Source organism: Schistocerca americana, chromosome 4 (genome assembly GCF_021461395.2).
Source record: "Schistocerca americana isolate TAMUIC-IGC-003095 chromosome 4, iqSchAmer2.1, whole genome shotgun sequence".
Taxonomy (NCBI): domain Eukaryota; kingdom Metazoa; phylum Arthropoda; class Insecta; order Orthoptera; family Acrididae; genus Schistocerca; species Schistocerca americana.
The window spans coordinates 216,945,406-217,017,494 of record NC_060122.1 but is presented as its reverse complement, the minus strand read 5'-3'; positions in this window follow the sequence as shown (position 1 = coordinate 217,017,494).

The window sequence follows — 72,089 nt, the reverse complement described above, 5'->3', positions numbered from 1 at the left end:
TTATTTCCTTCAACTGATTGTCTGTTAGAGAAACACTGTTTCTTGAAGAATTACTCCTCATTATCTTTAACTCTCTATAAAATCTTTGTTTCATTGTATTTACATGATCATGAAGCACAAAATTTTCACAGTCATCATGTGCAACCTCTGTTTGATTGAAAATGACACTCTGATGCAACTGAAATCTAACCAAACTGGACTGAAATTTTCACAACAATGACATCTGTGATCTTTTAACTGTCAAAATATTTAAATTATCATTCTTCCACACTTTGGTTTAAATGTAACTGGCACACTGTTAAATGCCTAGGAAAAGTGTTAAATAAGATGCATTTCATATCTGGCATAATAATTTCTGTATGTCCATCCTTCTGATTGATGATCTGAGGGACTTTGGCCATTCACTTTCATTTTATTATGTAATACCTGCAGCTACCATTTTAATGTAATTTTATTATATAGCAACCAATTTCAGTGACTCAATACACAACCTTCAGGCCTTAGATGATGCTGAGAGGGTAAACTCCAGCAGTATACCTGATCCCATCAATTGCCAATGTCTATGAACTGGCTTCCATAGGGCACTGTAGCAGTGATGTTGTGTCTGATGGTTGCTGACACAACATTGTTTTTACAGTATGGTATGGAAGCCAGTTCATAGATGTTGGCCACTGACGGGATTGAATGTACGACTGGAGTTCTCCCCCTCAGCATCAGTTAAGGCCTGAAGATGGTGTACTGAGTCATCAAAACTGGTTGCAGTGTAATGAAATAACATCAAAATGACAGATGCAGGTGTTTCAATGTATTATGTAATAATTTTTGGTAGTCAATATTTTGCCTAGGCAGTCGATAAAATGCTGGATTTCACACTTTGCTGGTAACAAATGGATCCACAAATGAAAGGCATGGAAATGAGTGCCTTGTAGAAATCGTTTGGAGGCATCCAGTACATTAATAAGGGAGCTATCTGGCAAGTATAAAGTTTCATTTGAAAATCGTTTTTGAGATAAAACAACTTTGAATTTCATTGATCTACATTTCTGGCTCTATACAAAGGTGTAGTACACGTGTGTGAGATGGTGTACTGGCTGACATTAAATTACAAGTTACATGGATATACCTGGCAACTGGAGACTCACTATCATCATTTCTACAAACACATCACTTGCCAAAGTTTACTATTTCAAATTTTTGTGTGACGTGCTGGATGCTATCTACAATACACTTAGGAGCATGTATGAGTAAGTCTTATACATTGTCGGTTTGTTTTGTGGTTACTTTTGAGAGAAGTATTCTGGATTCTAAGAGGTCACAGGAATTGTAATATAACTCCTGTTCCTTACAGAAATGTAGTAGTATATGTAGTTATTAGTCTCCTATTACATCTGAAGTACATATTACTTAATGGTGATGCATAAATGAAAAATAAGACAGATTTTTATGAGAAGTTTTTTATGTATCAAAAATACAAATTCTTCAGGATGTGTTCCATAATAATGTAAAACTCTCACCTGGGTGCCTCAGGATCACATGAAGTGCCAACATTAATTTTGTTTCCTTAGAAAGCATTTTATTTTGCTGTCCTGTGAGATAAGCCATTGTCTCTGACTGGGATTCTCAAGATGCTTGAGCTGTGTTCTGAAATACTCCACATCTGTCATTTTGAAGGCATAGATTCCAACACCTCAGGGCGATGTGTCTGCTTTCATCATACTTTGTCACAAAGCTGTATAACCACTTTTATTACAACATCTATTTGTATTTTCTTTCCCGTTCTCTATTCTCCAGTGGAGAGATTTTTAGTTTTTTGAATGTGAAGGACTTCACTTCTGCTAAGTCCCAGTGATGAGTGTGACAGGTCAGTCACTGTTGACATCTCCATTGATAGCCATCCCACCACTTTCATCGTTCACTGCTTTAGCAAGCTGTTAGTGTTCATTGTCTGTAATGTCCTAAAAGAGAGGAGAAAAAACACTGAAACTCCGTAAGCTGAACCTCTGTTGGGCCTACCACATAGACCAGTCTGGGTGTATGAACTTCAAAACAATATGAGAGAAAGAGCGAGAGAGAGAGAGAATTTTGTACACACATGGAACTAAACAATAAGTGGACCACAAACATTTCGCTAACTGCCAAAGCACAATGTTGCTTTCCAAATTTATCTATGCGTCAGTGAATAATGAAAAAGACTGCTAAACATTTAAGATTTTGGACAAGAAAGTCCTTCCATAACAGAAAGCACAAACCCATTCACACAGGCACAACTCAGTCACACATGGCCACTGTCTCTGGCCACTATGGCCAGACTGCGACTGTGACTGACTTGAGCAGCATCAGCAGGGGCAGGTGGTGAGGACAAGGGATAGCAGGATAGGGTCTGGGGCAAGATACTGTGCAGGTTGTGAGAATATGTGGGGATTGGGGGATTGAACACATTTTGCTAGGTGCAAAGTTGGGTGACTATGTAGGGGTGGAGGGCAGGGAGGAGGGGGGAGTGGTGGGAATTAGAGAAAGGGAAAATATTAGTAGGTGTTGTGGTGGGATAGAATGCTTGCGTAGTGCTGGAGTGGAAGTAGGGGAGGGAATAGGTAGTTGGAGAACAGGGAATTGCTGGAGAATGTTGTGGCTGGTTAAGGATATGTTTAAGAAAAGTTCCCACCTGCAAAATTCAGAAAAGCTAGTGTAGGTAGGAAGAAAGTTTAAATTGTTAGCATTCTTTTTCATTGTGCCTGACTGTGACTTAACAACTCCTCTGTGTGGTAAGTCGAATCTCTCCTTCTCATATTGTAGTTATTCCTTCCTGGACTTCCCATTGTTCAACAGTTAATAGTATCATATATATGAAATCTGTGTACAGTGACAAAATATTTTTATTGAAACAATGGTTACATTCAAGTATGTATATGATGAGAAAATGAACTTAAAAATGTCTTAATTTGCTGTGCCTCATGTGCAGTGAGTTAATGGAATTTCCTGGTTGTGTGGAAGTTATTGACAGGAAACACATAATTACACAGAGTCCAAACAATTTTGCAGCATGATGTAATTTCCTGGTTGTGTTGAAGTTATTGACAGGAAACACATAATTACACAGAGTCCAAACAATTTTGGCTCTACATTTTACAGCTACAGAGGAGTCTTCAGTATAATACTGTTGGCCTTGGTTGACAGCAATTATTGTTTCACTTACAGAGATGTGGGTGCAGCAGAAAGACAGTCAGAGGATGGTGTGTTTTTACACTCTAAGTTGATGGAAACAAGGGAAAATAACATGCTCCATCTGCCAAATTCATTTGTAATAATAGGGGATTACTCATGTCCACTAAATTGTATCTCGTGAAATCTTAGTTAAAGAATGGCTTATGTACTTACAGTCAGAAGATTTTTGATTATTACCTGTGCAGCACTTGATGCATAGCAGAAAATGTATTTGGTATATTAGCAACTAAATTACACATGTTTGACAAACTGACTCCTTTATTAGTGAATAAAATAGAAAAATTGTACTTTATTGTTGTACACTGCATAACCCGCTATGGAAAGCATTGACAACATACTGGAGCAGCAGTTTACCAGACAGTGAGATTTTTGAAACTGGTGACTACAACATGGGTTGTGGAGACAAACAAGTTTACACTAACTGCAAATAGTACAAAGATTTTGTAACCATACAAAAGGCAGCATACATGCAAGATCGGCACAGTCAGTATTTTACAATGGCAAGTGAGCCTTCATAAAAAACATGTTTTAATTTAGTTTTAGCATAAGATATATATGAATTTTTAATAAATATTTATATTAGCAGAGAATTTTTTATGTCTTACTTTCATATGTTCTTCGGAGCTGAATACCATGGCAAAGTAGTTTTGTAAATATTATCTACTGAAGCTGCACTGTGACAAAATTAATCTCATCACTAAAAGGTTCTTTGGTGGTACTCCATGTAGAGTATTAAAAATCTTGTGCTGACTGGGAAGGACATCTGGATTCTTTATTTTATTTTTATTTGGTTTCATTCAACCAAGCCTCATTTCACAATGATATAGGAATTTTTGAGGTAATATAATGCAAATAACAGCTCAAAGTATACATAAACACAAAATATGTAACATGCATAATGACAGTAGGACAGATTGTCAGATAAGGTGGGTGGTTGGCCATGGCCTTGATGAAGGTACTGCCTTTGCTTAAAGGATTTGTGAAAACTTCAGGAAACTTGAGTCAGAATGGCCAGACAGAGCAACATTTCTTTAGTATGGGCACAACTTGTGCTTGATTTAGGTCCTCTGGAAAAATATCAGAGCTAAACAACTCTTTGTTACATTTGTTGAGGCTTGTATCCTGTCTATGTTCACCTCCAGAACAGAAACTAGAACCTAATTTATGCCTAATGACTTCCTATTGGTGTACTGTGTTTGTGTCAGAAAAAGGCTTTGTAGGGATAATTTTTACAAATCTGAGGATGATGTGGATACCTATACCTCCGGTAAAGATCCTGAATATGAGCCTGAATGCAAATGCACCTCAAAATTTGTTGTTAATCATGTAATTGTGAGTAATTATATAAGCATAAAAACAATCTTGTGGCCTTTTCCATTGTTTACATGACAGTGTGATGGCAGAAATGTTAAGGGTGGAATCACTAAGCAATTTTTGATGTTGTTATACTTTATTATTTCAAACTTTGGTATTTCAATTCTTAGTATCATAAACTGAAACAATGTGGACCTTTAACTTCACATTTTTTTAGAGATTTCACAGTAATGTTTCATCAGCTTGCCTGTAACGAGCAGTAAGTCAATGGCTACTCATGTTAAATGAACCTCCTTACAGGTTAACAACGCTAAGTTACCATTGACGTACATTTAAGAATAATATTTGTGATTTTAAAAGTGTTGTTACTCTAGAAATATTTGAAAACAGTAGCTTATCTGAATAAGAAAATAACAATGGTTGCACTTGAAGTATCTTACTTACAAGGATTCATTGAAGCTTCACTGTGAAATTTCCCAAAACAATCAATTTTTCCTTACCAGTGTTTATAGTGTTTGTGTGTCTGAGTTTGAGAGAGAGAGAGAGAGAGAGAGAGAGAGAGAGAGAGAGAGAGAGAGAGAGAGAGAGTGGGGGGGGGGGGGGGGGGGGGGAGGGGGAGAAAGAGAGACTGCACATTGTTAAATACATACAAAAGTTATTGAGTCATTCATTTAAATGGGCATGTTACAACAATCTTCACTGAGAAAGTGTACTATAATTAAAAAAAGTAGCTCATTAAACATCATAGCATGAGAATGTAATTTCAACGTATGGAACATCTATGTAGCTAAATACTTAGTTTACAAGATCAGTTTTTATCACAGAGATATGTCTTACAACTGGAATGACCAATGTACATGCCAATACACAGCACTTTCAAAAACACTGATTCCACAGGAAGTACAACATTAGTTTTTGGTGTGACAGCATACAGTCGCATGTGTATTAGTACTGAATATACTAGTGAGAAATTAATTTTTCTCTCCTATTATACCTCAAGAGCATATAAGCTAATGTAAAAAAATTCACACGGGAGAAAAAATAACATAGTATACAAGGAGATATTATTTACTTATGAAAAATAAAAAAGTTTTTATGATCTGTCCAAAGCCTGTGTTAATACGTCACTATGTGAGTCCACACTAGATCGAGAGAGCCATGACTCAGTACAAATTTGAGCACTTTTTTCTCTGTGCTGCCCCGCCACATAAATGGACTGGCATTCTGATGATACACTCTGAAGGCAACAAGTTAGTTACCTTGAGGAATCAACTTTATACTTCTCACATTCCTGTAAAGCTGTAACAGCTTTCATTCCAGCATCCCTCTGTGGTTTCTTGCCCACTGCTCTTCTCCAACAGACATACTTTTAGTTTTTTTATTAAAATTTGATGTACCTTCATTACATTAATCCCATGTCAGAAGGATGGGTGTGAAAAAGTATTGCCCATGCCTGCACTACTTAGTATGTCAACATGACCAATGTTCTCAGTTTCCTCAAGTTGTTGAGTTTCATTATACATCAAGTGCTAAAACAAAGAAATTGCAATTGAGACTCTTCAGACCAGGAATAGTGAAGACAACATTAGACTTATTACAGTGGTCACAGAGGTGTTTAAGCAGCCATTCTTCCATTTTCTGTAGTTTTAAGTGTTGACTCTCTCTCTCTCTCTCTCTCTCTCTCTCTCTCTCTCTCTCTCTCTCTCTCTCTCTCTCTCCCCCCCCCCCCCTGCCCCCCCCCCTCCCCCCAGAAACACACATACACAAACTTCCCAACAGTTACCATTCTTCCCACATTTTATTTATACACAACTGACTTTGGGTATTTACTGTGAACTAACATAGCTTATAACATATTTTATGTAGAAGGTTAATGGTCACAACTGAAGAATACTCTCCTTTCTTCTCCAGTAAAGAATGAGCAGAATGCTCACACTAGGTAGCAGTTTGCATCTAGTATGCAATCATTCAAGAAACAGTTCCTCCATTTAGAGGATATCCTGCCCCATCACTGGAATTATTTTTGAATGATTTGTGCATGGAGTTCATATGCAACTATATAAATTGTGCATTTAGTATAAGAGAAGATGGAACTTTTGTCCTGTATGGTGTGAATAAATGCTGCAGTTTTGGTGCAAACAACAGTAAACAAGTGTAAGTACCAACACATAGGAATAAAGAACTTCAATTATTGAGCCATAGTGACAGCTAAATAAAATCTTAATCATAATCACATTTTCCCCAGTTCACTAGGCTGTAATTCACTTGCTTGAGATATATAAACAGTCAAAATGACACTTCCTTCATGGAAAATTGCATTATTTTATGACTTCTTTACAGAAGTCACCATTTACAATTTCTTTTGTGAAGATGAAAAGATTTTGGGTAAGTTTCAACAGACCATATTCTCCTGCCCAATATTTTTAAATTTATCAAAATCATCTACCATAATAGATTTTTCTCTGGTTGGTCAGTGAGACTAAGACTTCTCTTACCTTCTCTTCCAAGGAATACTCTTGCTGCAAAGATGTGAAACTGGATTTATCCATTCATTTTTCTCTTCTCTTCCTAGGAACATTGTTCTCTGCAAAGATGTGGAACTGGATTTATCCATTCATTTTTCTCTTTCATGCTACATATGAGTATGAGTTCAGCTGGAGTGAATTGTGTGTTGTGTAGTGGCAAATTGTTCACTATTCATTCATAAAGCTCTAAATTTTGTATGTATTTTCTTTGATTGCTGTGTGGACTGGTTTGGATCAAATGGTTAAGTTCTTGAAAGATAAATTTTGTGGAATTTCCCTCATATTTATGTAACAATGTTTTCCAAGTTTGACAAGTGAAACTTTATGCATTACCTGATAGGAGAGCAGCCAGCTTGCCAGCTGTTAGTATATAACTGTTTACTATTCTTTTCATGATTGAACCTACTACAGTAGACTTTGTAGCATAGAGTTTAATATATTCTGTTTGGCTTACCTCACCAGAGACCACTATTCTCCTGACCCATGGGATGAAATACTTGTGACAATGGATTTTGTGATAGTGGTGGGGAGGGGAGATGAAACTTTCAACTGATATTGGCATGTGTTAATAATACCAGTCTTGTTTCCAAATACATGGCATACTTTAAAAGTAATTCCTTTAAATCTGCTTGTTGCAGTGAGCCAATAGTAGCAGACTCTACGAGTTTATCTGTTATTTGATTTTCTATTTTTTTCAACCTGATTACAGTATGCGGGCGTACTACTGGTGTGTGCTGTCTCTGTCTTTAGTAACTTTGCCCTTGAGCCCTGGCAGTATTTACCATGCTTTAATTTTGTTTTCACTAGATCAACTACTATCATTTGGCTATCAATATTTAGAAGGCATTTGCCTAAAGAGAAGGCGAGTACTACATCCTTTTATCTGAGGAAATTAATACCACATACGCATGCTACAATCAATGCACATGTAACCAAAAATGAGCATTTTATAATTCCATTCTCTACTTTAACTTCCACCTCCATTTGCATCTTGACATTGTACAGTTTATCACCAATAGCTCCTATGGTTTTAAATTTTTGTACTGGATATGTGGGTGCTTTTGTGACCTCATGATTCTTATTGGACAAATTGGATGAATTGTGTATCTTACTGCTGTAGTTGCTTTTTTTCCTACTACTTCATGTACAGTCACTTAGAGAACCTCTTCACTCTGAACATGGCACTTAGTTTCCTATAATGTCTGCATCAGTGTTAAATGTAACAATATACTGTACTATACACCTTGCCTCTGCTCCACCCCACTGCTTACTGCTTGTGATAACACTTAAATTATTATTTTTAATGTTCTGGGGTGGGGCTCTTTCATAACCCAAACAATATTTGTGGTGGGTTTCTTTATTTGCCATTTTATATTTACAGTACAGTTCAGCACTAAAGTTCTCTCCAAAAATGTCTTGCTTATTTTTCAGTCAGTGTATTTATTATAATCAATTCTGATATGATGGTAACTGATTTGGTATTTGTTACTATCTCTACTCAGTTTAAAGATACTTGGTGGACTATGCTCAGCACAGTATAGCGGTAGCATCATCAGCTGTGTCACAGAACTGACATTATCATCTTTCAACATGCCGTGACTGTAAAATTTCATGCACAGCAGAAAAAAGAGTTTAATCACTGCTGTTGTTATTTCTTTTTTCCAAATTATTTGTGACCGCCTGAATTTGTTCATCTTCAAACAGACATTCAGGTAATAAAATTGAGTGTAAATATGGCACTGCCCCCACCCCATATGATATGTATTTGGTGACAGACCTACTTGATTCACATTTTTACTAAGGATCTTAGTATGTGGTGTGGGGTAAATGCTTTCAATACCTGTGATGACAACAAATGGTAGTGTGTCAAGTATTATTTGTCTTACATAGTACTGCTCACATGGAAAAGTCCTGATTTGTAGCATGACATTACCATTGTTTTGTGACTGTGGTAAAATTTTATCTAAAGTATTCTTGGACAGGTTCACTTCAGGCTCCATAACCTTTCCTTAAATGCCATTCTCAGATAAAAGTTGAGTAGCTGAAGGCTGCATTACATATATCAGTTCTAAATTAAATTTTTCATTGCTGTTACATGACATCTTATCAGATAATGTTTCTTGTTTAGATGACATAGCAAATGATTTAGTTAACACTTGATTTAAGTTAGATGAGATTTCCTCATATGTAGATGAAATTTCAGTGCACTGAATCAACGTTTTCTTTGCAGTAGCAGACACTTCACTACATTTAGTGGTCATTGCATCACTTTTAGTTGCTATTTCCTTACATTTGGTTGAAAATTCATTAAGCACAGTTGATATTTCAGGTAACAATTTAGGTGACAACTGATCTGATGGTTCATTACATTGGTTTAGCATAGTCATCAAACAATGCAACACTGCAGCAGTTTGAACCAGTGGGTACATTTTTTCTTTTTTTAATTTTCAGTCTTGTGACTTGTTTGGTGCAGCCCATCATGAATTCTTCTCCTGTACCAGCCTTTTCATCCCAGAGTAGCACTTGCAACCTACATCTTTAACTATTTGCTGGATGTGCCCCAATCTCTGCTTTCCTCTACAGTTTTTGTCCTGTACTGCTCCCTCTAGTACCATTGTAGTTATTATCTGATGTCTTAACAGATGTCCTATCATCTTGTGCCTTCCTTTTGTCAGTGTTTTCCATACATTCCTTTCCTTGCTGATTCTGTGGAGAACTTCCTCATTCCTTACTTTATCAGTCCACCTAATTTTCAACAGTCATATGTAGCACCACAACTCAAATGCTTTGATCCTTTCTGTTCCAGTTTTCCCATAGTCCATGTCTCACTACCATATAATGATGAGCACCAAATGTACATTCTCAGAAATTTATTCCTTACATTAAGACTTAAGTTTGATACTAGTAGACTGCTGATGCCCAGAAACACCATTTTTGCCAGTGCTAGTCTACTTTTTGTGTCATCCTTGCTCTGTCTGTGATGGGTTATTTTGCTGCCTAGGTAGCAGTAATTCTTGACTTCACCTACTTTTTAATTACCAATACTGATGTTAAGTTTCTCACTGTTCTCATTTCTGCTACTTCTCATTACTTGTGTCTCTCTTTGATTTATTCTGAATCAATATTTTATACTCATTAGGCTGTTTATTCATTCAACAGATCCGGTAACTCTTCCTCACTTTCAATGAGGATCGCAATGCCTAGGACAGAAGCTTCGGTGAATCTTAACATCAAACATCTTGCACCATGTTACATTGTTGAATGCTTTTTTTTAAGTAAAAAAATTCTATGAATGTGTCTTGAGTTTTTTTCGGTCTTGCTTTCATTATCAACTGTAATGTCATAACTGCCTCTATGGTGCCTTTACCTTTCCTAAAAGCCCAACTCAACAGATCCTCAGTTTTCTTTTCCATTCTTCTGTATATTATTCTTGTCCACAACAAGAATGCATGAGCTGTTAAGCTGACTGTGTGATAATTCTTGCACTTATCAGGTCTTGCAATTTTTGGAGTTGTGTGGATGACAATTTTTCCCAAAATGCTGATGGTATATCACAAGTCTCGTACGTTCTACACACCAACTTCCCCCAATGACTTCAGAAATTCTGATGGAATGTTATCTATTCTTTCTTCCTCGTTTCATTTTAAGTGTTCCAGAGCTCTTTTAAATTCTGATTCCTGCACTGGATCCCTTATCTCTTCCGTATTGACTCCTATTTCTTCTTCTATCATGTCATCAGACAAGACCTCCCCTTCACAGAGGCCCTCAGTGTGCTCTTTCTGTCCTTCTGCTCTTGCCTCTGGATTTCACAATGGAATTTCCATTACAGTCTTAACATTACTACCCTTGCTTTTAATTTCACAGAAAACTGTTTTGACTTTTTCTGTATGTAGAGTCAGTCCTTCTGACAATCACTTCTTTTCTCATTTCTTTACATTTTTAATGCAGCCATTTCAGCTCAGTTTCTGTGCACCTACAATTTATTTCATTCCTATATATTTCTGTACTCCTGAATTGTTCATTATTGTACTTTCTTCTTACATCAATCAATCAATTGAGGTATTTTTCCTCTTATCCATGGTTTCTTCCTTGTACTTATGTTTTTCTCCCCAACTTCTGCGATTGCCCTTTTTACAGATTTCAATTCCTCTGCTTATGTGCTATTCATTATCACAGTATCTATAGACTCATGGAACTTCAAACATATCTTTCCTTTCCTTAGTACTTCCATATCCTACTTATTAGCCCATTGATCCTTACTGATTGGTATCCTAAACTTCAGCCTACTCTTTGTCATTTCCAAATTCTGGTCTGAGTCTATATTTGCCACTGCGTATGCCTTAGAATCTAGTATCTGATTTCAGAATCTCTGCCTGACCATGATGTAATCTGTCTGAAATATTCCTGTACCTCCTGGCCTTCTCCAAGTATACCTCCTTCTCTTGTGATTTCCAGACATAATATTCACTATTTCTAGCTGAAATTTATTGTAGAACTCAATTAGTGTTTCTCCTTCCTCATTCCTACTATGAAGCCCATGTTCTCCTGAAACCCCTTCTGCTACTCCATCCATACAACCACATTCTAATACCCCATGACTATTAGATTTTCATCTCCCTTTACGAACTGAACCACACATTCAATATCCTCATATTTTTGCTATCTCTTCATCTTCTGCTTGCAATGTCAGTGTGTATACCAGAACTGTTCTTATCAATGTTATTCACTCTCTGTTCTATCTTCCTAAATTCCCATTATTCCACTTCCTGCTGCTGTTGATATACCCTGCATTCATTTGACCAGAAGTGATTGTCTTGTTTCCATTTTACTTCACTGATGCCCACTATATCTAGACTGAACCTTAGCATTTCCCTTTTCAGATTTTACTGTTTCCCTAACATGTTCAGAGTACTGACATTCCACATCTTGACTCATTGAAAGTTATCCTTTTGTTGGTTATTCAATCTTTTTCTCATGGTTGCATCTCCCTTAACAGTCCCTTCCCAGAAATCTGAAACGGGTGGTAGTCTGGAACCTTTTGCCAATGGAGGGAGTCATCATGATGCTTCTCCAATTATGGCCCATATGTCTTCAGTGAAGTGGTTTTCTTTGTGTTCTACATCCTCATGCTGCAGCAAAACATTGCTACACCATTACAAGTCCGCAACATGAAGGCAGCCAACTTGTACAAATCAGAGTCTCTAAATCGCAAAAATTAATAACTATAGGGATCTCAGCTTTTAATCCATTAAGCAGAAGTTTTGCCTTGAATGAGTACAAATTATTCACAAATTCAGTTTACACTTAGGCAAGGGAAACAGATAGTGTAGCCCTTACCTTTTCTTTTATGACATAGCACAGACAGCAGATGTCCAATATTTTTAAAATGTTGTCTGCTTATTCCAGTTATACATATTTGGGTTGCTTACAATAGTTTTCTTGTATTTTATTCTGGATTGCCTTGCAGTTTATCAAATTAATTCCTTTAGTTGTTGATAATTTTCTGTCATATGTGAAACAATTACAAATATTTATAACAACATTATATTAATGAAGTTTACATAAACTGATAAGTCCGAACATTATGGCCACTGACATATCAATATTAGGTCATTCAGGCAATAGCAGTGTCACTTGATGAGGAATAATTGCTAGTCAGACACGAGTACAGTGCATGTAATACCAGTGAGTGTGCTGGCCATGTGTAGAATGAGGAAGGCGTGCAATCAATCTGAGTTTTATCGAAGGCAGATTGTGATTGCCCAGAGACCTGCCACAAGCATTTTGGAAACTGCATGACTTGTTGAGTGTTTAAGGAATGCTGTTGGGTCAGGTGGCCAACCATCATTACATTGGGGTTCGGTGGCCACCACTCATTACAGATGTTGGACGTCACAGGCTGGGCAGACTGGGAAAACAGGGAGATGGTGAACTCTGGTGAAACTAACATCAGACTTTAATGATGGGCAGAGGACTAGTTTGTCAGCTCACACAGTGCACTGAACACTCGTAATGGTGGGACTCTGCAGCTGACAACCCATGCATGTGGAATTATTACCACCATGATACTGGAAACTATTACTGAAATGGACACATGATCATCAGCGCTGGACGTTGGTGCAGTGGCAAAGCTTTGCATCGTTTGATGAATCCTGATACTTTCTTCATGATGCCAATGTGAGAACGTGAATCCAGCCTCTTCATGGAAACAGCTTCTTGACACCTGTACTGTGGAATGGAGACTAGCTGGCAGAGCCTTCATTATGCTCTGCAGAAGATTTACGTGGGCATCTATGGATCCAGTAGATCTCGTAGAAGGCACCACGATGGCCCAGGAGTATCGTATGATGGTTGCAGACCAAGTGCACCATTTCATGACGACCATGTTTCCCAATGACAATGGCATTTTTCAACAAGACAATGCATTATGTCACAAAGTCAAGAGTGTGATGGAGCGGTTTAAGCAACACAGTGACGAGTTCCTACTGATGTAGTGGCTCCACAACTCACCAGATCTGTACCCAATCGAACACATCTGGGATGTGATTGAACGTGGCGTCAGAGTTCATTGCCCGCCTCTCCCTGGAATTTAGGGGAATTAGGTGACTTCACGTGAGCAGATCTGATGCCGGTTCCATGCAGTCACCTACCAAAGACTCATTTCTTCCATGCCTTGATGCATCCCTGCTGTTATCTGTGCCAAAGGCGGACATACCAGCTATTACATAGGTGGTCATAATGTTCTGGTCCTCACTTGCATGGTGACCATCCAGAAATATCTACTGTTACCTCTGCTTTGGTTAATATCTAAAGAGAATTCCGCTGAAAATGCACAAAGGCATCAATTTATTTTTGCTTTATCGTGAATGGTGAATTTTCAGCAAAATCTACATCTCTTGTGGCAGTTTTAAAATTTGCTTCTTTTGCCAAAACACTGTGGAGTTTACACAATGTCACCTCACTAAACATTGTGCAATCACAGTAGCGAGAGTAAAAACATTGTGCAATCACAGTAGCGAGAGTATTAAGAAGCACACTCTCGGTACAATAACAAAGATGCAATGTCTTCACTTACGTTGTTCCAAAACTCACATCATGTCTCCTTTTACCAGCTATCCATGGCCCTTAAAAATTACATTCTTGCATCGAGAAAGTCTGTGGATAGTGGAATAACATGGTAGATAACAAAGTTTTGCATGGTAACTATATGGCAAAGTACTCTCCACTTTGTGCGCTGTCATTTGCCAAAATCTCGTTTATGAGATACGAGGTATGTTATATTTCATTCTAGCTTTATAGCGATCACAAATACATGAGCTACTAAAGACCAACGTTTTCGAGATTGGTGACACACAGAGACTCCCCCAAGTCTAACAAAAAATTCCATATGTTAACTACATCTCATACGTCTCAACAAATTATGTAACATGCACCAAATGAATATCATATCGACCCGAATTTTTCACTGCAAGCTTTTTCGAATTGCGCAAAAGGTCTTAGTTAAATGGAGATATCACAAAAACTATGACCATTAACCAAATGATGGACACTTCATCGTGGAACTGACATATAAAGCCACAAGTAATGCAAAAATGACATCTTTTTACCAATACTTTCTGTAAAATCGTTTGAGAAAGATTGTAGGGAGAACGTCTCGAATCTGTTATCGCAGCCAGCCGAAAGCGGGCAATGTCGGCCTCCCGTTCCGAACAAAAGAGTGAACTCGGCCAGGGTTTCGGAAGATCATTGGTCACTGCACAGCGGTCACAATATCCTACGCGGTTTGTAACACGGTATATATCACCGAAATTAAGCAACGCAGGGCCCGGATTGTACTTGGATGGACGACTGTCCGGGGAAAACCGGGTGCTGTTGGTTTCAAGGGTAGGCAAGTAGCCGAAGTGACGTCCAATTAAAAGACTTGCACCAGGCCGTGGTGCTACGTGTGGCATTATTATTATTATTATTAGTGCACAATTTATCAAGCTGTGAGACACCAGCGTCCCTGGATACAGAGGCTCATTCTTCTAATAATGCATGTTATCCATTAAAATGGCACAAATTGGGAATCCCGTGCAAAAAGTTGAATAGTGTCCTAAGCATTCCACCGAAGTCGGATTTTTAAATCAGACTCTGATAATATACAACTACCTCAAGTATCCAAGCTTTTGCACGGTATGATATGTAATTTTGCTGGACTGGTTGTCGAGCGAAACGTATGTCCTTGCAGGAGCACTGAGCTAAATATTACGTTTCTCTTCATAAAATGAAGTAAACAGCAACGAGAACTAGGTGAAGCACTACAGACAATTTTCAACTGCTCTTTATTGTAGAGGACATTGTTTTTGTCGTTCTGTTGCATTCTTGGACCAAAGGTATTCGATACCAAAACGAAAAAAACTGCGCCACATGATTGAAGAAAATTACTAGAAAGAGAAAGAGACTGGAAACTTGGAAATGAAAGACTGAACCTTTGTTTCGACAGATATTTGGACCTAGCTGAATTGTGAGCTGTATGTGGCTGTAATTGTATTAACAGTAATTGGTGCTTGAAAACTTCAGCTACCGAGACATTCGGTATCCCAGTTACATTAATGGGCCGATAGGTAACGTGGTTTCAAAATGGAACCTCTAAAGCCAAGTTGTAAGCATCGCAACTGAATATGCCATTAACATGATGGCAGACTTACAGCTTGTCACAGTGGCCGCATAGATGTGCAACAGGTTCTTGTTTGACACGCGCTATCAACTTGGTGGTGGAACGTTCTTTGAAAAATAATGGTAAGCTGTGCATTATACGGGGAAAGGCCAGGTGAGTTACATTAAAACCAGTTGCAATGCCGATGAAAAACTCCATGAGATCTAAGATCTAATGAAAGAGACCTGCAAATAAATTAACTCCGGAAACCAAAACCCAATGGAAGAGTACATTTTATGTGCTACAAAGCCTGCTGGAACAAAAGGAACGCATTGCAGACTGTTTTATCATTTTTCTCTCCAGGTGTTCAGAACCTCACAGCTGACAAGTGGCGAATTTTGAACGAATGTTGAAGTGTACTGGCGGCCTTCGAATTCGTAACACGTGAAATCTGAACTGAAAACTATTCCTCTCTTTCGAAAGTTAGTCCAGCACTCAGACAGCTAATCCTAACTGCATGCAAAGTAAAGTGAATTACCAGGACAGCTCAAGAGTTAAAGCAGCGTATGTACAAGTGACTTACAGCTATATTAGGATTAATAGAGAGTATATGCAGTTGCTACCATGGTAGACCCAAGATTCAAATCGTTGCCATTTACGAGTCCTATTCACTCAAACAATGCCGTTGCGAGCCTAATTGCAGATTGCACACCTATGACAGGAACCTCAACATCTGCTCATTGGCCCGCCAACGCCATTCGCTACAAGTACCATTTCAAACGAAACGCTTACAGTTCCTTATTGACTTCTTCCGATCAAGGAGTTTCCAACAAAAACATAATGACAAGCGGGCGTGATAATGCAGACGTAGAGGACCATCGATATTTGGAAGAACCGTTGCAGAAAAATATCTACCAATACATGCAACTTCCGTTCCCAGTGAGAGAATTTTTTCCAAAGCAGGACTGCTTATAAACAAACAAAGAAGTAGACTAAAAGGGCAGTTGGTTAATAAAATCATATTTCTAAAACAATATCAACGGAAGACCGGTAAATACGTGTAGAAGGCGTAAGGGTATTTTTTTTTATTTTTATTAAGAATAATGTTTTTGTTTCAGACAATAGAAACTTAAAGTAGGAATATCAACAATGTAGGAAAAGATAGACTGCTACGTGCCGTAAAGATGACGTGTTAAGCGGCAGACAGGCACAATTAAAAAATACTTACATGGAGCTTTCGACCATACCCTTCATCACCAAAAGAGAAAAACGGACACCATTCATACACACAACCAAGCACATCTCATTCACACGTGACTACCACCTCCAGCATCTCGGGACGGAATGTTTTTGTTTCGTCCGAGACCTTTGTTTTTCTAAATAACAATTCTATGGTTTTTATCTTCCGATAAATACCATTATTTCCATAAAAACTAATGAAGGAAGTACACTTGATACCAATGTAGAAAGTGCAATTTCAAACTGTTCCAATTATGAGAGATAACGATTACGACTGCAGCGACTCAGTGCTTCGCTATACAGTAGTTTCTCACAGTCTCTCAGAGAGGGCAGCACCGTCGACAACTTCTTGAGAGTACCTGAGAAATTCTCGAGAATTTGTCCTAGTGTCACGCGTTTCTCGCGGACGATCTTATCCCATTCCCGTTTTGTCACGTCGCATATTCTGAGCAGCGATTCCAGTATCACTTGCTACAGTTCGAAAGGTGACGCACTCTGTTTGTAGTCTGCAGGAATGTAGAACAGCGAGTAACTTCCTTGGTACTAGAGGGAGCTTGATAGGGTAAAATCAGTAGATGAATACAAAGACTGCTCACCATTTATGGCCGTCCTAATCACCTCACTCCTACCCTCAAATCACCCTTGACCGCCACCTCACCTGGACTCCCCATCTCCTTACCATCCAACACAAAGCTCACAACAGACTCCACCTCCTGAAACTCCTGTCCGGCTGGACGTGGGGTCTGGATCCATCCACCATCCTTCACACCTACAAATCCTTGATCCACCCCATCCTTTGTCATGCCAGTGTTGCTTGGATTTCTGCCCCTCCCTGGTTCTATCAAGCCCTGAAAATCCTTGAATGCCCCGCACTCCGCCTCACCTTCCGCATCCACCCTCCATCCCCCACGCGCATCCTCTACAACCTCATCCCCTTCCCCCACCTTCTCCTTTTCCTTGAACACATCTTCACCCTATATATTGTCTGCTGCCTTGATCCCCCTCATCCCCTGGTGCCTCCATTCCTCTCCACCCCCAGCCCGTTCGTTATCACACCTTTACCATTGTGTCCCATCCTCTCTTCAGCTCCACACCCTCCACAACTTCCAACATCTACCCCTCCCAGATGATGAGCTTCGCCCTGATATCTGCTCCTCCTACCAACTCTAACCCCACCTTCCTCCTTCCTCCTGCCTCCTCCTCAGGGCTCCTTCTCCTCCCCCTCCCTTCTCCTGAGCGGCTTTCCCCCTCCTACTTCCCCTCCCTCTCTTGTGCTCCCCTTCAGCGTCTCTGCACTCCCTCCTGCCTTGTCTTCCCTCTTCATCTCCCACCCCATCTGTCTCCTGCCTCTTGGTGCAACCCCTGACACACCTACTCTTTTCATCCCAGCCCCTTCCCTGCTGCACCTTGCTCTCTGCTCCTTTTCCATCCTCTCAGGCCTCCCCCTCGGCAGGTCCCTTCGGGCAGTTTTATGCTCGTGTGTGCTCCATCTCTTCAAGTGGTTTTGAAGTGTCTTGTTCTGGAGTGTTTATAATACTGTGGCCGACTTTTAACCTGTGCTTGTGACTACAGTGCCCTTTTTGTGCTCTACACATCACCAACTGCGTTTTTTTCACTTTATGACGACTTTTTTAACTGTCCCCCCATAAACGTCTCCATGTCAGTGTATTTTTACCTCCATTATCTACCCTTCCTCTGTCTTTATGTTCCCCTTTTTATCGCCTTTAGATGTATCATTTTCTTCTTTTATAGTCTGTTATGTCTCTCGGCTGAAGAGCGGCGGATTGTGCTGCTGATAGGCCTCCCCTGCCCATATGACACAGGGGAATGAAATCACAATAAAGAAAAAAAACAAAGACTGCAATACATCCATCAAATAATTGATGACACAGGTTGCAAGTGCTAATGTGAGATGAGGTTGGTGCAGGAGAGAAATTCCTTGCGGGCCACATCAAATCAGTGGGAAGACAGAAGAATAATTTTAAAAAAATGACCCATTTAAACGCACCTTTAGACTGATCTGACGTGTCGCTTCTCCAAATCTGTAAAAATGCAGTAGATGATTCGATACTGTCTTAACTCTTTATTTAGCACCCCTTTACAAAATCGTGGCACATGTTCTACAACTGCCACTGTTGTGCAGTCCACTTCGACTAATTTTCCGTTTTTACATCTCTCTTATTAAGTGTGTTAACTACTTAGTTTAGTCTGCAATCAGTGTAAGAGGTAATAACACTATGTCATATTTTGACACATCGACAGACGACAGAAAAACGATTTGTTCTGAAGATTCGCGCCTTTCCCTAAAGTTTGAAGAGGTGCACTACAAATACACTGACGGAAATAAATCACACCATCAGAAAATAATTTACGTAGAGTAATGAAACTTCGGGAATGCATTTGTCTAGGTAACATATTAAAGTGATTAACATTTGCAGATGTGAAATGCTGGTACATTAATAAACTGTGTTGCCGCCAGAAGTTTGAATGCCAGCATGAAAAAGTAGAAGAATTGTGTTGTACAAACGCTGGATGTTAGTCTGTGGGATGGAGTCCCATGCCTGTTGCACACTGTCGGTCAATACAGGGGCAGTTAACCCTAGGACGCCCAAGCCTTCTTTTCTAACTTGGATGCCTAAGGGGGGAAGGTGTGTGAAATTTTATGGGACTTAACTGCTAAGGTCATCAGTCCCTAAGCTTACACACTACTTAACCTAAATTATCCTAAGAACAAACACACCCACCCATGCCCGAAGGAGGACTCGAACCTCCGCCGGGATCAGCCGCACAGTCTATGACTGCAGCGCCCTAGACCTCTCCGCTAATCCCGCGCGGCCCTAAGGGGGGCGGGATGGGGGGGGGGGGGGGTCGGCGAGCCCACAGGTATTAAATAAGTTTACTGACGAAAAATTACAACTTTCAAAATGGTTTATGTATTTTAGCTAATGCATCGGTACTCGGAGTCCTCAACTTCAAGGCAAAAAAAAAAAAAAAAAAAAAAAAAAAAATGGTTCAAATGGCTCTGAGCACTATGCGACTTAACTTCTGAGGTCATCAGTCGCCTAGAACTTAGAACTAATTAAACCTAACTAACCTAAGGACATTACACACATCCATGCCCGAGGCAGGATTCGAACCTGCGACCGGAGCGGTCGCTCGGCTCCAGACTGTAGCGCCTAGAACCGCACGGCCACTCTTGCCGGCCAAGAGACACACTTCACAATTTTTTCTGAATGTGTGTTACACACATGTTTTGGCACTGTCCACAATACTGTTTTGGTTTACTTAGATTGTTGTACTTCTGCTTCTTTGTTTAGCTTTTCTTACACAAACATGGCACCAACCTTTCCCTGCAGGAGGCTGACGTACTTCTGCTGTCACCTCTTTGATTTTCTTTTGTAGAATGGTCTCCATTGATTGAACAATTTCGTTAGATAACCCTCTTGCATTGGCACTTCTTTCTTCTACCTGCAATTTCACTAGTTCCATCCCAGCTTGCAGAAGATAAAGTTTCTGTTTGTTGTGTTTCTCTTCATTCCATCTTGGGTGTTGCTGGATGAATATGGTGGTTGCATTGATAGCACAAATGTCGATGAGAGAGTAAAATACAGATGGAGGCCATCTCTTTGTTCCCCTCTTGTAGGTGTACATACGCGCCATTTGATCAATGGTATCAATTCCACCATTAGTGGAATTATAATATGTATTTATCTCAGTTTTATTCTTCTCTCCTCCAACAGTGCCTTTATCTTGGTGCATTGTTGGCAATATCAGTAAGTTCTTACTTGGTTTCGTTTTTGCTGTGTAGGACACCAAAGTTACTGGAGGCTTACGTGTTGGGAACTGCACTAACTCACTGCAAGTTTAAAAGATAAATAACAGCTGACTGACATCAACAATCACTTCCTCTGAAAGTAAACCGATTGTTGTGAATATCAAGAATACCAAAAAACAAGAAACTAACTTGCATTGTTGTGGAGATGAGAAATATGAAATCCTACTAAGGGGAATTTTCTGTAGCATGGAAGCCTAAGGAGGGATTTGTTGGACCCATAATAAGTTTGTTCATTTTTTCTTTCAAAGCAGGAATTTTCTGTAAAATATATTGACACTAACGTTTCATAAAATAGCCAACAAACAATAACTGAAAGGGAATATGTAGTATGAAAGTTACTTGGGAAAAAGCAGAGGACATAAAAAAATTGTGAGTTCAACGAACCCCCCCATTAGGCGTCCTAGGGTTAATACTGTTTGTGGGCGATGCTGGACTTGTCTTTCCAAGATGTCCTATATGTGATTGACTGGAGATAGATGTGGCGACAGAGCAGGTCAGCCGGCCAGAGTGGCCGAGCGGTTCTAGGCGCTACAGTCTGGAACCGCGCCACCGCTACGGTCGCAGGTTCGAATCCTGCCTCGGGCATGGATGTGTGTGATGTCCTTAGGTTAGTTAGGTTTAAGTAGTTCTCAGTTCTAGGGGACTGATGACCTCAGTAGTTAAGTCCCATAGTGCTCAGAGCCATTTGAACCATTTTTTTGAGCAGGTCAAGGCAACACATGTCGACACTCTGCAGAGCATGTTGGGTTACAACAATGGTATTTGGGGGAGCATTATCAAAATATGGTTCAAATAGCTCTAAGCACTGTGGGACTTAACATCTGAGGTCATCAGTCTCCTAGACTTACCAGGAAAATATTTGGGCTCGAACAAACAGATCTGTATGAACGTTTGGTTACAGGACCATTATGTACCTCTGAATGTGCTGGTGGGTGTCGTTTTTCTGCAAAACTCTGCAGTCATGCTCGAGATATCACTGCAGATGTAATTGTAGACGCCATATCCAATGCAGCAATCTTAACTATAAATGTAAATGCGGAATGTCAATAAAATGCTCCGAGCAGTACGAATGACTGCAAAACGCACAGTGAAGAAATGCAAGTTGATCGCATGGCGTATTTGCACATTTTATAATATCAGTGTTGAACGCCACGTCAATGACTTTTGAAGTTGTTCACTGGTTCACCAATATCGTAGCCAGCGTTCTGCCACGCGTAACGATCATTCGTCTGTATACTCCCGCAGATAACTCATTTAAATGACAGAATGCATATTTATGATACAGAATCTGTCGTGCAATTTCGGCTGCACATTCTTGAACGTAGTTTAATGAAGTCTGTTATTCTCTTGGCATATATTTTATATTGCCTGAAGAAATACACATCCAGAGGTTGTGCATATTTTGTAGTTTTAGGCGGAATGATTTTTAAATCTACATGTTTTCCGCCAAATGCTTCCAGTAGTACTCGTTCATCCTTATGTCCAGACCAGGAATCACAAAGTACTAATGACTTTCTCGACAAATGTGGATTCAAAACTGACATAAAAAACGTCTTCAGGTGTTGTTTCGTCATCTTCCCACTCACACTTGCATCGACGACGACATTCGGAGAGCACTGCGTTTCTATTTCCCTTGACACGCGGGGTCCAAACTTTCCACTGGATTCTTGGAAGCAAATATAGAGTTTGTCTGCCAATCGTCTGTCCATTGATATAGCTACATCGATCGTTTAACAACGTGTTGCACAGTTAACTGATTGCAACATCGCGACAGTGTTTCTCTCCCCTTTCATGGATAGTGTTCTGTCACAAGAAATTTCATAGTTGAACTGACTCCGATCACACTTCCATACAGAACTAATATCGATGTTTTCTCTCGTGATATGCTCATTGACGTCAGCAACAAACGTTTGAGCTCTTTCAATCAGCTCTTCTTCGTCATCCTTATCTTTTCGTGCTTGGAGCATAGTGATACGGCGTGATGTTATCCTAAACTCCTTTTTCAAATTAGTAATAAATCCTAGTGAAGCTGTAAAGTTTGTACACCCGAGATTTCTGGCTACGTCCAATGCCCAACGTTGTAAATGCAAATAATGAACGGCGGAACCGCATTCTCGCGCTTCATCGAATTTCGCTCCTTGATGGTCTTGAACAGCAGTGTACGATTTCCTTTGAAAACTGTATTTCCTTCTCTTTTCTTTGCCACGTAATCCAGTATGTTTTTAATATTGCTTTTAGACTTCAGTTTAGGGTATCTTTTCAGAAGCTTGTCGTATGTGTCGAAACCTCTTACGTAATAATCATTGTACATGTTCTCCAGTGTGTTGTCATCAAACGCTGTGATGATACTTGCAACTTTAACCTTCTTCTTGGGAGACGGTTGGTATTCACTGTCACTGCTTCCATCGCCTCTTCCCGCACTTGCCGCACTTGCCATAGCACTACCGTTTGCAATGAGTTGTTCGTCATTGTCATCCCTATCATCATCATTATGTGTTAGTGTTACAACAGTATCTGTTTCTAACTTATGCTCATATTTCTGCACTATAATAGATACCAGAAAACATGCGAATGATTCATCATCTACACCAATACCATCTTCACGAAGAAGGGTTCTTCGTAACTTCATCTCTACCAATCGCAATACATTAGCAGGATTGATTACCAATCGCCGAGCCATCTGACGCTTCAATACACAATTAATGCCACAAAACGCATCTTCAGAGGCACACTGCACCGTCCCTACTGGTCCCGACTGGCGTACCGGCAGGTCAGTGTGCAATGCGGCATGGCATACGCAGAGGCTTCTAACGGACGACTGCAGAGTTTTGCAGATGCGGGAGTATCACTAGTGCAATAAGAGACCTTTACATTATTTCTCACACGATTTTGGTGTACTTGTGTTTGTTCGAGCCCAAGTACTTTCCTGGTTAGATCTACTTAAACCTAACTAACCTAAAGACATCACACACATCCATGCCTGAGGCAGGATTCGAACCTGTGATCGTAGCAGCAGCGCGGTTCCGGACTGAAGCGCCTAGAACCGCTCGGTCACAGTGGCCGGCCGAGCATTACCCTGTTGGAAAACACCCCCAGGAACGCTGTTCACGAATGGCAGCGCATCAGATCGAATCACCAGAGTGAGGAACAATTTTGCAGTGAGGTTGCCTGGGACAGCTATGAAAGTGCTACTGTTGTCATATGAAACTGCACCGCAGGGCATAACTCCAGGTGTAGGTCCTGTGTGTCTTGACCAAAAACAGGTTGGTTGCAGGCGCTCACCTGGCCTCCTTGTAATCAACAAACAGTCATTACTGGCACCAAGGCAGAACCAGCTTTTATCGGAAAACACAACAGACTTCTATCCGACCCTCCACTCCGCTCTCGCTTGACGCCGGTGAAGCAGCAAATGGCGGTGTTTTGGAGTCAGTGGAATGAGCGCTACAGGTTGTCTGGCTCGAGTCTGTCCTTGAGGTAACCGAACTGTAACAGTTCGTTGTGTCACTGTGGTGCCAGATGCTGCTCAAATTGCTGCTGCAGATGCAGTACGATGCGCCAGAGTCATACACTTGTGGGGCGGCTGGTGGAATTTATGTTGTTATAAAATGTAGAATGTAATGTATAAAGATGCATTTCCCGGCCGATTAGCAACATATGTGGGGCGGCGGGTAGAATAATTGTTATTATAAAAGTTCCTATTATTTATTTATTGCTGTTGTTTGCCGTTCTCAACACTGGCTCTCTAACTACAATATTCGCAACCAGAAAGTAATTAGTTAAATGTGAAGCCTGTAATCAGAATTCCTAGTGCCCACTTCATCTGAGAAATACACTTATAGCTACAGCTTATGGCTCTGAGGAATTAGGAGATTGTCTGGGATTCATAATCAAAAACGATTCTCTCTAAAATGTTCACTATATTCTGAAAGTCACGGACCAAAAAAAAAGAATCCACACAATCCAACTACCAGAGCAGTTCAGAGTCTAATGCACTGATGCAACTATAACTGTTCAAATTAAATGTTTAAGTGAATGCTCGCCATAATTTGATGATAATGTTCATCAAACGCCACGCTAAATAATGGTAGAATATTTGTCCCGCGGCGGCACGTGAAAATACGACATACGCAAACTGAAGATAGATCATTAAAGTCATCCCAGAATTAACACTTCAGTCGAAAACGATTTCATGGTTACGCGGATCCCGAGTAACTTATTACGGCATCCGAGGCTGTTTATAGCAATGATACCGATGCGACGCGACTCCCGGCACAGATGGTACGCTAATCAGCGTCTGGAGAGAACTGGGGCCTTACTCTCTCGCGCAGCGTTCTTATACATAAAGCCGCGGTGCGGACGGCTAAGGGAACGCTTGATCAAATCGGCTCTCCCGACTATCCGCTGGGCTAGTAATGCACCACTTTAAGTTATCGAATAAATCATTGCTTCCTTTGCTGATGGCCAATGAAGCTCTCAATTTAAATGTGCAATCAGCACACAGGTAAGTAATCATAATAAAAGTCTGACGTGGCTAAGTCAATTATTTTGGGCGAGAGAATTAATTTGATTACACTACACGCAGTAGACGAGCTCTGAACTTGCCCTTTGGAGATACACTATCGTTATAGTTTTATGAATTTCAACTAAAATTTTAATTTGTGAGATCCAGAATACCGTTTCTACTAAATTATTATGAAAAAGGAATTTAAATATAAATTTTTAAGTCTCTAGCTCTTTTCTGTTGCGCCAATGATTTTTACAGAAAAATGTCCTAATTTCGAAAATGGTTAAGTAATTGAACTGATATTCAACACATATTGATTAAGTATTACTCCTGACGTGCTACAATCGTTTCAGGTTATTTACTTGATTTTTAAAGTATTGCGCAACATTTATGATGTCAGAGCTAAGCTGACACACAATGGAAAGAGTGATGCGAGTTTTATAAGGCGTGAGTAGGCTGCTTCCCTACACGCTGATCACGATGGTATTGCCTCTCGATGGTGTTCTCTCTCTCATGTGGCCATCCGGAGCCCGGACCTCTTGCGATCGCACATTCTTGTGACCACCGCTTCTGGATATCATCAGTCACGCACAGTGGCTACATTCCTGTCAAGTCTTTCTGCAGTATCGCAGAAGGAACGTGAAGCTTCTCGTGACCGTGTTACACGACCCTGTTCACACTCAGTGAGATGCTGATAATGACGTTGTCGCCTTAAAGGTAGGGTGACCAGACGTCCGGATTAATCCGGACATGTCCTCCGTTTTAGCTCTTTGTCCGGGGTCCAGGCGGATTTTTACAGTGTCCGACTTTTTCGCAAAGTTGAGCGTAATACAGTTAAATTTACAATTCATCCCGTTCTATTGCTCTTTTCTTAAATACTTTAACTATTGGCACAGCCTTCGTGATAAACATGCACGAAGCCGGTGTTAGTATGTGGCACCAGGATCGTCGATTTTATCGTTGATCGACCTATAAGCGAATGCAAATATCGATTATTTAAAATTTTCGTTTCGTATCTCCGCTTTGTATTGGCTTGGCTTCCTGTAGTGCACGTGTAGTTTGTGAGTGTAAGTTTTGACTGAGTGAGTTACGTAAAATATTTGGCTATGCCTAAACGAAAGTGTATATTTTATGATGTCCTTTCCTGCAAATATTCGGCTTTCAAGAAAGGGAGAAATGAATTTGAAGCGGAATGTAAGATATGTGGAGCTGGAACGTACGTCTCAGTGGCCAATAAAGGTAAGAAGTAACTCTACAGATTAACTGTCATGGTTTTAGTTCATTGTTTCATAGTCATTCAATTTATTTGTATTCGGAAGTTTAAAGTGCAGTTTACATGTCGTCAGCTGCTGCTTGAATTGTTGATATTGGTAGCGGTGTGTCGAATGAAGGGAGGTGAATGGACTTACGTTTTTCGCTTTGTAAACAATACCGTGTTGTTGACATAACAAAACAGTTGAGGCCACACTGTCACCACAATCAATGTTTTTAATTTAAAATAAAAAAAATATTGCTCTGGGAATCACCACCTGACCACCAGTAACATTAACTACTAGTTTTACCGGTAATTCCCGGCAATCACGTGACTTGTACAAAGCTGACGGGTGGTATCCTCATCTGCAGTTGACCCGTTTGATGTGTCCTCTTTTTTTCTTCCTTTTTCCTCCTTTTTGCAGCTGTTTGTCCTCCTTTTTAAGCAACTGCATCTGGTCACCCCACTTAAAGTTATTTTGGACTAACATCAACTCACCACATCCAATCTCAAAGGTAACTGACGCTCACGACCGTTACAGCATGTATTTAAAGCAAACCTGATTTGCATCCTCATATGCACTCTTACGCGACTGCGACGGAATTTGAATAGACATCCTCTTTCAGATGTAGAAACACGGTTACAGACTTTCTTTTATATCGCAAAACTCCTTGTCGGTGTTGAGACTCGTTTTTCCCCATCAGTGTACCTCATTTAATAACTTTCTCCTTCATGTAATTTAGATATGATTAGCTTGGAGTCTAGAAGGCGAAGAGAGAAAAAAACTATAGCCTATCCTACTTCGGTAACGGTGGGCTGTTCCTGGAACTTTCGCTGAGAGCACTGATAAAATCGGAACAAAGTGTTCCACAAAACGAGATGTTTCCTCTGGCGTACTCTCGCTCTTGACGGAATGATAGGCCAAGGGTGACATTGGTAGTCTTCTTGAGGGCGTTATCGTCGACGGCTCCATCGCTACCGGGAAGTTCCGGTTCAGCTACGTAATGACAGAGTAACCGTGCAAGAGGTACGTTAATTACTGGAAACTGCTTTCGCCTATCTGAGAGGGTAGCGGGGGAGTTCCATTTAGAGGCCAATTCCCAGCTGCCGGCTCGCTGGTTAATTACGACTGGAATCTGCCTGTACTGCTCAATGTCGATTACCGGAGCATCTGCTACGGGCTCTGGGGCAAATCTCTCTGGTTATATACATAGGCTGCTGAAGTGCTGAACAGCGAGCAGCTGGTGTTCCATTTGAGGCAATGCGTCTATTTCTGATTCATTTCTCTTATGCCACATTGGTGATATTCAACTAACTATTCTTTGAACTAAAAGGCATATGACTTTCTTACGTAATTTACTTCATGTATATAACTTTTAATGCAAAGAAAGTAAATTTCATGTAGTTTGTAAAGAAGAGGAGGAACGGAACAGACGCTACACTGACTAACGTGTCACGTTAGTGAGCTTACAATATGACTTAAAATTAGTTTGCATCTGACAGGAGGGAGGGGGTGGTTTGTATTCCTGCTTCTGCAATATCGTATTTGTCCGCCAATACCAGGCAGCGACTTTCAATTAAAACATCCTTCCGTGTACTGGTATTATATAATGTGTCTACCAGTACAGGTTATCACGCAAGAACGGCGACGTATGGAAGTTTTAGTCGAGGAGTAGATCCTACACAAGTGGGCAAAGCGGTTAAGGCGACCGCTTGCGTAAAAGGGAAAATTCGGGTTCGAGACTCAGTCCAGCACAAATTTCCAGTGTCGCCATTCCCTTGTACAGCTGCTGGTTGTTCTTCTTCAGAAATGCGAACATGTTTGATGTGTTTCATAACGGCTATAGTCGCTACAGTGCATGCATGTCAGAAGGCGCATTGCATCGTTCTTAACAACACAGCCACTGCAATATTGAGTTTCGATTTAGCTTCGTATAAACTTAAACGATGGCGTGCTGAAGGAAATTCCCCAGATTTTTGTTGTTGTGAAAACTCATAAAGATATTTACTTAAAACCAACATTTGAACACTCTACGTCTTTATTCTTCACGTCTACATACTTATTTCTCAGCATAGTCATCCCGGCGAAAAACACATTTCTCCCAACGAGAGACTTGTTTGTTGATACCTTCACTGTAGAATGTTTGATTTTCTTGGCGGAGTCACGACCTCAACTAGAGTAAACTTTGGTAATTTCGTGAGGATTTCTGTATTAAGTTAATTTAAACTACATAAAAAATATTTTGAAAGCCTGCTGAATTACATATGTAAGCCTGTCCTTAAATGCATTACTCATTATGCACAATGTTATGATTAGTTGATTCTACATTCTCTCCCTTATGATTTCATCAACTAATAATTCTGTAGATTATTTCGTGATAGCCCTTGGTAAGTTCATGGCATTACTTGGGTAATTTCGTGATAATGCATTAATGAAATAATGAAAGCATTGTATTTGTATAAAAGATTTTATTTTGACATTTTACGACATTGAGGCTTATTTATGTTAATAATGAGAAAGTACTGACGAGGTAATGAGCAAAAACACTGAACTGAATTTACTGATTAAATGAAAGCCTCGCTTTAGTCTTGATCAGAAACGTTTTGACACGTGTTACACATAAAAACATCCTCACTCTCTTCAAAAGTTTGTTGACACTTAGAATGTTACCACATTAAACAAAAACTACACTGAATCCATAGCGCCCCTGATTTTTCCTCACGTCTTCTAAATAACTCTGGCCACAGGATCCACATTTATTGTCATCCTTCGTCCTCTTCTTTGTCACTCCAGAGGCACTGGGTTGTGGATTTAATGTATCTTCCTTTAGTGGCCTACCTATAAATCAATAAATTTCATCAAAATAAATAAACAACAACTCAAAGGAACAACTGTCAACTCTGTTAATGAAGCACGTGAGAAAACATTTTAGAAAATGCGTAGGCCTCCCTCTGGTTCTTTTGGGAGCTGCTTATTGAATTGGTGTCAGACATTTTGCCTTGCTATCTGTCTTTCTCCTCCGCTTTCATTTGTTCCCATCATCTGTTAAGGCAGGAGGAGCAAGAAGTTCATTCGCCTCTGAATAACTTTCTGAATAATCTAATGCTGGTTCCAGGTTGTCTTCTGCAGGTTTGTCTATCAGCTTTGATGTTGCTATTGCTTCATCAGTCACAGCGGCAGGATTCAATGGATATATACCAATATTCCTGCATGGAAAGTATGTAATTGCATATTCTTTGTTCCATTTGTACAGGTAAAGCAAATGGTTTCCCTAATTTAGGTAAGCCTTCACATTCACCTTCATTCCTGCTAAGAAAGTCTTTCAGGGTACCCCGTGGCAGTTCACATTGCTTTGATGGCTTGTAAATTGAGTACTTCTCTTTTACCACCCTTGCTGCTGCAATAATATTTTGGTTGGCATATTTGCGATATTTTGAAGGCATCTAAAATGTAGAAGAAAAAAAAACTGGTTAAGTTCGTGGTAGCATGGTTAATTCGTGGTATGTACATTTAATGTATTATCTGGTTTAAAATGAAGTGCTCTAACTATACCACGGGCATGCTACTACAAATAATTAAATATCCGCTTTTAAATACGTTTATTAGCCAGTATTTTCGATGACTGTCTAGGGTGGTGCAAGATGGTTGCTAAAATGCTAAGATTTTTACTAGCGCAACTAAGGCTATTAAGTCTAAACTAACAAACGCGAAAACACAAACCTTAATCAGAAAAAATTATTTATATCACATAAACAACCGTGTAAAATCAAAAAATGTTACCTTGTTAATGTGAGTAAACTGTGCTGCCAAGGCTGCTGGTTGCGCGGCGTGAAATGCCGCTCCAGGTAGGGGACATGTGCTGTTATCTGTGAGTCAGCGACGGCAATTCTAGCGTGATTGATAAATCCTTGAAGAGGAATCATAAAAGTATCGCGAAATAAGCAATGCCACGAACTTATCAAGGTTACCCTATAACTGCACCTTTTCATCACTATCAAAGAGAAGCCCTCTTTGGTGTTATTCAAGTTTTGGAAACAGATGAAAATCGGATGGGACAATGCCGACACTGTTCTGAGGATGATCGATGAAAGTGAACCCAAGGCGGCGGATTGTTGTAGATGTCGCAGCGAACGTGTGTGGCTGGTATTATCATGCAGTAGGACGGGGTGCTCCATGGTTGGTCAAACTCTTTGAATTAATAACTCAGTTACAACATGTATTTTCTCATGCACTGACATAGTTACGGCCGACACAGTCATGTTACACGCTACATTTCGGTGCCATCCACGGACATATACAGGGTGTTACAAAAAGGTACGGCCAAACTTTCAGGAAACATTCCTCACATACAAAGAAAGAAAATATGTTATGTGGACATGCGTCCGGAAACGCTTTCTTTCCATGTTAGAGCTCATTTTATTGCTTCTCTTCCCATCACATTAATCATGGAATGGAAACACACAGCAACAGAACGTACCAGCGTGACTTCAAACACTTTGCTGCAGGAAATGTTCATAATGTCCTCCGTTAGCGAGGATACATGCATCCACCCTCCGTCGCATGGAATCCCTGATGCGCCGATGCAGCCCTGGAGACATTCCACAATACGAGCACGAAGAGTCTCTACACTTGGTACCGGGGTTGCGCAAACAAGAGCTTTCAAATGCCCCCATAAATGAAAGTCAAGAGGGTTGAGGTCAGGAGAGCGTGGAGGCCATGGAATTGGTCCGCCTCTACCAATCCATCGGTCACCGAATCTGTTGTTGAGATGCGTACAAACACCTCGACTGAAATGTGCAGGAGCTCCATCGCGCATGAACCACATGTTGTGTCGTACTTGTAAAGCCACATGTTCTAGCAGCACAGGTAGAGTATCCCGTATGAAATCATGATAACGTGCTCCATTGAGCTTAGGTGGAAGAAACTAAAATGAGCTCTAACATGGAAATTAAGCGTTTCCGGACACATGTCCATATAACATCTTTTCTTTATTTGTGTGTGAGGAATGCTTCCTGAAAGTTTGGCCGTACCTTTTTGTAACACCCTGTATAAAGGGGGGGGGGGGTCCAGGGGTCCGGACCCCCCCCCCCCCCCCCCCCCCCCCGCGATTTATTAGTTTACACAAAAAACGACAATATTAGAAGAATACACGCTTTTGAAACCCCGTGCCACAAAATAGTCGCGCACTGCGCTTGGTTGACGTAGTGACAAGCCATGGAGGAATGAGGCTGCAAAAAATAGCTGTGCCCTGCGGCGGGGTGCCTACGGAACGGAAGTGAGTGCGATCTTGCCAACCGTAGCGGAATTCCGCTACGCGTATTGGAGTTTTTTGGCCTTCGTGGCGTAGCGGCGAAATTCTGAAATTGTTAGAAATGTAGCGGAATTCAACTGTCATTGGTGAAATGTAAAACCCTCGTAAATTTTCACTGCCAAGTACAAAACGTGTAATATATGCACGGGAATGCAGATACCGAACAGTCTTTCTCCATGATGACAGACATTAAAACTAAAAGACTTATTAAGCTACTCGCAGAAACGTTAAGTGACTTGTTGAAAGTATGACTAGACAGTCAAAACAAGAACCGTTATTGATCATTATTATATTTCGTACACAATTAAGGAGGAACATTTCCGTAAGTTTGAGAAACGTATCAATTATTATCTGAGAAGCGAAAGTGATCAAAATATTGCTGCATCAACAGATTCATACATTCCACTGTGATTTTAATAAACATTGAAACGTTTCACGCACACAATGCCAAAAAAAACTTGTAAATTAACTCCTTACGCCTTAGCCAGTTCAGATTCCATGTAAAGAGGAAAATTACCTGTCACATCAAACTACAATAACTATATTAACAGCAACTATTTGAATGAAGCAGGATATTCAGGTCCATCACTGGACACTGTCGTCCTAGCTGTCGCTGATCGTTAAATGCCCCAGCTGGAAAGATATGGAATATATTTGTTTATATCTTTAATTATTTATTTAGCCTGTATATCGTCGGGAATTATGTAGACTATATCATAAATTACATTTGAAACTGTAGTGGAATTTGGATGTGCTTGTAGCGGAATTAACTTATTTTTGTCTGGTAACACTGAACGGAACCACTCCAGTGTGTTCTGTCGCTTCCCCTTGGGCAGTCACAATTAGAGTGACGAAGTTTAGGGCGTCGTGTGTTAAGCCAGCTTAAACAGTGACTGCGCGTGTTTAGTTGTTAAAAGAGTCGTGTTTGAAAAAAAAACCAACTATGAAACGGACAAGACAGAAATCCCTTCTGGTTTTTTTTCTAAAAAAGAGACACAGAATTCTGATGCACTTGTTCGAAAGAGAGTGGCATGTCACCACTTGATGAGGAATCCCAGCATGAAGAAACGGGACCATCCAGGAAAACTGGGAATGGAGCAAAGAAGGGTGAGTCTCCTGTTTACCATTATAAAAAGGGTTATATGATTTTCAGCTGCAGTTTTGTAAAAAATAAAGAAGAACCTTCTAGTTTAACATTTAATTACAAGTGAACAAATGGGCCTATCGCAAAACACGTTATACCAATTTTTTCTAGTTTAATTCTGCGTTAGGCTATTATATGAGAGAATTTGGTTATAAGGTTTAATAACTATACTCTATTTATATTTACAGTACCAATTGCCTGGATTATGGGGGTTTTCCCTAGGAACTGTTGTTGTTGTTGTGGTCTTCAGTCATGAGACTGGTTTGATACAGCTCTCCACGCTACTCTATCCTGTGCAAGCTTCTTCATCTCCCAGTACCTACTGCAACCTACATCCTTCTGAATCTGTTTAGTGTATTCATCTCTTGGTCTCCCTCTACGATTTTTACCCTCAACGCTGCCCTCCAATACTAAATTGGTGATCCCTTGATGCCTCAGAACATGTCCTACCATCCGATCCCTTCTTCTAATCAAGTTGTGCCACAAACTTCTCTTCTCCCCAATCCTATTCAGTACCTCCTCATTAGTTATGTGGTCTACCCATCTAATCTTCAGCATTCTTTTATAGCACCACATTTCGAAAGCTTCTATTCTCTTCTTGTCCAAACTATTTATCGTCCACGTTTCACTTCCATACATGACAACGCTCCAAACAAATACTTTCAGAAACGACTTCCTGACACTTAAATCTATACTCGATGTTAACAAATTTCTCTTCTTCAGAATCACTTTCCTTGCCATTGCCAGTCTACATTTATATCCTCTCTACTTCGACCATCATCAGTTATTTTGCTCCCCAAATAGCAAAACTCCTTTACAACTTTAAGGGTCTCATTTCTTAATCCAATTCCCTCAGCATCACCCGACTTAATTCGACTACATTCCATTATCCTCGTTTTGCTTTTGTTGATGTTCATCTTATACACTCCTTTCAAGACACTGACCATTCCGTTCAACTGCTCTTCCAAGTCCTTTGCTGTCTCTGACAGAATTACAATGTCATCGGCGACCCTCAAAGTTTTTATTTCTTCTCCATGGATTTTAATACCTACTCCGAATTTTTCTTTTGTTTCCTTTACTGCTTGCTCAATATACAGATTGAATAACATCGGGGATAGGCTACAAACATGTCTCACTCCCTTCCCAATCACTGCTTCCCTTTCATGTCCCTCGACTCTTATAACTGCCATCTGGTTTCTGTAGAAATCGTAAATAGCCTTTCGCTCTCTGTATTTTACTCCTGCCACCTTCAGAATTTGAAAGAGAGTATTCCAGTCAACATTGTCAAAGGCTTTCTCTAAGTCTACAAATGCTAGAAACATAGGTTTGCTTTTCCTTAATCTAGCTTCTAAGGTAAGTCGTAGAGTCAGTATTGCCTCACGTGTTCCAATATTTCTACGGAATCCAAACTGATCTTCCCCGATGTCAGCTTCTACCAGTTTTTCCATTTGTCTGTAAAGAATTCGCGTTAGTAATTTGCATCCGTGACTTATTAAACTGATTGTTCGGTAATTTTCACATCTGTCGGCACCTGCTTTCTTTGGGATTGGAATTATTATATTCTTCTTGAAGTCTGAGGGTATTTCGCCTGTCTCATACATCTGTCTCACCAGATGGTGGAGTTTTGTCAGGACTGGCTCGCCCAAGGCCGTCAGTAGTTGTAATGGAATGTTGTCTACTCCTGGGGCCTTGTTTCGACTCAGGTCTTTCAGTGCTCTGTCAAACTCTTCACGCAGTATCGTATCTCCCATTTCATCTTCATCTACATCCTCTTCCATTTCCATAAAATTGTCCTCAAGTATATCGCCCTTATATATATTGACCCTCTATATACCCCTTCAAAAAAATGGTTCAAATGGCTCTCAGCACTATGGGACTTAACATCTATGGTCATCAGTCCCCTAGAACTTAGAACTACTTAAACCTAACTAACCTAAGGACAGCACACAACACCCAGTCATCACGAGGCAGAGAAAATCCCTGACCCCGCCGGGAATCGAACCCGGGAACCCGGGCGTGGGAAGCGAAAGCGCTACCGCACGACCACGAGCTGCAAATACTCCTTCCACCTTTCTGCTTTCCTTTCTTTGCTTAGAACTGGGTTTCCATCTGAGCTCTTGATATTCATACAAGTGGTTCTCTTTTCTCCAAAGGTCTCTTTAATTTTCCTGTAGGCAGTATCTATCTTACCCCTAGTGAGATAAACCTCTACATTCTTACATTTGTCCTCTAGCCATCTCTGCTTAGCCATTTTGCACTTCCTGTCGATCTCATTTTTGAGACGTTTGTATTCGTTTTTGCCTGCTTCATTTACTGCATTTTTACATTTTCTCCTTCCATCAATTAAATTCAATATTTCTTCTGTTACCCAAGGATTTCTACTATCCCTCGTCTTTGACCTACTAGATCCTCTGCTGCCTTCACTACTTCATCTCTCAAAGCTACCCATTCTTCTACTGTATTTCTTTCCCCCATTTCTGTCACTTGTTCTCTAATGTTCTCCCTGAAACTCTGTACAACCTCTGGTTTAATCAGTTTATCCAGGTCCCGTCTCCTTAAATTCCCACCTTTTTGCAGTTTCTTCAGTTTTAATCTACAGTTCATAACCAATAGATTGTGGTCAGAGTCCACATCTGCCCCTGGAAATGTCTTACAATTTAAAACCTGGTTCCTAAATCTCTGTCTTACCATTATATAATCTATCTGAAACCTGTCAGTAGCTCCAGGCTTCTTCCATGTATACAACCTTCTTTTATGATTCTTGAACAAAGTGTTAGCTATGATTAAGTTGTGCTCTGTGCAAAATTCTGCCAGGCGGCCTACTCTTTCATTTCTCAGCCCCAATCCATATTCACCTACTACGTTTCCTTCTCTCCCTTTTCCTACTACCGAATTCCAGTCACCCATGACTATTAAATTTTCGCCTCCCTTCACTATCTGAATAACCTCTTTTATTTCATCATACATTTCTTCCATTTCTTCGTCAACTGCGGAGCTAGTTGGCATATAAACTTGTACTACCGTAGTAGGCGTGGGCTTCGTGTATATCTTGGCCACAATAATGCGTTCACTATGCTGTTTGTAGTAGCTTACCCGCTCTAATGTTTTTTTTATTCATTATGGAACTACTCACTTCAATATCCTTGAAACGTGTTAGTCTGATTTAATGAAGTTTCATGTGGTTACAGGCACATGTATTGGCAGTGTAAATCTCAACTTACAGAATTATTCAGTCACTTATTGAAAGTTTGTTATAATTTTTCTAAAATAAGTTTTCCATGGCCAATATAAACATAGAAAGTGTGTTATTGTTTTGGAGCTCTCTGATTAATCTTGAAACTACGATCACTGAGACTGTACAGTGTCTTATAATTTTATGAAGTTTAACACTGAATAATGGTTGCAACTTTGTCCATGTTGAAGTAGCTTTTATTTGCTAGCAAAAATGGTGACTGTTCATTGGCTGAAAAGTAAATGTGACAGACAGTGGCGGATAAAAAAACGTTGCACACCTGGCGGTGCTACTAGATTGTGAAGAAATTATTAGTAAGTTAGCAGCAAGACGTAAAAGGTTAAATATAATACTTTAAATTAAAGTAATTAATGTTTATTTTTAAATTAACTTACGACCTGAAGTTACAGCAAAATGCCAAAGTGTCACAATTTAAATACAAAGACTAACATAATAATATTATTGCTTAATATAAATGATTAATAATGACATTCAAAAATATATAATAAACTCCAATGTTAGCTTACAATTAGTTGCTTTTTCATAAATAAATACCGCAACACCTACAATACATATGTTTTATTTAAAGGCGCCTGGATCAATTAGTGTTCCTCTACAGTTTTACCCGCTTGTAATATGGATGCTAACGTATTTGTGGGTTTTTAAATTTCTGCTTGATTGATTCAATTTGCGTTAACAGCAAAAACCTTTTATGTGGTGGGCGAAGACAAGTTTACCTTCCAAAATGATAGTCTTGAACCCCCCCCCCCCCCCCCCCAATGCAAAAACTGTAGGTACGTTCCTGGTGCCATCTACCGGCAAAGGGCTGCAAATACGTAGACATGAGGAATAAAGCTGTAGAATGTTAATAACGCTCGTTTTGTTTAAACAGTCTTAAGAGTTTTCGCATAACAATTCGTTGGCATTACTTTTCAGTACGCCCTCGTCAATTAGTGTTGCTTGGAAATGCGTTTAAGTAGGTCATTGATTCAAGTGTCATGAAGCACCACTACAGTTGAATCGAACGTAAATTGATCCCTGACAGCTGCGGTGGGCTGGGCGTGGAAGCTTCGCGGGCATACCTCAACCAATTACGTAACGCGGTTTTGTGTCTGCATGGCAGAGCCTCAGTGTTGTGACATCCCTGTAGATGGCTAGTGTGTTCGCCTGCAGCTGTTGGTGTTTCACAGTTCAAAGCCGACAACAGCACTGCAAGCCCGTTTCGACTATTGGATCCAAATGGACACAACAAAAATATTATCCGAAATATAAGTGAAAATGGTATTAAATTGGAAATGACAAAATAATGAAAGATGTTGTCTCACATGGATCGTAAATAAGCTGGGAGTTGTAGAATACGCAAGCGAGAGGAAGGCTAGCGTCGAAACCTAAAATGTCCAGTGCCGAGGGAACGAGTGTAACGGCGCGTCGAAAACAAAATGAAAGTAACGGCGCAAAGCAATTACCTGGCCGCCACTTCAGGTATACAGTAGCCAGCAACAATCGATACTTGTGATTTATCTATTCTGTAACCATTATTCCACTCTGCGTAATCATTGTATTAAAGGGGCTGATAAATTACATACACACTAAGACAAAAAAAAGACTCACTACAAAGGACTATCTGCATGGAATGGAAATCGGTAGGCGCGATGTACATGTACAGACAAACAAACAAACAAACGAGTACAGTTCCAGAAACACTGGATGATTTATTCAAGGGCAACAGCTTTACATAGTAAGCAAGTCAGCAATGCCGTACGTCGGCGATATTCTACGCCCCGTTTTGTTGCCCTTGATGGCAAGCTATCCTGGGCTTACATTTCAGAAAGATAATGTTCGCTCACATGCGGCGATGATTTCTATTGCTTGTCTTCGTGCTCTCAAAGACCTGTCTTAGCCAAAAACGTCGTCGGATATCTCCCCATCTGAGGAAGTTGGCACATACCCATAGGAGGATACCCAACAACTCTTTGAATCGGTGCCAAGCCGAATAACTGCTTGCGTAAGGGTCATAGGTGGACCAACGCATTATTGACTCGGCCAATATGTGAAGCTCTTTCTCTGGAATAAATCATCCATTTTTTCTGAAACCGTAATCATTTGTTTGTCTGTGCATGTACATCACGTCTACTGATTCCCGCCCCATTCGTATAATTCCTTCGTGGTGCGTAGTGTTTTGTCCTAGAGTGTATTAGTTTGAAACATTTGTTACGATTTTATCCTAAGGATTTCACGAAAATTTACGGCCCATACCCGACTCGCGCCCACAGCAATAGTTCTTTGATAATCTTGATAACACTGTAGGTTATCTAACGACTAAAATGAATCAGAGAGCGTCATATTGTGTTCTTGGTAAGCAGAATAACTCTGAAAGATGAATCGAGGACGAAGTAAACAGTCGCTTTCCAAAAATACATGGAGTGCCAAAGTAAGTTCCTATCTTGTTCTAAACGAGAAGGCAAAAGTAATGCTGATAACATGGGGATCTGGAACATTTCTGTCCAATTATTGCAAAGATGATCTACAAACTGCATTATTGGGTCTGTTACGGCGTAAAGTCAGCGCCGGGACGCCAGCGCAGAGAAGACTGAGAGAAGAGGTCAGCCAATCGCACGCTGACCGACTTCCCTCCAGGACGAGAACGCGACAGCAGGTGAAGGTGAAGAGGACACAAGCGCCGCGCCAGACTGGTGGCAGCCAACTTCGATAGCATCTTCAACGTCAGCCACCTCGTAAGCCGACGCTGCTAGGATAGCAAACCTAGTACTGTAGCGATCAACCACTCCGGGCCAGCCCGGTGCCAGGGGCATGTTCACTGGGATTAACTCGGTGAACACGGCCAACAACGTAGGTTTATACAACGCTGGCACACCTGAAACGCTACAGGTAAAGTAGATTAGCATAAGTAGAAACAGGCTAACAGAATCTAAACACAACAGTAGTGCCCATAGTGTGAGTAAAAGAACTAACCATACAATAAGCTGTAGTAAAAACACTTGTATTGTATCAATTAGGACCCTCTAGTTGTTTAAGGTGGTGGGTTGTTTATGTATCATATATATTGAAGCCGACGCATCGCAGCCTCTTCATTAAGCAATCTCTACGTAGCTCAGTTAGAGATCAGCAGTTAGTGCAGTTCATTCACAGGCTTTTGTTAGTAACGGTCACTAGGACCAGAAGTGTCACTTGTGTTTGCCTATTCTGAAGAAGTCTGGTTATTTTTCATTTCGCCCTTTGCTTGCGACGCACTTGTGTAATTACATTTGTGGATGATCATGTATAAAGGGCTACAAGAATTCTCAGATCAAAGTTAAGTATTTGTACTTGTCTTCTTGTAATAAAACTCATTCATATTAGTTATTTGATTGTTTGTCTAGCGAACGGAGTATGCAGGATTCTTGGACACAACAGGATCCACCAACTAAAGTGAAAACACAAATGTTACCTCAAAAAATAAGTGTACCCTACAATAAGGAGAATAGTTGAGAATCGAACGCTAAACTGCTTCTGTATAAACTGGAGTTTCCCTAACGCGTGAAGAGTGAAGCAGAGTTAGATCTCGGTTATAATATCGGTCCTCCCCCCCCCCCCCGTTAAAGTTCGACGTGATTCGTAATGAAAAAAAGTAATTGAATCAGTCGCTGGTTTTTCAACAAGGTTAGAGCCAGAAATTAATTTTGATTTAATTTGAATCCAATACTTCCCATTGCAACGATGTAGTGGAAACTTTAGCAGCGCCCAGACGAAAAATATTTAGTTCCATTTAATAAGAAAAATCTTTATGCCGATTTTGTACTTCAGTAACTGAGCTAAATGTGAAGCAATGAAGCGGATTTCGATAAAACAGAATTTACTCTGGATTTCACCGTATAACGAGTGAACTTTTCTGTGTCACCATTACAATGCTAGTTTGGAGATAATTCTAATTTTATTCACTGAATACGTCGTGAAAAGCAGCATGCTAAACAGTGAAATATTCTTAACAGTTAAGATCGTAAAACATTAGCATGAATGCCAGGTACTGACGGGTTTGCATGGTAACAAGCTATATTAAGATCGCTATGACTGCTTAACATTTTTCTTTCGATTACGTCGTGTATTAATTTCGTAAAGGAATGCTGGTCTCCGTCAGTGTTACGTTATATATCTAAGGAGAAGAAAAACCCAGAAAAATGTTATTACTGTCAGCATTTGGCGCTTGATACGTTAAAGCCCCGTAGCGCTGGTGGCCTAGTGGCATAGCAAGTCACTGACCAATGAGCAATAAGAGCGCACCGACCACAATGGCCTACTTCTTTATGTCAATGTGACATCCGACGTTTAGGGCCGGCACTGGCAGGTTCCCATTGTTGCAGCATTGTCAGGTGCCAGCTAATTTAAATTGGAGAATAGAGAGAAGACGGCGACAAAATCACGTTAGTTCTCTCAAAAAATAAGGAATTTATTTTGTAAATATGGCAAGACGTGAGGCATACTGACCCTACCTCATATCTTAGAAAACGTAATGAAGCAAGCAAATCTTCGTCTACAGCATCTGTAGATTTAGAGACAGCTTTTGACGATGTCGAAGGTAGCGACGGTGAAATACAGAGAGCGAGAGCTTATTTACAACTTTAACAAGAAAGAGCTTGCAGTTACAAGAATCGAAAGATACGGAAGGGGAAATAATAGTTCAGAAGGTAGTGAGACAGGGTTGTACCTGTCCTCTATGTTATTCAGTCTATAGATTGAGCAAGCAGTAAAGGAAACCAAGGAGAAATTTGGAAAGAGAGTTAACATCCACGGAGAAGGAATAAAAAATTTGAGGTTTAATAATGATATTGTCAGAGGCGGTAAAGGACTGGCAAAAACATTGAACAGAACTGATAGTGCGTTAAAAGAGATTGTTAGATTAATATCAACGGAAGTAAATCAAAGGTAATGGAATGTAGTCGAGTTAAACCAAGCGATGCTGAGAGAATTAGATTAAGAAATTAGGCACTAAAAGTAGTACATGAGTTTGCTATTTGGGCAGAAAAATAACTGGCGAAGGGTATAAAATTCAGACTGGCTATTGCAAGGAAATCATTTCTGAAAAACAGGAATAATTTGTTAACATCGAATATACAGGGTGGTGCACGAAATGTGTTACCATTTTGTTTTTAAATATAAACTTTATTGTTAATACAATCTGAAAGGAACACATACTACAATGACGAGCCGTCCATGGAGATTTGTTCTAACTCAGCACATGCTCAATATGTCCACCATTTCGTTTCCTAACTTCCTTCAAACGAACACTGAAGTTAGTGATTACCCTACGGCACATGTCTTCCGTAATTTCACTGCAAGCTTGAAGAGTAAGTCTTCTGAACTCCATTAAATCACGTGGAGGTTTCAGGAAAATTTTTTCCTTTAGGTACCCCCAAAGAAAAAAGTCACATGGATTGAGGTCTGGACTATTGGGGGGGGGGGGGGGGGGACAATTTTGTCCGTCATTGAAGAGACCTGGAAACCTGAGTGAAATGATCTGCATGTCGAAATGCTCGTGTAAAAACTCCAACACAGTGTTTGCAATATGTGGCCTTGCTCCATCTTGCATGAACCACTGCGTGTTGAAGGGCAAGGCAGTAGCAAGAAGCTGTGGAATGAAGCTATTGCGAAGCATGCTCAAATAACGCTCGCTGTTCACAGTTTCTTCAAAGGAAAAGGGTCCATTTAGTCCGTGAGTGGAAATTGCTGCCCACGCTGTAATCCTCGGAGCAAAATGTTGTCGTTCATGAAGCACTTGTGGGTTTTCAGTGGCCCAAAAGCATACATTTTGTTTGTTAACCACACCATCTAAATGAAAATGCGCCTCGTCTGAAAACCAAACGTTGTTGAGATTTTCTTGGCTATCCTCCACCCACTGAGCAAACAGTAGTCTCAGCTGCTTGTGTTCTTCAGTGAGCTTCTGTGCACAGGTCATCTTGTATGGGTTCATATGGAGGTCACTTTGAAGAATTTAGTTGAACTAAGCGTCTGGATTTTCCCGTTGCACTGATGCCTTTCTACACGATTTCCCGGGACTTCTCCGTACAGCAACTCGCACCGCTTCAATATTCTCCGGCGAACAAACAGGCTTAGGCCGAGGTCGCTTCGCTTCCAATACTGTTTCTTCCTGTACAAATCCATCGTACAACCTGTGGATGGTCTTCTTGCAAGGGACCAATAGTGTGTTAAACTGTTGTCGAAAACGCCTCTGAATCACAACAAGGCTTTTCGTTTCATGAAAAGGTAACACAGTTGCCGATCGTTGCTGTGTCGTCAGTCTTCCATTGTCAGCCATTGCTGCTTACTAGTCTCCTAGCGACAGTATCGTGAATTACACGTCATTTCGTAACTCACTTGTTTTTCCAAGCTCTGTTGGTACTGCTGTGAAGATCCCAGTGGGATATCTAATGTGCGTCGTAAATTGTGAAGGAAACAATTGGTAACACATTTCGTGCGCCACCCTGTATTTTAAGTGTTAGGAAGCGTTTTCTAAAGGTTTTTTGGAGTGTATCCCCATTTGGAAGTGAAAGGTGGGTAATAAGCTGTTAAGGCAAGAAGAGATTAAAAGATTTTTAAATGTGGTGCTATAGAACAACGCTGAAAATTAAGTGCGGAGGTACTGAATCGAAGTGCTGAAGTTTAGGTGAGGAGGCACTGAATCAATATGGGGGGAAAAAAAATGGTACAAATTGACAAAAAGATGGGATAATTTTGTTGGATACGTTCTAGGGAGTTGTCAGTTTGATATTGGAGGGATGTGTGGGGGTAATAATTGTAGGGAGAGACCAAGAAATTCTCACAGTTAGGAGGTCAATATGGATGCAGGTTGCAACAGTTTTCGGAGATGAAGAAAATTGCACAGGACAGAGTAGTGGTACCCAATATAGAGTTGAATCGGACCCGTCTTCGGACTGAATACCACAACAACAACAATTTCTTTGTATTAGCGATAAATCTCGAAGGTGATGTGCAACAGTGGCATTGTTTGTTTAAAATTAGATGGAGGAGTGTTCATGATGATGACGGAAGTGCCGTCTGTCAGTACTGAGTAACAATCTGGTACAGAAAAATGTCGAAAGATCCATGACAACGTTTTACGGTATCTCTTTTGTCAGACGACTTTCCGCAGATTTCTTGGACTATTTTGCATGAAACTGGGGCTGACGAACTCTGTGTCACAATTTCAAGGTTTGTTGGTGTTCAAAAACTCTCTTCTGAGAACCTCAAAACTCTATTGATGACTGCATCTCTGGACTTTCTTTTCTGTCACATTCAGAAGGGGAAGGTCTACTGGAGAGAATCGGGATCCTTGTTGAGAAAACGTTTTCGTATGCTAGAGCTTAGAAAAAATGTCAGTAAATGGTGCTAGACCGTACGGCCTTCCACGACAAACTACAGACAAACACTCCAAGCTGTCAGACAGAAAGGTTACAGCTGTTGCTTTTTGGATCGCTAAAGAAAACTTGTTTGTGAATTTTATGGAACGCGGTAGGAAAATCCGTTCTGAAGCCTACAGTGACATATTAAGGAAACTGAGAAGACCCACCAAATCATGAGACCTCATTTCTTGACTACCTGGTCGCGTTTTGCAGACTGCAGTACTCGATCAGCCTCTGCGCAGTAAAGACGAATTGTTTCGTCATTTTAGATGGCTCATTTTCGAACATTTACAATAGAGCCAACACTTGACACCACGTAGGATCCACCTCCACATGCTCATGAACGAGGAAATTCCATCGCTGTCTAGGGCTGCAACCTCGGGCGGCAGAGCATCCGCAGAGGGTCTTTGGCGATGTGATAAATGATTAATCTGTATGGCGTTTATGTAGATAAGTAATACAAAAGTGAAATTTAAGAAAGGCACCAGTAAGCTATAACCACATTTTGTTGTACCTTACAAAGTTGATAAGAGCTTGACCCCAGTTAGTCTCCAGGTTAGGAATTTGGCTACTGAAATCAGTCGTGTTAGTATAAACCTTGTTAAACCTGGTCATTGTAAAGAAGATGTTTTATTGTTAAGGAGAATGATGGAGATGAGCCATGTATCAGCTAGAATTGATAGAGCCGGCCGCGGTGGCCGTGCGGTTCTGGAGCTGCAGTCCGGAACCGCGGGACTGCTACGGTCGCAGGTTCGAATCCTGCCTCGGGCATGGGTGTGTGTGATGTCCTTAGGTTAGTTAGGTTTAAGTAGTTCTAAGTTCTAGGGGACTTATGACCTAAGATGTTGAGTCCCATAGTGCTCAGAGCCATTTGAACCATTTAGAATTGATAGAGGCCTTCCCTCTGTGACGTCTTTGACGTTGCTACTTAGTAACCGGTATTGTTACGTCGCTCTAGAGGGTACGTGATACATATGCCTGTCCGATTTTGGAGCTCTGCCCACCGGCTCTCCGTCTGTGTTCATCCTTGACTGCCTTGGAGTCTTCGTGCTACCACTGACCAGTATATATGGCCTCACACTGAGTCACTGTGATGCGCTACTCTGTTCACACCAGCCTTTTGGAGGAGACGTATTTGATCAGACATGCTGTGGTTTGCAGAGTCTCGATAGTCGGATCCTGACGCCAACTGCCCCTAAAGGAACTAGCTATTGGTGACTTTATCCTCTGTAGTGCCTGTGGAGCTTGGGGAAAGCTTCTTAAAACACATGCCTCAGCTATTTGGCGTTTCACAGCGAGTGAATTGTATGTGTGTGTGCAAAAGAAGAAGAGCGATATCTGCTTAAACTGTCCGCTTTCATAGACTCCTTCTGTCTCATGGTTGAGTGGCATAGGTCCAGTTATTTTCTTAATATTTGTAAGGTTGCAGTTCATTTCCATTGGGTTTGATATAGGAATATTCACCCTAGGTCACGTGTTATATTAACTTTGTTGTGGTATGAGCTATGATTATTGCCTTTTCTGTGGTTTTTAAATGTTAACAGATCTTTATTCAATATAATCAAATTTAAGCAAACAGTCACTCAGTTAGCCGTCTAAAACTTTTGGGGTTTCACTTACTCTGTGTACAATTTGCAGAAGTCTGTTTTCATTTTTTTGTCATTGTGTATCTCTTATCCATTTTCATGTTTTATGAGAAATGCCTTTTGAATTTTGTAGTTACTATGTACAGCCAATTTACTGTGTGAAATTGTTAATTTTTCCAGGCAGAAAGTGTGTCCAATAATGATGACAGAGGCTGGCCCCTGTTACTATACTGCCTGCTGTAACATAGTTTTATGATTTCTGTAAGTATCATTTTCATCTGTGTTTAATTCCTTGTGTTTGTTGTCATGCCTCTTCATTAAATAGTCTAGTGCATTTTTTGCTGTTTTCGTGCAGTACTGGTTTCTAAAAAACTAGCATAAAAGTTTTCTTGGTCTTTCACTCTCGCTTCTTGCTCTTAACATTTCAATTGTAAACTGTGTTACAACATTTTGGGAGAGGTATGTAGCCAGCATTAGTTCATGAGTTTTGGGGGCAGTACACTTACTTAAAAAAGAATGCATTCAGAAAGCAAAACCAGAAGTTATTGATAAAAAGTAAAGGAAATGTTAAAGATGGAATTTAGACAAAGATCAAAAAGTCAGCACAACAATGCATTATTCATTATAGAGAAGAAAAATGGTGGTCTCCGAGTAACACTAGGTACCTGACCAGCATACAAAAAAAAATTACCACATTGACACAGACCTTAGAACCTTGAAGAACTAATTAAAATTTTCATGGACTGAAAGTATATAACAGTGTTGGTTTGAAATCCGGTTATTGGTAGGTACCATTACATAAAGTTCCAGACAATATACCACGTTTCTACATGAATGTAAAAATTATCCTTAGCATGGTTTGTCATTTGGGCTGAACATTTCTACTTCAGCCATTTGTTAGATCACTGGACAAGGTATCAGAAGAACAACATTTAAGATAGGCGACTTGTTACATCAGTGACATCCTTATAGCCACTCTAACATGGGAAGAACAGGAGGAAATTTTAGATGGTATTTTAACTGAACATAGAAAAATCCAAATCTGGAAGAGACTAATTAACTTCCTGTGTCATGTAATTAGTGAAAGAGGAATTGCATAGACGTAGCAAAAGTGCAGATTATAAAAGACCACCTTGAAAAACACACAGGAGGGCATTCTCCGGGACATCTGGACTCTATAGAAAAATTATAATAATCCACTTTTGTTCTACCTCTTAAAGTCCTGTGAAAGTGGAGCAAACATTGTCAGTGGGAATGTAGTGATGTTAAGAAGAAACAACGCAATCCTGACATTTTGTAGTATCCAAACGTAAGTAAAAAATTCTATATGTCATGTGATTTGTCAGATTATTGCCTTGGTGTGCATCTTTGTCAATAACATTACATCATCAAAAAAGAAACAAGAACCACAACTTTGCAAGTTGGGCATTAACGAAGTGGGAGGAACCAATATTTAATTAGAGAGTGACAAATACTTTCAATCCTTTGGGGATTTTAGATGCAATCTGATGAAAGATGTATCACATGAAATTTACGTGTAGAACGTCAATAAAAATCATACGATGTGAACAAAAGACCTATCCAGCACTAAAATTTGCTAAGCCGACATGATTGTGCAGGCCAGGAAAACCTCTCCAAATACTTTTTGACAAATAACAAAACTTTGTATCGGTGCTTAGATGACGAAAAACAAGAGAGGCGAGTATGTAATCGCAAAACTAATTTCATACACCCACTTTAATGATGCATATTTAGGCACATAATGGCATTGAAAAACTGAGAAATAAATGCATTTTTTGATATGACCTGAAAGATACGCTAGGTGCTGCGTACATGTGATTCATGCCTAAAAGCAAAAACTTCCGTAGTCAGATGTCAAGGACCAATGCATCTGATCATACCAGATGGAATTAGGAGTGTAGTTGCCATTGAGCTATTGCGATTTTTGCTTAAGGTACGAGGGAATTCTGTGCAGATTGTGGTAGTATTTGGTGTAGGATCAAAGTAAGTGAAATTCTACCAATTAAAAAGGGCTGCCAGTAAAGTAATGGTCGTAAAGACGACTAATTATTATTTTACAAACGTTTGTAACAATTGTCTACAGTTCATTTTTAAGGATGGGAAGAAATGATTCATCAGAACAACATAGAACGAGTTTTAATAGTGTAATATATGCCTGATTCAAACCTTGCAGAATGATTAAAGAAAGAGATTAATCACATACGCAGGATGCATTATCATGGCAAGGATGGTTAGAATATTTAGAAGATTTTGAAGATGGGCTCAATAATCTGCCATACACATCCACTGGGTTTGCACACTGAAAATTGTTATTGAATCAGGAGCCAGAAAGTATATATACTGAGCTTGTTAAATATGTTCCCACAACAAGCCTGTCATGGGAAGACATGGTACAAATAGCGATGCAAGCATTAGAAGCAAAAGCAAACCAAGAAAGAAACATGATGGTAAGATCATTCATCAAATTAAGTATAAATTAGTCGACATGGTGGTAATCAAGACACACAAGAAATTCTCCGGAATGCAAATTCAATCGAGAGTTGAAGACACCTCACAAAATCATCACAAGTGAGTGTCCTAATACATTGGAATTAGAGGTTGTAAAATCAGGCAGGCACGAGGGAAAATATGATGTGGAAAATATCAAGCCGTACCATAAAGGAGACGGTTGTAAAGACTCTAGTATGCTGCAAGAGAGGGTCTAATTATTTAATTTAAGTATTTCTATGTTATAGTGTTACCAGGGTGTTTTATCTGTAAACTTTTACTGAGAGTGTAAATATTGTTACAATAGCAGAACACCCTTACTTTCGTTTATTAATTACAATGTCACGTATTTTGCTGCAGAATTTGTTAAGATTCCGTCTTAGTTGTGACCTCGAATATTTTTTATTACGTTAGGTCCCTGAGGTGCCGGTGTTATGGAAGGTTGCTATAACTCACTGTTACTTTCCTTTGTCTAGAGATAAGGCTATTTATTTCAGATTCCACGTAATTCTAAAATAACAAGGGCATCCAGAGCTTGTAAGACTTCAGCTTTTATTTGTTGAGCTATGTAGTACGACAGTTTTCAATGGGGCGCTAACTGTTTATTTTCGTCGCCGTACTTGGTAGTCTATAATTGCAACATGCAGTTACGAGTTGGTGGATACTTAAGTAGTAAGGGCGATGCACCTGTCATTGCAGCGATCTCCCGCTTCTCCTGCGGGTAATATGTAATTGTGTCAAGGTTGTTTTTTATTTACACTGAACGCTGCTGAAAAAGTGATGTTTCTGTGCGTCTGCTTCAATTCATCGAACGGTAGGTTCTCAAAAATTTCCCTGTCTCTGATCTAGATTAAACAGACTGCATCAGATAGCATTGTCATACTGGGAGAAGTCTGCATTTAATGTGTGTTAGGTTAACAAACTGCGTGTGTTAGTCTGTAAGATCACATTATAATTTTGTTTCTAGATGTTTTTTGCTCATATAGACAACATTTGGTAGCTCTGTGAAAAAATTTCATTTTTGTATTAACAATGATTTTTACTTTTTACGACGTCCTTTTATGTGAATTCTGTTGTTTATTATCTTTTCTTGTAATTCTTTTTTGTGCTGTTTGAGTACACCAGGGAGACAATAGTAGAAGAAATATTTCTGTATAACAGTTTATAAATTATTATCTTGCTTCCTTTCTGAAGGGCAACACTTGTACATTGGAATGAATGGATTAGTGAATTAGTATTTTCAGAGTGGCATAGTATGTCAAACGACATTAGCGGCATTTTTATTTTATAGATATGTGAAATTTTCCTTCTTGTGGGTCCAAGCTCTCTCCCCCTCCTCTGTCCCATTCCCAGCCTTTAGCGGCACCTTATTTAGAAATTCCTCAGAATTTGAAAACATATTTTCGAAGGGAATATGAGCTACTTGTACGATCGCTGAGATCGATAGCCACATCAGAGCTATTAGCATCGCTTATGCTTCGCGGCAAAACCGTGGAGTTCGGCGCCAAGAGGTCGAGAGTGTAGATTCGCTGAGCAGAGAGTAACGTCGCCTAGTTCAAGCTGTGAAGGTATGGAGGGAACCGTGTCATGAAAAGGTATTAAACTGGAGCTAAAAGGTGTTCACTGATATGCATTGGTACGTGCACACCATGTAACAGGGGCTGTGGTTTATGGACTAGAAAGGGTTAAACAGAGTTGTGGATTGTAAGAGTTCACATCCACTCACATCTCCAGCACCGTGTGAGCGGGATTATGATGTCTGTTAAAAAAGTATCCCACCTTTGGCCGAAAAAAAAATCTAGCTTACCTGGAGCGTTGGACATCCTATCATCCCGAAAGTAGATCCCGTGGGACACCAAACACCTCTCCCAGCGGTGCCACCATTCTTGAAAGCATGCCAGAAAAGCCTCTTTCGGAATGTAGTTTTGCTTGTCTATCACTGCTGCCATAATGTCCTCTCTTGTCTGAAATAGCTTTCCTTTCAATGACCTCTTCCGTTTTTGGAGCAGCCAGAAGTGGCAGGCGGCCAGTCAGGAGAGTAACCAGCCTATTGAAGCACAGAAACATGGTATTTCGCCAAAAAAGTCTGAATCAAGTGCGAGAAATGTGCTGGAACATTATATGATGTTGATTCCAATTTCTTGTTGACCGCAAGTCTGGTCTCTTGACCGCACAGCGTCACGTAGATAACGGAGGACATCCCTGTAGTTGTCTTTGGTTGCTGTTTGACCCTGTCGTGTGTAATCATGGTGTATCACACCATGGAGTCAAAGAAAGCAATCAGCATCACTTTGACATTGCTGGCAGGCCTCCTTTGGTCTTAGTGACGAGGAATACTTCTATCGTGAGGACTGGGATTTGGTTTCCGGGTCATATCTGTACACCCAGGACTCGTCACCAGTGACTATGGTGTTCACGAAGTCGGGGACTCTGTGTAGTCCAGCATGTGCTGTCAGACTTCAACACGAAGTTACTGTTGCCGACACTCTTCATGATCAAATATTCGGTCGCACTGGAATGTTTCGAAAAAGTGCTGATGTCCACCTCTTCAGTAACTTCTCTGCTAGTCACTCGACGGTTTCACATCATCACAGCGTTAACTATAGCAATGACGTGGTCATTTCGGCATGTTGATGACCGACCGAAGCGTGGCTCGCCCTCTGCCGATGTGCAGCCGTCTTTGAACCGGTTGTGTCACTCCTTAATCTACGTGATACTCATAGCATCGTCACCGAAAGAATGTTCCAAATGGTTTCCACCTAACTGTCGTCAAATTTCTAGCAAACTTTGATGCATTAGCGCTGTTCCAGTCGTTCCATCATTTCTCTTGAAATGAAAAACTACTTCACTCAACTGCTGCTTGCCAGCAACTGACAACATCGACAGGATGAAAATATTCGCGAGTGCACATGAAGGTTCAAGGTCGGCTCATGCAACTGCGCCAGATTCAAATTCATCAGGTTTTCGCAAAAAATAAAAGGTTTGATTTTTTTTTTCTAACAGACCTCGAACTGCATTAATTTTCGTGATCACAAATAGACGTTTGGTGGATTGGAGTGACTGATTGTGAACTTGCCCTCAAGTAATGTATAATATCCAGCGTGTCAACAGTGTAGTCCTGTAAAGTGCTTGCCATCATTGCACTGAACTCTTGTCGCGTTCGTGTTACATCATTCGGTGCTGTAGCAACCACCAGTGCCGCCTCCCCCCCCCCTCCCCCCTTCCTAGCAATTTGCGTATGCAGCAGATGTTTTGGCGTAGTTGCAGAGCAATGCTATTAAGGAAGAAGTGAGCTTAGGTTGGACTGCGCAAGCGAGTGGGCATGCATCACGGTCGTAAAACATATCTCCCCTCGACCGCACACCACGCTTCTTTATATGTGGAGACGACAAAAATGAAAATGAACTGGTCTCTACGTTTCCTGCATGCTGTTGTCAGGGATTGCTCTTCACCCATCAGCGCCAAATCTGACTTGAATGCTGCTAACGCCTGTTCCATTAATTTTTCAAAAATTAATGAGATGAGGGAAAAGCGGAATCTGGCTCGTGCTTTATTTGTCAATAACACGGCTGAAAAAAATCCATTGCCTCTAATTGAGGTGTTATATAAAAAGGCCTGATAAATTGAAGCTTTTATAACGGTTTAATTTGAGGATATGAAAGCAACAGAGGACTGACCCACAAATTTGGTGCATAGTGTAGTTTTCAATATTTTTGCTCCCTTGACGTGAAAGCTAGATGAATGCTAGACCTTAATTGGTCAAAAGCGAGAGATAGAAGCACTGTGTTCTAAAACTGAAACCAAAAATATTAATATTTGTTCAGTGATACAGATGCGGGTACAGTTTCAGTTGGAAAGTGAAATACTTTTCTCCCAGTAATTTACCACAGAAATTTTCAACATAAAATACTAAACGCTCACTAAGTGTAACTTTTTAGTATGGCCTTCATTTATTAGTTTCCAAAACTGACCATAAATCTTTTCAGAGGCATCTTACACGTATTTTGAAAACATTGTCTCGCCTTTGTACAGCGTACGACATTGTTTGCCAAAGTTGCAAGTTCCTAACCCTTCGTTTAAAACAGTAAAAAATGTAAAAAGAAATAAGCCATTTCCTGTTACAAACGTGCGAAGAGACACATTCATTTTTAAATATGTACTTAGAAGAAATAAAATATAAAAATAAAAATCGAAATGAACTAAACTTGCTAGATGCTTGGAAATACTGTATATTCGATTCCAGCAAATACGCTTCGCTCATTTTTCGCTAGAGAACCGAATCGCTTGAGGAAAAAGGGAATCTGATGGAAGTATAACACTGTTTTACATCCATTGCCAGACAAGTATCTTACACTATTTGACAATCTGTAACAGAATATTTCAAGATGGAGTATTCATATTTCACGCTAAATGTGTAGAAACTTGGGCCAGATTTATTGTATATAATGAAACATCAAAAATGTTCGTCACTTATCTTCTTTATCGCAATATCGATACGTTGTACGCTGAGCAACGTTTGATTTATGACCGTAAGGCCGTGGTCCAAGGTGTAGTTATTTGCTAGCCTAATGTTTCGTCTTCCAAAGTTGGAGACATCATCAGAGGCTTTAACAACTCACAAAGCTGCTACAGCCCCAAACCAGCTCAGAAATCTGAACTGCGACATGTATCCACGCAGCGGTCGGTTCGTGACCTCAACAGACCGCTACCTAAGATCACGGAGTCGCACCGACTTGTGCTACACAGCTTGTAGTGGGGGAAGCGTTGGCGCTGTTAGTTTTATTCAGAACTAGGCCCACAAAATTGTCTAGTTTCAACCATTCTTCTTTCTATTGAAATTGATTTTGTCGTTTTGAATTTCTATGGCCTCTCTCTAGATCTTGCTGAAACCACTGTGCCAGAGAAACGAATTTGGTGGTTTCCGGGTCCTAGTGCATGATGTGCTACTGTTGAGTTATGCGTCTTGTCCAGGGAACAAGCCTCATCTGAACACCGTTGATTCTGAAAACATAGTGAAATGATGTTAGGTCAACTACAAGACTTAAAATAACCTTGTTATTGTTTTTGTTTCTTTATTCAGTTTTACGTGTTGTATTTGGTGTTGTATTTTGTAGCGATGAATAGTCTTTCTTAAAATCCACCTGTCTAAACTCAACGTGCTGTAAAAATCAATTGAATTTCCTCAACATACATCAACTGGTATTATCTTGGTAAAGAGCCACATAGTTTTAATCTCGCAATTACTTCAATCCGTGATTAGTCGTCGTGTGTGTAGTGCAGGTTTGTGGCTATGTCTGTTAGCTTCTTTCCGACGTCATGCCTTCGTGGAAATTCGGTAACTGATCAGACTGGAAGTAATCTGTTAAGAGAATTTTTAAGATCCAGCCTCACCCATTATTCTGTGATCATTACTTTATTCGCCAATTCTTGATTAATATACCGAACAAATAATTTTCATCATTCTTTGCTGCCATGTTACACACCCGCCGAGATACAAATATATTCAAATGTTCAAATGTGCAAATTTCTAAGGGACCAAACTGCTGAGGTCATCGACGGCCGGGGTGGCCGAGCGGCTCTAGGCGCTACAGTCTGGAACCGCGCGACCGCTACGGTCGCAGGTTCGAATCCTGCCTCGGGCATGGTCGTGTGTGATGTCCTTGGGTTAGTTAAGTTTAAGTAGCTCAAAGTTCTAGGGGACTGATGAGCTCAGAAGTTAAGTCCCATAGTGCTCAGAGCCATTTGAACCTTTTTTTTTTTTTTTGCGCTGAGGTCATCGGTCCCTAGACGTACACACTACTTAAACTAATTTATACTAACTTATACTAAGAACAACACACACACCCATGCGCGAGGGAGGACCCGAACCTCCGGCGGGAAGAGCCGCGCATTCAGTGATATAGCGCCTCTAACCGCGAGGCCACTCCGCGCTGCTAAAGATATTCCTTTTTTAAAAATGTCTCTGGTTCATAACACTGTTGCTTAATAGCGCTGTCTCTGACTCTTACGCGCACTACACTATTTACATAGACAACACACGCTACGTTTACATGCGACACATTTTCTGGAAGACAAAACATAATTGCGGAAACCGTTTTTCGCTCTCACTTTTACATGGTAACAGATGAGGCGGATTTCCTATACCAGTCAAACAGAGTGACTAGAAATCAGCTGTTCCAATTTCTGATTCGGTCGGCACAATCTCTATGTCTCTTCAGTTAAATATTAGAAGTAGACAGCTTCACGCTCAGTGTAATATTTATATTTCTCCTTCAATGTGCCAAAAGTCACTCCGTCAATACTAGCCGAAATTTTTTAAAACAACTCGTAACCTGACACGCCAAGCACTTCAAAAACGGTTGTGCGTTTACATGTAGTGAAAATCGATTGTGGTAGTGGGAAACCGGCAGCGAGAAGCGGGTTTTCAGAACAGATTTTCGAGTGTTTACATGACCAACTAAACGCGGTATTGGGAGATCGGTTTACGAAATCTGGTTTTGGGAGCCTGTATAAACATAGTGTCACAGTCCATGTACCCGTAATACAGTACAAACTAGCGGAACCTGTTGCATCAGAAGTACGAATATTTACCAACATCACTGTGTACAAGAAATAGTAGTCAGGTTTAATTTTCTCTTTAAAAATGACTGTTTTACTTTGAAGAACGACCAGTCGGTCTTTAAGACCTTGAGGGCGTTTTATTGGTTCTTAGATCACAGAAGCGTTGTAGGTGTAAAGAGTACAGCTCTTGCTATGTCTCTTTTCTTACATGATTTTCGAGTTGAATAGGAAAATGAAACTGAAAATCACCGAATGAGACTGTTAGATGATCATGAGTCATATTTTCCGTGGTTTCTGTGAACCAATAAATCACAGAGAATATTTCCCAAACGGCAATTTCACAAAGTCATACAAACGTGATGTGTTACTGTCATGATACATAGCTCGATGAAACCTAGACCATACATACGGAGAATAGCTACAGTGTAGTACAGAAGGCAACTGAAAGAAAGACGCAACGATGTGGGGAAATGACATTTTTATAGTCAAAGATAAGAATTACGCTGAAGCTACTGCGTTTCATGGTGGCCTCCTAGACATTACAAATGGCGGGACATGGTTCTTCATAGGATGTGTGGTCATTACTGACGGAAGTGCGTGCTCTGCAACGTGCTCCCATGTTGGCCACGTGGTTGGCGAGGAGTTGTCGTAGTTGGGCATTCCATTGGTCTCTGAGCGTGACTGATAACTCCTGTAAGGACGTTGGTGCATGTGGACGTGCTGCAAATACGTCTCTACAACGCTTCCTACACGTACTCGATGGAATGTAAGTCGGAAAATTGGGCAGGCCAGTCTACTCGCCGAATAATCCATCGTTCCAAGAGCTCGTCCATCTCCGCCGTTCGATACTGAAAAGATGCACTTTAGGAAGGAGTACAGTGTCATAGCAACGTTGACTTGTGGCTGCACCCCATTCAATGGCTGGATCCTTTCTTTCAGGAGTGCTAGTTCTGCTAGGTTCGCAGGAGATCTTCTGTAAAGTTTGGAAGGTAGGAGACGAGATACTGGCAGAAGTAAGGCTGTGAGGACGGGGCGTGAGTCGTGCTTGGGTAGCTCAGTTGGTAGAGCACTTACCCGCAAAAGGCAAAGGTCCCAAGTTCGAGTCTCGGTCCGGCACACAGTTTCAATCTGCCAGGAAGTTTCATATCAGCGCACACTCCGCTGCAGATTGAAAATCTAATTCTGGAAACATCCCCCAAGCTGTGGCTAAGCCATGTCTCCGCAATATCCTTTCTTTCAGGAGTGCTAGTTCTGCAAGGTCCGCAGGAGAGCTTCTGTAAAGTTTGGTAGGTAGGAGACGAGATACAGGCAGAAGTAAAGCTGTGAGGACTGAGCATGAGTCGTGCTTGGATAGCTCAGTTGGTAGGGCACTTACCCGCAAAAGGCAAAGGTCCCGAGTTCGAGTCTCGGTCCAGCACACAGTTTTAATCTGCCAGGAAGTTTCATATCAGAGCACACTCCACTGCAGAGTGTAAATCTCATTCTGATTACGTGTTCCTGCCTCTCGCCCTATGAGGGCACGTCCAGCATTGTCTAACATGGTCGTTTTGGTGGTCCAGATGTTGCAGTGTGTGGGGGCATTAAGGTACATGGGCATACTATTATTGTCCACCACGTGGTAGAGAAATATGTGCGTATCAAAAATATAGGGGAAGGATAGGATCACCTTGGTTCAACAAACATATTAGGAAGTTGCTGAGAAAGCAGAGAATTTTGCAGAGTCGTTTTAAACGTAGTCACTGCCCCGCTGACAAACAGAAATAATTCGAAATGAAAGCAGCTGTCAAAAGGTCAATGAGACATTCTTTAAACGAATTTGGAAGCAATTTTTATCTGCAGATTCTAAAAATAACCCCAAAACATTTGGGTTGTATGTGAAATCTATGAACACTATGAATAATTCAATACTTTCTCTTGCTGACATTACGGGTAATGTAACGGATGATGATAAATGGAAGGCCGAAATTCTAAACCTAGATTTCAAAAACTCGTTTAGGGTAGACGATTGCAGCACCATTCCCCCTGTCAATTATCGATCAAACGCAAGTGTCTCTGGGATTGTAAAACATTTAAGATCCTTAGTAGCTAGGATAGCATCTGGCGCAGACGGTATCCCCGTAAGATTTTATATTGACTATGCTACAAATATAGCACCATTCTTATGATCACCTATCACAGATCATTGGAACAGCAAACGTTCCACGGGACTGGAAGAAGGCCCAGGTCATAGCAGTCTATGTCCGCCCCGATAGCTGAGTGGTCAGCGTGACGGATTGCCATCCTTCGGGCCCGGGTTCGGTTCCCAGCTGGGTCGGGGGATTTTCTCCGCTAAGGGACTGGTTGTTCTGTTGTCGTCCTCATCATTTCATCCCCATCCGGCTCGCAGGTCGCCCAATCTGGCATCGACTGTAGTAGGACCTGCACCGAGGCGGCCGGACCTGCCCCTCAAGGGGCCTCCCGGTCAATGACGTCAAACGCTCATTTTCATAGCAGTCTGTAAAAAGGGTAGAAAACCGGATGCACACAATTACCGACCAATTTCACTAACATCGATTTGTTGAGAGTTGTGGAACATATTTTTTGTTCAGACATAGTGACCTTTCTAGACTCTGAGAAGCTCATCTGCAGAAACCAGCACGATTTTGGAAACAGCGGTTATGCGAGACACGGTTGGCCCTCTTTGTGCCTTGATATACGACAGGCTCTAGATGCCGGCTCCCAGGTTGATGCCACATTCCTCGACTTTCAAAGGCGTTCGACTCAGTTCCGGCCTGTCGCTTGCGCCAAAAAGTGCGCGCTTATGGTTTATCCGATGACATATGCGGTTGTAGAAAGTTTTCTCGTCCTGAATGGGGAGAATTCAACAGAAACAAGCTTAACATCAGGTATGCCCCAGGGCAGCGTAATAGGTCAGCTGCTTTTTATGATTTACATAAACGATCTGATTGATGGTATTGACAGAGGCATTAGGCTACAGGAAAGGAGTATCACACGAAAGTTGTGAACAAATCAGTGAGGATTTGCAGAAAATAAATTCGTGGTGTAATGACTGGCAGTTATCTCTCAATATTAGTAAGTGTAACCCACCGCGTACAACAAAGTGAAGATTCCCATTAGTGTTGGAGTACAAAATAAATGCACAGTCGTTGGAAGCGGTAACATCCGTCAGGTATCTGGGTGTGAATATTCGAAATGGTCTCAAATCGAACGATGAGATTACACAAGCAACGGGTAAGGCGAACTATAGATTACGGTTTATTGGTAGAATCCTGAAGCGATGCAGTCCTTCAACAAAGGAAATTGCTTACAATACTTTAGTTCGTGCAGTCTTACAGTACTGTTCGTCTATATGGGACCCTTACCCGTTGGATTTAATTCAAGAGATTGATAAGGTCCAAAGAAGAGCGCCAAGATTCGTGATTGGTACATTTAGACATCGCGAGAGCGTTACAAATCTCATAGAAAGTTTGAAATGCGACACACTTGCTGATAGACGACGCGCTGAACGGAAGGGGCTGCTCACTAAATTCCAAAATCCGATCTTCGTCGAGGATGTAGAGCATATATTGTTACCACCATCTTTCAAATCGCTCAATGATCACCATTCAAAGATAAGGGATTTTAGAGTTCTTACTGAGGCGTTCAGACAGTCACTTTTCCCTCGCACGGTCGCTTTTCCCTTGCGCGATCCGCGAGTGGAACAGAGAGGGGAAATATGACTTTGGCGCGAATAGCGCCCTCCGCCTCACATCGCTTCGTGACTAACCGAGTAAATATGTAGATTTAGATATAGATGAAATGACCTCCAAATCTCACAGGTCAACGATATTGCAAAGCTGCTCTTCTTCACCATGTGCGACTATTCAATGGTGCATTCGGATGCGGCCTCATTTTTAAGAATGATAATGCGTTATCGAATTGAACAGCGGAGGTGGAGTAGCTCTTGGTATATTGGCGAATATACTGGCCTGCCAATTCATTTGACGTAAATCTCACCGAACACGTGTAGGAAGCATTGACTAGACATGTTACAGCGCATACAGTTGTCAATCGCGCATTACAAGGATTGGAATGTTCCATCACAAGAAAACTTACCGTCTATGGCAGTCACACACCCTATTAAGGTCACCTTGTCACGCCTTTGGTAACGTCCAGGGGACCATAACGAAACGCGATGAGTTCAGTGAGTATATGTGTATTGTGTATTAAACGGGGGACCTAGAAACGACAGAGAGGCTTCGCCCCACCGTAGCCCTCAGTGGTGCACAGCCTCACAACAGGCCACAGCAGTCCACCCACCCCACCGCCGCCCCACACTGAACCCAGGGTTAGTGTGCGGTTCGGCCCCCAGTGTACCTCCCGCGGAACGTCTCATACCAGACGAGTGTAACACCAAATGTTTGCGTGGGAGGATAATTATGGTGTACGCGTACCTGGAGACAATGTTTCCGCAGAAATTTCCGACATAGTGTAACTGAGGTGGAAATAGGGGAGCCAGCCTGCATTCGCCGAGGCAGATGGCAAACCACCTTAAAAACCATCCACAGGGTGGCCGGCACACCGGATCTCGACACTGATCCACCGGGCGGATTCGTGCTCGGGGCCGGCACGCCTTCCCACTCGGGAAGCAGCGCGTTAGACCGCGCGGCTAGCTGTGCGGGCTGAGTTCAGTGTAGTTATTGACTTTCAATAAAAGTGTAATTTGCTTTCTTCTCATTCCGCATTTCTTTCAGTGACCTTCTCTATTACACCGTGTCAGTTCTTTCTGTGTGTGGCCCAAGTTTTATTGAACTATCTTTCTTAGCAGTGACACATCATGCGAAAGTTACGTTCGTCCTTAAGATTTGCTCACCAGTGCAGTTACGGACTCCGATGTACTCAGGTCCTTATAAATTTATTTTATTTAACTCTAGTGCCGGATGCATACGTGTCGCTGAAGTCGTCAGACAGCTGAGGGAGGGAAGATTTAAATGTCAGATGTCTTCTGTAAACTTTGTTCCGTGTGTGAACGTCTTTCAACTGTTTCTATATTTTCTGAAGCAGGAAGTGGGAATCAGACGTCAGCAGTAGGGTAGCAGTGTATATTCTGACTCAGATCACTGACGGCACTTCTCGGTGTCAGCTTTCCTGTAATTGCAATATCTTCCCTGGAATTCCCTCCTCCTGCTCCCCACCCCTCCCTCCCTCTCCACCTTTCGCTCTCGCCCTGGAAGAACAATACTGAAGAGCACTGCCAGTAAGTATTTTGGACGTTGTGCACAAAAAAACACATACATAAACATACACACACACACACACACACACACACACACACACACACACAATGACATTATCAGCTGGTAATATTGGACATAATATTCCATAGCTCCATTTTTTACACCAGGTCCTAATCCTTTTACGATCATCCTATAGATATCACATAGCAATCTACAGCCATATCCTGATAATTTATTTAAGAAAATTGGTATAATTTTCGGAAATATTGGAGGATGGGACCTATCTATTTGTGAGATATTGTACATGTAAAATGCGATCTGTGGTGTTTACGTAATAATTTCGGAACTGTAATGTGGTCTAGGAAATATATTTATTAACGGAATGGAAATATGGCTTGAGTATAGTAAGCAGTTATACAGTGAGGTGAAAAGAGTCATTGGATACCTGCCAATATCGTGTCAGACCTCCTTTTAGCCAGCATAGTGTAGCAGCTCGATGTAGCCTGGTCTCAACAAGTCACTAGAAGTTCTATGTGGAAATAATGAGTCATGCTGTCTCTGTAGCTGTCCATAATTGCGAAAGTGTTGCCACGGTTTTTCAGTCATTCAAAGTCCAACTGATGTGGTCACAAACTCAGGAGAGGCACAGCAGTCGACTGACGCTAGTACCTTTGCTAACAGCACGATATCATCTCTCCTGGGCTTTGACCACATAGACCCTAGTGGACTGGAAAACTATGGCCTGGTTAGAATAGTCCCGATTTCAGTTGTTAGGGGCTGAGTGTAGGCTTCGTTTGTGGCACATACCCTTTTGTGGACTGGCAAGATAGGCAATCCACTAGGACGGGAGGCCGAAGAGCACGCGTTTAAGCTCACGCAGGCTGGCGTGAGGTCTGGAAAATGACAAGGAATTGAGACTAGCAAAGAAAGTACGTAGCTTCTGGAATACTTAACTTTAATCCATAATTGGTGAACATCGGTCTGACGGTACATGCATCATAAGATAAACAACAAATGATAATGGCGCCTTGCTAGGTCGTAGCAAATGACGTAGCTGAAGGCTATGCTAACTATCGTCTCGGCAAATGAGAGCGTAATTTGTCAGTGAACCATCGCTAGCAAAGTCGGCTGTACAACTGGGGCGAGTGCTAGGAAGTCTCTCTAGACCTGCAGTGTGGCGGCGCTCAGTCTGCAATCACTGATAGTGGCGACACGCGGGTCCGACGTATATTAACGGACCGCGGCCGATTTAAAGGCTACCACCTAGCAAGTGTGGTGACTGGCGGTGACACCACATTCCTCCCCCGCAAATCGGCGGACGGTTGTGTCATAAGGCTTCCGCCCGCCGTGGAGAGGACCCCATGTTGACGTATGCGACGAGGTGGGGAGCCTAACAACAGGCGAGGCTGTGCCACCCGCACCCTGCCATTCGGTCCGAGAGGAGCTAGGAAACGCATGAAAACCTAGTCCAGGGTGCACGCCAACATGCGGTGTACGCGCCCGTAGAGAGACAGGAGGGGCCGAAGGGTAGACCTCCATCGGGTCGGGGCACCCGACGGGCGAAGACGCCATGTGGTCCGGAGCGGGCAAGAGTTCCATGTCGGAGGACAGCTGGTCACGGGAAGCGATCGGCGGCGCGTGGCCCAGGGAGGCGCCCGGCGGTTGCAGCGACGCGTCCACTGCGGGCGTCGCCGGCGGGAGAACAGGTGGCGGCGCTTCGCCACGGGGCAAAATGGAAGGCAGCGTCGGTAACACCTGGGGCTGAGGCGAGCCAGTAGATGGGTCCCCAGGGCGCTGACCGGACGGCACCGTCGCTGAAAGCAGACGGGGAGCGGCAGAACTCGTGCGACGACAGAGGCGCAGCTGATTGAGATGCCGACGCACCTCACCAGTGGCCCCCAAAACCAGATACATAGCGAGGCCAAGGCAGCGAAGAATGCGCCCTGCGAGCCAACGCCGTGAACCTCGATAGTTGCGATAGTATACAACGTCGCTGGGGGCAAAAGCAGGTGTCTGCCGCTGCACAGGAACCTGATGCGGTGGATGTAGCAAAGTCATCAAGGTGCGATGAGGGCGACCGTGCAACAACTCAGCCGGCGAGCGACCATCGCGGGGCTGAGAGCAATACGAGGACAAAAAGAGCAATAACGCGTCCTCCCGAGAATGCGACTCTTTCAACTTCAACATCTGGGACTTGAAAGTCCTGACCAATCGTTCAGCGGCACCGTTTGACTGCGGCGAAAACGGCGCGGACGGCAGATGTTGAATACCATTGGCCTTGCAGAATGACTGAAATTCTGCGGACATGAATTGTGGGCCATTGTCGGAAACAATAGTCTGTGGAAGACCTTCAATGCAAAAGATAGTGGATAACGCTTGGATGGTGGCAGATGACGTCGTGGAAGACATCCGGACAACAAAAGGAAAATTACTGAATGAATCTACCACAACCAACCATCGAGCATTCCAGAATGGACCAGCAAAATCGATGTGTAAGCGTTGCCAAGGGTTAGTGGCTTTCGGCCATGCAAAGAATTTCCGCGGTCGTTCGGATTGTTGTTCGGCACTCGCCATGCAAGAAGAGCACATATTCGTAATCGCTGCATCGATTCCGAACCAAGTACAGTGCTGACGAGCAAGTTGTTTCGTTCGCACTATATCTCAATGTCCTTGGTGGAGAAGCCGTAAGACAGAGGACTGTAACGAACGTGGGACCACGACCCTGGACTGATCATTATCAGAACGCAACAGCAAAACACCACGTCGAACAAAAAGTCTCTCCTTGTGAGCAAAAAATCGGCGAACCAACGGATCCTCGATCCATGACTTTGACAAGGGCCATTGCGTGGCAACAAAACGCAGAATGGTAGCAAGGACAGGGTCAGCAGTTGTGGCTGTAGCTACACGACGAAAATCAATTGGAAACGATTCGACCACGTCATCGGTTTCCGAATCAATGAACATGCAAGCAAGTTCGGAAGAATCGAATGCTCTATCCTCAGCAATAGGCAAGCGGGACAACGCATCGGCGTTTCCATGCTTAGCAGTGGACCGATACAAGATATCGTAGCGGTACTGCGAGAGGAAAATTGACCAGCGAATGAATTTCTGCGCTGTACGTAGAGGTACAGGCTTGTACATGGCTTGATTGATCAAGGAAACTGCAGCTCCGGTATCGAGCTGGAATGGTATCACGTTGCCAGTAATGTCCAAGTCTACAAAAAGTTTATTGTCCTGCTGACGACAAGAGCGACTGTCTCGTGCAACGTGAACTGACACTGATACAGAATCACTTGCGACTTGACGGGCTTTCCGGCGATTACGACGCACACTATTTGTGGGACGAACACAGTCACTGTTAGAGAGAGTGGCACTGGGTGGAGTGGAATGAACTGCATGAATTTCCATGGGCGAAGGGTCACGAGCCTGAGTATTCTGGGTTCGATTCCAATTCCGGCGCGAAGCAAAGGGCCTGAAATGGTTGTGAGTGTCCGATCTGAGCTTTTTGTGGCAAACACATTGAACATGTCCTTTTTTATTACAGAAAAAGCAAATAGCCTGGCGTGACGGGCAATTCTCGCGCGAATGTCTAGTGGTACACCGCGGGCATGATTTTAGCACAGCATTTGCTTGCTTGCGCGGCACACGTGGCTGAGAGCTAGGCGGCAGCTGTGCGGACGGGCAGGAGGGCTGTTTACTGTTCCGTGCAGCTCGCCCGGCGGGCCAGTGAACCTGTCACACGAGTGGCGAAGTTTGAAATGATTCCTGAGCAAAGTCAAGTGTGTCCTGCCGATCCAATATGTCCATCACTTGTTGAAGGGAGGGATTGACTAGTTTTAAAATCTGTTCCCTTATACGAACATCAGAAACGTTCTGTGCAATTGCATCACGCACCATAGTATCTGAATAAGGAAGTCCACATTCACACTCAAAAGCACAATCCCTAGTAAGGCCTTGCAAAGTTGCAACACACTCCCTATTAGTCTGACCGGCCGTATGTTTTGTATGAAAGAAGGTATACCTTTTTGCAACTACATTGACTGATTCTTTGAAATAAGCATCTAATGCAGACAAAATTTCTTCGTAGGACAGAGTTGCTACGTCACGTCGGGGAAATAATTTCACTATCACATGGTACGTCTGGACGCCTACGGATGCTAACAAAAAAGGCTGCCGCTCATTACCTTGAATTCTGTAGGCAGCGAGATGGAATCCATATTGGCGGGACCACTCCGTCCAGCTTTCCAGTGCCGCATCAAAAGGACGACAAGGTGGTGCAACTGCGTGTTGTGGCTGCGTGAGCGGTGGAGCGGCGGCTGCCGCATCGTTTTGCAGTGCACGTTGACCCTGGACGAGCTGTCCAAGGGCATCCAATAAGGCCTGCGTCTGCTGATTCTATAAGCGATAAAATTCGGACTGTACATCTGGAGATGGTGGCGAAGCCATTACACAAGTACAGCAGGGCAGAATTGGCACAAACGCGACTTAGCTCGTCACCAACTTTTGTGGACTGGCAAGACAGCCAATCCACCAGGACGGGAGGCTGAAGGGCACGCGTTTAAGCTCACGCAGGCTGGCGTGAGGTCTGGAAAATAACAAGGAATTGAGACTAGCAAAGAAAGTACGTAGCTTCTGGAATACTTAACTTTAATCCATAATTGGTGAACATTGGTCTGATGGGACATGCAACACAAGATAAATAGCAAATGATAATGGCGCCTTGCTAGGTCGTAGCAAATGACGTAGCTGAAGGCTATGCTAACTATCGTCTCGGCAAATGAGAGCGTAATTTGTCAGTGAACCATCGCTAGCAAAGTCGGCTGTACAACTGGGGCGAGTGCTAGGAAGTCTCTCTAGACCTGCCGTGTGGCGGCGCTCGGTCTGCAATCACTGATAGTGGCGACACGCGGGTCCGTCGTATACTAACGGACCGCGGCCGATTTAAAGGCTACCACCTAGCAAGAGTGGTGTCTGGCGGTGACACCACATACCCCACGAAGCCATTGACACAATTTGTCAACAAAGCACTGTGCAAGCTGGTGGTGGCTCCATAATACAGTGGGCTGCGTTTACACTGAATGGCATGGGTCCGCTGATCCAACTGAACCGATCACTGACTGGAAATGGTTATGCTGGGCTACCTGGAGAACATTTGTAGCCATTCATCCTGCCTCGGGCATGGATGTGTGCAATGTCCTTAGGTTAGTTAGGTTTAAATAGTTCTAAGTTCTAGTGGACTGCTGACCTCAGATGTTAAGTCCCATAGCGCTCAGAGCCATTTGAACCTTTTGAACAGGAGATGTCATGATTCATCATACTTGCATTCCACACCAACAGAAGAGGGAATATAGCAAATAGTCCACGAAATTTGAAAATTTGCAGGTTAAGGAATGCCAGAGTCTACCAGAACTCTGAATTCTTCCCGTATGATAATTTACACTTGTAGTGAAATGAAAATGTGTACAGTCTAGCAGTTGACTGTATGTGTGGTTCCATGCTTCTTCCAGTGAAGAGGAAGAATTTCTACTTAGCTTGTGGAAAGTGAAGGAGCTGTGCGCCAATCAACGTAATAGACTGCTCTAAACAGAATGAGATAATTAAACTGGGAACTATAGATATGAGAATTGAATTTGAATTTTTCCTTAACACACAGCAGCGTGAGCTCTAGTTTTACATGACAGTGTGATTAAATGTTGCCTGCCCACTGATGCTGTGCATCGAGCTGCATAACTGAACAAGTACTGTGCCGTATCTGAAGCATTTTACAATGGTATCTCAAGGTGTGAAAGTCATTGTGGACGTTCAGGGATTTGGTAATGAAGAGCGTGCACAGTTCACATTTAAAGATGTTGCATTCATAGTGAACACAGAAAATGATGGTATAATAGATACATTCCTCGTACACATAGCATCACCAAGATCTTCCAAAGATGTGAAACGTTTTAAAACATGGAGGACTCAAAGTTGTTAACACATTAGTACCATGGAATTCACTGGGATTATCCTGGTACATCCTATAAAGATATGGTGACATCAATTCGATTATTTGACCACACGGATACTATACAAGACCTAGATTTCTATGGGTGATCTGCTCTTCATTGATTCAAAAAGAAGACGTTGTGTGAAAATAGTTTTATGTCTACGTATGAAACTTTAGATTTACTTTTAAGTTGGATGAGAAATGAATGAATTTTTAGCTCATAATCTGTGTGCACTTTATTTCTTTCACACTTTCTCATATGTAACTTTACCCAGATACTGCGTCTATGGTTCTTGTCAAGCACAGGAGATATAATTTTAGATTTATTTGCTATATATTTTTGGGAGTGAACACGGTCATGTGCCTTTGCCCACCAACGAAACACGTGCGACGCGATAGACGCAGTCCCATGCAACCATTACATATATTTCGCTATTGTCTGTCTTAAACTTCATCTCGTTTATAGGACTCATCTTCAACACTAATATTACTTTTCTCCTACCCATACTTTGTATATACAAATGGGATAGGTAATGAAGTTTTTCGTTTATTCGCTTCTTACAGATACAATTTCGGTCATGTGATACACTCTAGTTCTTGAGATACAATTCGGTTCTTTTGGACACCGACACAGACTCATGTGAAGTGACACAGTTTGGTTCCTTCTACACATTCGTTCCTGAGATACAATTCTAAGACACAATTTGTTTCGTGTGATACAATTTTTTTTTAGGAAAGAGATTCATTTTTGATATTTTGCGAAACAATCACAAATTGGTTCTTTTATAAAACAGATATTTTCATATTTTACAATGAAATCTAACAGTGAGGCAGAGGCACTTTTTTCCTATAAACTAGTACTGTTGCTAATAATAACTATAGCCTACAGCCCAAGCAATTTTGAGCAACATGACAATTTTTTTACAATGGACTATGTATCCATGGACAATATTACAATAGTAGCACTGGACGTATCCGAAATATCTACTAATTGCGCTGGGCAGGGAAAAGAAATACTGGAAAACTGATAGGACTGGGATGGCTAGTAGCAGGTGAAACTTAATAGCTAGACTATTTACATGTGTGCCTGGTACAAAATTTTTTAAATGATGTGCTGTCAAACAGTTTAAAAAAATAAAATACGTTGCAGTTCATTTCTGATACAGATTTTTTATAATTTGTATAATTTTTTAAATAGTTTTATCATTTTCTTCTGTATACGAAAACCAAAACTACATACAAGTCACACATGCTGTGCAGATAAAATCTGGCACACATGTTGTGCATGAAAAAAAAATTACATGGTGTGGTGTGAATGAAAAAAAAGCTCTTTACACTACAGCACACATGGTCTGCAATCTACTCCTTTTTACAACTATGATAAGCGAGTCATACTATTCTTCACACATTCATTCCTCTTACACCCTGATCTATTCCTATCATAGTATGAAAGCTTTCACGACCGGATGACATATCTTCTGGTAAACCTTTCGGGATGTAAGGTCGTGGTCCATGAAACTCTTCAGCTCCTAACGTTTCGTCCAGAGCTGCGCTGGACATCTTCAGTCGGCAAGACTCACCGGAGGAGAAACACCCCTCTGAAGATGTCCAGCGCAGCTCTGGACGAAACGTTAGGAGCTGAAGAGTTTCATGGACCACGACCTTACATCCCGAAAGGTTTACCAGAAGATATTCCTATCATTGTCTTCATCCCTATCATGAAGTGCATTGTGTGAGTACATCTCACCTATCTGCAGGTTATTTCCCTTGGGATGCCTACAGACACACTACCAAAGTCCCTCACAGATCCATTGTTAAAACAAAAATAGCATGTCCACGTAGCTTGATGGGTTTCTTCGTCTTCCTGAGCACTACATTGGAAGTCAACCCAGGTGCTGTGTAATAAAAGGCAGGGTCGATGCATGCAGTCTGGAATTTTTCTAAAACATCCTCAAGCAAACGTACGTTCGTGTGCACGTACTTGTATGTGGTCATGCACGCAGTCGAGAATTTCTCGAAAACGTCCGCAAGCAAACGTACATCCATGTGCATGTACAGATTTGCGTAATGTCCCACAGTTGGGATATTAAATTCCTGCCAGACATTCATAATAATCTCGCACTCTGAATCCTGTGGCAGTACCCATGAGATTATTGGAGAATGCTGTTATGTCGGGTAGTCTTGTTTCGTCGAGTTTTGCCATACTATCCACATACTCGTACGGGAAATCACTGTTCATAGTTACAAGCTGGAACTTTTCCTCCTCTTGCTCTCCTGGACTTTCCTGTCACCGACGCAAGATCTAAACAGCTGTGGCATCTCCTGATACTTAAAACTAACCAAAGGTTCTAGTAGAACGATGGGGGAGATGAATCTGGAGTAGTGTTTCTACATTAGTTTGTCTACATTAGTTTCCTTAAAAGTTAAGTTGCAATATCGTATGCCTTAAAGTTCTGCTACCCCACCGGAGACCACCAAAATGAGTCTTGAGGCTATTAAGTCCCAGTAAAACGTTGCCGGAAACAGTGACAATGTCACCGCTGTTAGATACGCTCTTTCGGAGTCGCTGCCACGGGAATTTATTTATTTCTGTTATAAAATAAAATAAATAAAATGTAAATAAACAAAAAACAGAAATGCAGCAGCGCTGGCTATAGTGGACCTACTTAATATCCACAATTCGGGGTCTTTAGCGCTCTGCCGCCAACATGTTGCGGAAGATATAACTGGAACGGCAAACGAGTGCAAAAGTAGTTCCTCACCATTTACTAGACAGGTATGTGTGACCTTTGCTTGTCCCACTTGTGGATGGAAGCCCTGGCACAGCGACTGGTGAAAACCTAAATGGCCGACTACTTTCTTCGACACTCAGGTCTTCGCAGTGTCTGTCTGAGAGTGGCTTATATAACAGCCAAGTACCTTCATTTTGTTTCCTTTCTTTTGTGTTCTGTATTTTCGAACATTGATTAGTATGTGATGTGGAGGAAACCTTTTGTGGCACAAGCAATATTACTTTTTCCATGATGCCTCTAATGTAACAACAAGGTACCCAAGTTACTCTTCCAGGGCCCAGAATGGCCCTTACCTAACTACGACGTGCCCTGATATAGAAACTACACAGCATTTTTCTGTTGAGTCTGTTACCTACTACTGGCATCTTCAGAAAAAGGATCCAGACAGCTAAATTTGCCATGTTGGTCCTTTTTTCACCATCTGCCCTGCCATATTGTAAAATGGAAAACTGTTCAGTAACCAAAGGACTGAATATCCCCACTTTGCATACTAAATTCATTGTCTTCACTAGGACACCAATTTAAATCAACGGTTGTAACATTTTTTTCAACCTGCTTGGAAACTAAGGGATGCCAAATTTGATAATGAAATTGACATATTTGTTTTAATAGTTGTAAGTATGAAATTAGAGAGTGGTAGTTATTCCGTTATTTTTGAGAACATTATTGGAAAAAGTTGAGAGAGGAATAGTTACTCTCTCACCTATTTTTCAAAAAGATTTTGTTACAACATGATGCAACTTGAGCGAGACTCTAGAAAGTTAATGGCCTGAGCCTTGTAGGCCACTAAAAGCATGAGGTATTTTCATGGTTCTTAGTTTGTAGAAACGCCATGTTGGAAATTGAAAGCAAGTGGCGGCAAGCCCATCCCTCAGTAAATATTGCTGGACAGGCCCACAGTCGCACAGTGCAGACAGATCACCCCCTAGTTGAGACAGGTCTCCAGCAGGACAATGCCACTATACCTACATTGGCGCCAACCGAAGGCTGGGCTGGGGGCGATGGACTGAGGAGATGGATATACACAGTGGAGCCTTAAAACGGGCTTTGTATGCAACGCAATGGCTAATAAAAATCCACAAAATTTTGTGTTCGCCGATACTGCAGTGCACTTTGCGGAAAAACGGAATTTTTTTATCTGGAGAGGCGTGAGGCCCTCGGGCTCTGGACTTAGCTCTGGAAGCAACTTCTGGTCGAAGCTCTGGCATGTGTGGTTGGTACTTGGGACCTGTCCTAAGACTGACTTCACCTGTGGGTAGTTAGACTGGGGAGCCTGTGGTGAAGTTGTTACTGTACCGACAGCGTGACTTCTAATGTCTCGGACTAGTCGTTTGCCAAGGGCACACTTATTCGTGTTTGATATACCAGTCTTGACGTTTGTTATCCTTGTGTGCTCTGTCATATAAGTGAGTCAAATTGGTTCTTGGTACGACCAGCGAACAGGTGTGTCACACATTGATATCTACCATGATTTCAGGGCTCTGGTAGAGAGTAAAATGCGATCAGTCTGCCTGATCGGTAGATCATGAAATTTTGCATTTTCTTCTTGGCCACGGTCGATTCACAGGTATCCTCTCACGCCTCGCACCTGCCGCACACATCTCGCCAGCTGCAAGTTACATTGCTGCACGAGGCAAACAGTGTAGCGTACTGCTACTCTGGCCTTGTCAGGGGGTACAAATCACAATCGCCACTTGTTATCAGCTGCACCTATATAGACTTCTGTAGATTATCGATAAAAGTCTGCTCAGCATCAGATCAATTCAGATTGTGTTTCCCACATTTTTAGGGCCAGAGTACTTGAATCACTTTTGCCACCCAGGATTCTTGTTCATTGTGGTCTTAAACAGCCTGTAAGTTGTTTACGATATTCTATCATAACGTGTTATCCATAAATTATGTCAGTCTTTGTTTTTGGGAAAATAAATGTTGTCAGTAAATTAGATTTTGCATACTTTCTCGATCATTTTTTATATAGCCTCCAAACAGGTTAACTTTCAAAGTCATCGATCAAAATAGAATATTTGAAAATAATTATAAAACAGCACCGATGGCAAATGTACATAATTACAAAGTAACTGGTTTCGATAATAATATGATCATCTTCAGACCTTGGAAACAGTAACATGAAATAGTCTATAAATTAGAGGGATGCATGAAAATAACTTAAAATTAGCTTTAAATTACATAGATACATGAATAACGATCAACAAGTGTGTACGTTTGGCAAAAGCTGTTTTTTATGCGATATGTACACCTAATACTATTTTCTAACAGCTAATTTCGTCCTCTTGGGTACAATCAAACATGATGGTGATAAAAATAAAGTAAATTGTGTCAGCTTCTATCACAAACAAATAAATAGACAAAAATATTGTAGAACGCTATATTTTCTGTTTCTAGTGAGAATGTATATGCATCGACATACAGCTTGGTAGCATACTTACTGTCTTTTTGTTGCAGCAGAGACGAAATCGTATTATATTACTTACTGACCTTTCCACCCTGTTGCTGATACGTGATAGAGTAGAATGTACATTTTGAGTGACGTGACTAGGCTGTATATTATTATTTCTTTTTTATTTGAAGTTGCCTCCAATTTATGTCATTATTCTCATATCAACTTGCTTGATAACCTGCAATGTGGTAAAATTAGCTAATTGAAAGTGAAATAAACCGTTTATTTCGAATAAACAAATTGCCTTACACTGAAAACTCATTCATAGTTTCTAAAACGAAATGTAAGGCGGTCGTAAACAGTACCATAAAGAACGCTGTGTAAGACAATTGAATTCCACCCAAAATCTTGTATCCAGCGGCACAAATTCCTCACACAGTTATGAGCGAAGAAGGCTGGTGACGAAGTACTTGGAATGGAACCTCTATCAATGGGGGTCACGTTCTCTTCGCGAGATTGTCGGTCGCCCGTCATCGCTAGGGACGCGAATGTGAATCTGTGCAGTATCGGGACACGACCATACAGTCTAATGTCTTGACGAACGGCAGGATTTTGGCGATGGGTTCGTCTTTCAAGATGATAATACGCTGGCACAATATGCTCAATTTAAGAACACACTTGTCCAGGAGGCAGGAATCAATCGAAGGGAAAAGGCCTATGGTATCTACTGACGTGAATGCGGTTAAGAATGTGAGGAACCTGTTCAAGCTTTTAATGTGTTGTCACAAAAAGTCTCCTTACATAGTAGATGGTATCAGGGGGCCGCCATCGAAGACATCGACAAAATTATGCACCGACGTTTCGATCACCACATACATAGGGTGCCAAGGAAGAGCAAAACATCTTACAATACAAATGTATACTATTTAACATTACTTGCTGTTCAACAGTGGATTTTGATTTCACAAGTGAGAAGGTCTACACTTCCGAAAAGACTGCCTTTATCCTGGATATTGTTCTGTTTTTCTTTTACAGTAAAGTTACTCGTAAGTCTTACTCTTTCATTCCCCGCTCCTATTCATCCTTACATTCATTCATGGACATCCAGGTGATGGAAGACACCGGTGAGTGGTTTATAGTGTCAGCTGGTTTTTATTATAAAGGAAATGCATAAATTATAATTTTTATCCTAAAAATATACAGATCATTGGAAATCAATGCTTCCTGCTGGCTGAGTCCATCTACACAAAACAAGTGCAAAGTTGAATACATCTTTGGAAACTATCGAGAAAGGCCATTCACCAAATATAAAAAAAATTACAATGAAATCCAGACCTTTGATAAAAATCAACGGGGACAGTTGAAAATGTGTGCCCCATCAGGACTCGAGCCCGGGATCTCCTGCTTACATGGCAGACAATCTATCAGTCTTTT